A 65,649-nucleotide genomic window follows, 5' to 3' on the forward strand; every position below is an offset into this window, starting at 1 on the left:
ACTTGTGTTATGCTGTCTCTCCCCTTTCTCTTTACAGGTATACAGTGAATAACATCTGGACATCCAAGTACGTGGTTCTGGTTTTGCAACTCCCACCTGTCCCATGCTCAAGACATCCCGACCAACAGTCCAATAGTGCACTTGAGACAAACGTAAATTAGTTTTGTCCAATTCCTATTTCGGCAAGTCCAAGTTTTCGTCCATGGCTGGTCGTTTGTTAAATCGGTAACCACCCGGCGCCAAGCTGGACCGGAAGACGTCCCCTCCCCACACCTGTTCCTGCTCCTCTGCCCCGCCCCCTCAAAAGTCATCCAATCACACAGCACGGCTCCACGACTCAGGGCTTCGATTGGCCAGCGAAGAGGAGGAAGAGGAGGAGTATGTCAGTAACACAAGTCTGTCGGTTCAACTCCAGGAGTTCACGACGACCTACAGTGATGCAGAAACCATTACTGGTAATGTTGCATGCGTACATTATAACCATAAGGTAGACAAAAATGACTGGAACCCATTTCGCATTGTTGAGTCTGCACTAGATGCATAAATATATTATTCATTTGTATGAGTCAAAAAATTCGTGTCAAAGAAGTTCATCAGAATTGAACCCAATTAAATGATCGAATAATAACCCACAATCTCTACTGGTTTTGGAATAAGCTGGGAGGAACATTGCATGCTGAGAAAGATGGTGTGGTGGTGAGAGTGAGGCATGTGGAGCTGTGAGAAACTGTCCCTCTCTGTGACCCTTTTCTAATGTCACATCCTGTCAGTAAAGTAGCTCCAGGGGACCTCAGCTCTGTGTAGGAGCCAGCATGTGAGAGGAGCTCCCAGTGGACTGTCTCTGTCAACTCCTTCACTCATCTCCCCTTCTCCTTTTCTCTCTCCACTCATCCGCTCTCTCCAAGGGAGCAGAGGGACACCAATGTCTCGTCTACAGTGGTCACAGTTTAGCTGTGCTGTGGCCCATCTCCTTTCTCTTTACCGTTTGAATGATTCCATCTGGACTAAGTATCAGACAGATGCTTTTTAACAGCTGAAGTGATAAAAGATTAATGGATATTGATTTTTTTTTTTTTTCCACTGGTGATGACAGACAAACCTTTTTTGAATCACAATCTCACGAAGGACTCCAGCTGAAACCGTAGTGCTACAATGCACGGCCATTGTGAAGAGTCAAGCACACCGTTTTTTGTCTCATGTGGTTAAACTTCTAAAGACAACTGTTAACTGTAGCAGTGTTAAGACTCTATTTGATAAGGAACTTAGGACCCTGAAGAACAGTAAGGAATGGGGCCCAGAGAAAGGGAGCTTAATACAACCTGGCCGAAAGCCACTTCAACAAGGTCGCAAGGGTTGCCAAGCGCTTGTACTGCACTGGACTAATGAGTCGTTAAGCAGTGATGGAGACTATGGCGGTTTCTTACCCTCACAAACAAAAGGAAAGGACCTTCCTGTAGTTTCCTGTAGCACGTACCCTCCCATCCTTTACCATGACCTCAGTTCCTTGTATTATTAGCCCCTTCATCGTCTACCCCGTAACAGCATTAAAGCAAGGCATTGAGGGCGTTTTCATATTTGGTACGATTTGATTCATACCATGCCCAAGTACGATAAGACATTCAGCTTTTGCATGCAGTATGCAGAAACAGATTGGTAACATGCAACCAACAGTGTAACACTTGCAAAATCCCATGGTGAAATGACTGTGGTAATATCTACAGTTGTGTCTTTAACACCAAATTCATTCAAGGGCAGGACAGTTGAGCAGGTTAGGTTAGTGCTGCCATCTGCTGGCATGAGAGGATAAGTATAACAAAGTTAACTTTCCATTATAATCTGTTGCATTTTAAGTTCTTATTATTTTACTTCATTCCTTCTCTCTCTCATTATCCACTGTCAGTCACATCTCCCTGCCTCGCTCGCTAGTTGGATACTTCCTCGCTGTGAGAGAAAGTTTGTGTGGGAGTGTGTATGTGTGTGCGTAATTTTGCTAAGTCTAGAGGATGAATGAACACAAAGAGCTGAATAGAGCAGCTCATAGCCATGGGGCAGTTCCTGGGCGTGAGGCTAATTCTCCGTGGTAACCAGCCAGCGGTGATGTAAAGAGTTGAGTTACTGTGAAATTATGGGATGTTTGGTAAGGAGAGAGGAATCAGGAGCAACCAGGCAGACAGACAGAGAACTGGAGAGACACACAGAGGCGAAGTTACGTAAGTGGTCCAACGGAGCAGAATCCGAAATGCTGAGTCTGCTTCCTGAGACTGATCGAATCACAGCATGCGAAAACATCCATTGTGTGCTACGATGTTTAGACCAGAGCTTCTTGTTGTTTTGTCTCTCACACACACACACACACACACACACACACACACACACACACACACACACACACACACACACACACACACACACACACACACACACACACACACACACACACACACACAGTAGAGGGGGAGCCAGGTAAGGTTCAAACTTTGTTGAGACAAAGACTATCTGTACTTGCTGTTGACTTTTAGGAGTCTGGTCATTTTCTAGGTTTCTGACTGAACTTTGGGTCTCTCAGATGTATGCCACATCTGACAGTGTTACCATGGATACAGTGTTTTTGTACTTGAAAAGCCAAAATCATTTAAATCTAGCACTAACAGAAAGCAGACTGGCTGGCTCCATACTTGACAGAACAGGCTGAACAAAGAAGTTTACAATTCTCTTTTGTTACTCTGGCTCATTTTTGAAGGCTCATGAAAGCGATGTTGTTAGCATGTGACGTTGCACGTTTACATATCTGAAACGGCCACATATTCCGTCATGTCCACTCCTTACCCAATTGTTCCAAACTATTTGTGCTTATTTTACACAACAAGAGCTCAATTGTAAAAAGAAACTTGTTAGCCAGTTCTCATATTATTTTCTGTTTTACACATCTTCTCTTTTCTGTTATATAAAAATATATTCAATCAATGGTAATTTCTGAATTGGATTTTCTTAAATTTCTGAATTCCTCCAATAAAACAGTAAAATGTCAACAACTAACAGCTAACACTTGTATCCACAAAATCTGAATGTGGAACTGATTTGGATCAGTTTCTCTGATGAGGACTCTTGATTGACATAACCAACACATGGCCATTATGTTGTGTAATCATAAAGCTTTAAAATCACATGTACAGGACCTCTGCCAGCTGTAGTGACCAAACCAGCAGTGCTGTCCTATCAGGCAGTTTGTATTGGATTGGCTTGCAGAATGTGTCAAAAGACACGAGATGCTGGAATGAATCAGAGCTGTGGCCACAGTAAGACTGTCAGTTGTCCAATGAGCAAAGAGCAAAAAGTGCACAGCGAATTTTAGGATATAATCTTGATTAAGAAATATTATATCAATATAGTGGCAAAATTTCTGCAATCAAATTGGACACCTAGTAAGTTGTAATTATTTTTATACAAGGTAATACGTTAGAAGGACACACACGGCTACTAGGCTGGGAGATTTACAGTGTTCGTGACATTTGAACACCTTGGTACAGCTTCCCACACGTAGATCTTGTAGTCTGTCAGTGATATTTGACCACATTGACGTAGTCTTGTGTATGTCATGTGCTCACCCGCTTTTAACTAAAGCCCAGTCTAATTCTGGACAGGGTTGTGCTGCGGCTCCATGAGAACAGTGACGCAGTATTTGGTTTAATGGCTCCAATGGGGAAAAAATTGGTACTATTTGTTAGTTGATTGTAGTTTGTCCTTTTCAGGCCATTCTTTTTATTGACTTTTGTCATGAAAGGTACATAGTTGCTAGAAGGCAGCATGCATCTGCTCGTTCCCATATACATATATACATACAGTGTTTAATCCAAACTATCTAAAATAGGAATTAAAAAATGTCCTCTTGCCAGGAATCTACCAAAAGAGTGATGCACAATTCAAGTTTCTTTTCACCAGAGTCAGTGTTTTTGCAGGACATCAAGTCTCCAGCGGTGATGCATAAAGCACAAGATCCATTCAGAAAAGAAGAAGCTGATCAGAAAAAATAATAATAAACGAAAACTCTAAACAATGACTCCTCACTTTGTACTATTTTTTTTTTTTTTTTAAATGTTAAAACTATTTGTGATACACCCTAACTGCTCAAATTAACTGGAAGTTTTGTAACTATACACAAGTTTAGGAACACATTTACTGATAATATGTTCCAAACACGCTGGGATCAGTAGGATTACATGAAAAACACAATGAGTGGTGTGTTGGTGGTTCTTCTGCTGCAGCTTTGCTCATGTTGTACAGACCATAATTACTACTGTAACGGGGCTAAATCTGTGTAATGACCTGTTGCTCCAGAATGTTTTTACACTTGTATATTAGCTCTTTGTGTCTTAATGTACGAGTTCAATAAAGAGCAACAGCCTGCTAGACAGCTGGACTGACAAACATTAGGAACAGCTTCAGGCCTGCTGTTACCCACAGTTTGTTTGTATTAAAGCAGACAGGAAAAGAGAGGGAGAGGGAGTGTGTTTAGCCAGTGCAGCTCGAAGGAAGAGTCCAGCTGGGTTTGTTGGCTGCTAGAGTGAGGAAGAGAGAGAGAGAGCGAGCTGCAGGGCGGTCCATGTGGATTCCGTCATTGGCATGTCAGGCATGACGAACCAGTTTGGCTCGGGTCTCTTCTCCCCTTCACTCCTCCCTCCCTCTTTTCCTGTCTTGCTCTGTTCGTCTCTAACACCCAACGCTGTCCTCTAAAAAACTTTTACCACTCTCTCTCTCTCCTCTTCCTGTCATTTCTTGCGACCTTGCCCTCTCCCGGTCCAGTGGAAAATGTGATAGGAGGGCAGCAGAGTTGTTGGTTGTTGGGCTTCAGGCACCATGAGTGAGTACGCTGTGCAGAGCATGGGTTTCTGGGAGTTTTCAGCTGGTTTCTAGTCAAGTTTATGACGAGTCTGGCGGATATCTGCATAGATGCAGTGAGCTAGGGCTTGTCTCGCTGTCTCGATCTCTCTATCATCTCTTTGTTTGTTTGCCTGTTTCAGTCTGTCTGCCCGTCTATCTACGAATCAGCTGTTTGGACTTGCCTTAACAAGTTAAATGTATTTTCAAGCCTATATAAGTGTAAAGGTCTGAAAAATACAAAAAGTTGAACCTTACATTGTAAGTATGAGGATTATTTTTAAAGGTTGAAAGTTGTGAATCAATGTATTGTAGAAAGGTCAACTTGACTCTCTTACTATCTTTGGCCACAAGTAGCAGTATTGTACTGTAACAGTTTACAGGAGGCAGCCATGTTGATTCACAGCATTTAAACCTGCATTATTCTGTTTTGCAACATGAATCCATCACATGTGCTTGTATTTACCATTGTTCTCCTTGGTGACCTGATTTGGGATATCAGTCCAGTGATTTTAGTTATATCATGTGTGCAGTGTTAGTACTTGTGAGTCAGCTGTTAGTAAGACAGTAAACAAAGTTCTGTTTTAACATTGACACTTAATTCTTTACGTTATTTCTGTGCCCTAGTTTGACCATATTCTGCATGTTTTTGTATCTGTGTAATTATTATCAGTGTACTGCCTGATCTTGATTTTGACACTTGTCTGTCATCCTTTCTGTGTCCTCTGCTTGGTGTGTTTATTGCTCACACTGACGGAGGCCTATTCTTACACTTGAACTTGAACTTTCTTTCTGTTGTGGCTTCTAGTTGCTGCTAATGTAATTCAAGCAGGCATTATTACATTTGCATATTGGACTTGAACTTCTCTTGGTCATAAATCAATTGTGTTCATTGATCCCAAATCAAAATGGAGAAGTTTATTACAGTTATAATTTGGTTTAAAAATGGTTACTACAAGGTGCTCCTTTATTACATTGTTACTACTGCTAGATGTAAAGAAGTAATTATGTTGCTTATTAATATAGGTCTAAAAGTGCAGTTCATTGTCTCAAAAATGAACTGTATCACATGGAAAAATAAACTCTGTTTACGTTGAACTTTTGACCATCCTCGTTAACTTGTTTTGCTCTCTTTGCAACTTATTTACTGACAGAGTTTTCCATTTAATGACTGTGAAAGTAATCTCCAACTAAATGAAAACTAGACAAGTGAAAACATTCATACAAGGGGTGATTGAGTTGACGACAAGGGACATCGTAACTGGAAACCGATCATGTTTGTTTGATCAAACACAATGTACACATACGCAAAGACCTATACACACACACACACACACACACACACACAAAGTTATTGCTGTCTCCATTGACCTTTTGTCAGCACGCACTGCACAGAAGGGTTTGTGCTATAAATATCCTCATCCACGTCCTATTGGTACTCATTTTAGGAGCCAAAGTCATTGGTCATATTTCATATATCAGTGCAGAGGAGGAATTTAGTGATTCTGACCAGCAACATCCCCATCGGGATCAGGTTTGCGCAAATATTATTTGGATTAATTTATGTTTGTGGTAGGAACAATTTAAAGAAAAGTTTAAAAATCCACATATATAACATTAAACTTAATATGGCCGCTGGCTACACAGGGACAATTAATTGAAAAAGAGATCTGGCTAATTTTCTTCATAATGGTATTGATTTAGTTTCAGGGGTAAATTTGGGGGATTTAACACTTTAGTAGCGTTATCAAAAAGGCACCACAGATTCACTCAAACTCTGTCGGTCTGCTGTGGTAGTGTATATGTTGTCTAGTAAAAAGAGTGATCATGTGAAATGAAGATTCAAACCAAATGTACAATTAGCCAAAGTAAATAATAATAATAAAAAAAGAATCTGAGAATAATCATGCTTTTCTAAGAAATTGCAATTTAGTAAAAACTTTGATCAAAGGTAAAAGGTCCCTTTTTCTAATGGATGGCTTTGGTAGGAATTGCAATTCAGTACTTACTTCAGCGTTGAAACCTCATTGGCTGTGCTGCTGAATGATTCCCCAGCTGTTGCTAGTGTGTCTGTGTGTTTCCCCTTTTTCAGCACAGTCAGTCATTCAGTCTGGATTAGCAAACTGTGAGAGACAGCATTGTTTAAGAGACACAGACAGACAGAAGGAGAAACGGACAGCAGAGGAGAGCGACAGAAATAGAGGGTAGACAGAAACAAGGGGCATTATTTTCACTTTATGTTAATTCAGTCTATCCACGAGCTTCTGAATTCCACATTTCTGTAGAAAAAGCGATCAAATCTCTTAATTCTGTGTGAACAGAGAGAATGTGTACTCTAATAGAGTCCTAAATGGATGCCCCTTTTAAAAGCACACTAAACTGACGTGTGTACAGAGAGGCACATAGCTGAACTCTTAGGTAAGATTATTTAGTTTTCCACAGCAGCACACAAATGTGGCTGTCTGGTTGATTCAGTGGTTTTCAGTAGAAGGCTGCTGGTGACTTTAAGGAGAAACAGAGAGTTTGTAGACCGGATTAGCTGCCATGTCAGAAATGACTTATTTTGATGTTTAAATTATTTCAGGTCTTTTACTATTCTACCCAATATTAAGTAGCAGAAGCTGTTTGTCTGACATAACCTGTACAGCCCAAATCCAAGTGAGCATTTGATCAATTTTACTGAGGATGCAAATTGACACAAATGAACCTGACCTTCAGTTGGTCTCCATGTTTGAGTGCTGCACAGTATATACAAGGAGGTTGTGGTTAGTTCGTCTTTTTACCACTAGAGAGCATCCTATACTTTCAGCTTTTAATGGGCTGATGAATTGTCTTATTGGGATGGGTTCTAAATGAGGAGAGAAATTGTTACAAATACCCAGAAATTACATTTTGGCGATCATAAATCTTTATCTCTGCTTTAGACAATGTCACCTTTGTCCACTCCCAATATCCGTCATGTCTTTAAAAAATGTGGTGCCAAAAAAAAGGAGCAAGTACTGAACAGTGTCTGTCTTTCTCTCTGTGCAGATGTGTGTAACAATACTGATTTGCCGGAGCTCGAGATTATCAGTCTATTGGAGGAACAGCTGCCGGTCTACAAGCTAAGGGCCGACACCATCTTCGGCTACGACCAAGATGATTGGCTGCACACGCCACTGGTGGACCCCAACTCTTCCCTCGAGCTGACGACTGAACAGATAGAGGAGACCCTCAAATATTTCTGTAAGTTAATGACATACTGCAGATTTAGTTGATTTGGTGGGAAAAAATACTGTGTCCAACTTTATTGTTAATATGATGATGATGATGAGGATTGCTGAGGTAAGAAATACATTTTGTGATTCCACAATAGACAAAGATGACTCGTCTTTCCGGGTATCATCCCCTTCTCAATACCAACATACATATGTCAATATTTTTACTGAGAAGTTCCTGAACTTGCCATGTTAATACACCAAAGTCATGTCAAACAATAAGGATAGATAAGTAGATTTCTAGATTTAACCTTCAGGAAACTGTTATTGGAGAGTGTCAATAAGTATTAAGATTGAGAGGTGGGACATCTGAGATTTATTCTGACCTTGACTGAGTAGTAATGAGAGAGAGAGAGAGAGAGAGAGAGAGAGAGAGAGAGAGTCAGTGTTGGCACGACAGCTGACCCTGGTTACCACAACAAACATACTCGATGTGTCTCTCTCACTCTCTGTGGGTTGATGTTTTGCTTTTCTTGCACTCGTGTATTGATATGTCTGACTGTCTTATCAAACTAAAAGCTCTCTTGTGGTTGACGGTCACAGCAGCTGTAAACCACACACACACACACACACACACACACACACACACACACACACACACACACACACACACACACACACACACACACACACATATATATATAAACTGCCTTGCACCAAATTTAAAGCAAAGAAACACACATACAAGCTCACATAAAACACGTGCACACAATAAACCAAGGGAACGTAAAGTGTTTTTTTTCACCATCAATAATTCAGTAAACTAATTCACATGCACTTGTAAAAGAGACTCAGGGTGAAAAACAGTGTCTAAAAATAGATCTAACAACTTATAAATAGGCTAAACTGAGAACTGTAGCTTCACCTTGTTGCCCCATGCTGACACTTTGGCCTTGACATTCATCATAGCCAGCCAGACTAAGAGGCGATGACAAGGTCATGTTTCATAAGAAACAGCATGACATATTCTGCAAGGGGTCATTTGCTCATATTCAATATTGCTTTTGTGCTTTACTATCAACAGCTTTCTTCACATATTTTTTTCTTAGTTATCCTCATCCTGGAGACATTATTAGACATTAAGCTTCTTATTATAAACTCAAACAGATGGCCGGATATCGGCACCCTAAGGGCCATGAATGAGGAGGGATGGGTCATAGTAGTTTCATCTTGGTCATAAAGCTGTGTTTCACTGTCTAGGGATATTTTCTCTCCACATACTGTATGTAATAGTATTTATGTATATATTTATGAAACTACTTGCCGGTATTAATATACATCTTTACTTGGAGAAATTGTGTAACAGCATTATGAATAAACAGAGAAATGTGCCCACTGGTGCATCATGGTTATTTATTTATTAGAGTATGTAAGCCTAGCTATCATGTAGCTGGTGATAATTATTGACAATATGCAAAACATCTGTATTTATATTTATATGGATTATATTTTTTCTTATAGTATTATTTCATCTTCTATATACATTGTGTGTGTGTGTATGTACGTGTATATATATGTATGTGTATATATAGATAGATAGATAGATAGATAGATAGATAGATAGATAGATAGATAGATAGATGTATTCTTATACACTGGTAACAAATGATGAAATGTTAGTGCATCTGTTACAGTGGGTGATGCAACCTCACTGTATGCGGAGCAGTTATGTCCTCTCTTGCACATTAGCATTAAACAGTGTGCAAGTCACTTCATTAGCAGGGGTTGCGTTTTTTACACATCATTAAGGCATATTAATAAAGACAACATGCTTCCAGTGAGCATCCCTTTGAGAGATTGTCTGTAGCCGAGTAGTTGTTGGTTGTGGCCTTCTGTTAGCACTTTTAGGCTGGTTGACTTTGCATTTTGCTTGTATTGTCATTGAAATGGATGGCATTTTGTCCAGATGACTCATCATTGTTCTGCCATGCATTGTGCATGTACTCATTTTGTCTCTCCCCGTCTAAAATGACAGATCCTTGAATGCCCATTGTGTTCATTCATTTTGGCTTAGCCACGTCACCTCTGCCAACACTGCACTGCTTTCCTGCTAGCTGCTTTTACATGCTATGCTGCTCAGTCAGGCCTTGGGAGTCTGAGCCTGTTACTATAGAAACCTCACAGAAGGACGGAGGAGAGGAAGGGTGATGCTTTCATAAGAAGGGAGGGCCGGAGCAAGCTACTGACACTGCTCCCTGTGATTGGCTGGAGGGATCCTCTAACCCCGCCCACTCCACTGTGTCATGGTTATCATCATTTCTGCTGCAAAACCCGTGACTGCTGCTGCTCGCTCGCTCTCACTCTCTGTATCTCAGCATTTATTGAGTCATTGTTAGAGATGCAGTGGTCCATGTGTAGAGCTAGTGCTTTCACTGAGCAGGAGATGTGACGAAAGAGAAGACAACTGTCATAATATGACCTCAGAAGGACTCTGCCAGAGGACAGACTGGCAGGAAGATGAATTGACAGGAAGCTATTAATGGATGGAGACATGAGAGCATAGAATCAGGCACATTTGCTGAAGCTTTGGAGTGACTATGGAAAACTAATGGACAGAAAAGAAAGAAGACAGACAGAGACCAAAGGACACCGAGACAGCACAGAAGATTCCAACTGACACATTTGCTGAAAGGGGGAAGAATTAACAATGGATAAAAGGACTATAAAGTGATGTTTATTTCCCTTCTGATGACGCAAGTAACGGTTCTGTGGGATGACACGCGAAAACGGAACCAGCATCACAACAAATATGGAGCATAATAAACTGACAGTTTGCTGTTAATGAGTCTGGGACAGAGGGGACATATGATGAGAATTGGCAGATTGTCACTAATCATGCCTGTGTGCCAGCTGGTAACTGCTAAGCATGCTGGGATAGCATAAGTGGACACTGACTGACTGAATAACGGACAGTATCAGTAACTAGCAGGACCAACGGACAAACTGGTTGTCTCAAAGCAAGCTGGGACATTGTGTTTGCCAGAGATGTTTCACCTAAGTGTGCTGGGACACTGGAAACGATACAGCTGTCTGTCAGAGCAGTGAGGATGAACGGACGAGGCCAGACCCGAGGTCAGAGGTTTGTCAGGGGAGACTACTACGAACTGGACTGGTACTATGAGGAGTGTACTGATGGTAAGACGAAAGTCTGCTACAGTTTTATGCAGTGACATCTAGCTCTTGAAGAGTTGACTCTAACTACTAACGACACTGATGTTACTGGCTATGAATGGTAAGAGGTTGATTTCATATATACTAAAGTACTTCTTGTTGGTTAGTTGAACTCAGTTGGGGGCATTGTGTTAGATAAAGAAATGCATATTGCAGTGAAGGCTTTGGTGTAACTGCTGTGGTATTCCAAACCATCCACTGACAGTACCAATATAAGCTGTCCAGAAACACAAGAAGTGAGCTGTCTGCTGCACAGTTCAACATAGTTAATGGTAGGAAGTACTTTCTGATACTTAAGTTTGGAATCACAGTTCATAGACATAAGACAAGCTTTGATAATGCTGTGTGTGTGTGTGGTAGTGTTGTTTGATAACCAGATAACCAGGTTTTATAATGTGTCCTCTGTTGACACACAGCCTGAGGTTAAAGTAAAGACAGGTGGTGGTAGGATTAAGCTGGATGTGCTCATATCAAAGGAGCTTGGTGAATATATAGACATTTATCCCCTGAACATAAAAGAAAAAGTGTTTTTTCATTTACTTTAATACAAAAAAATAAATAAGTACCTTTGAATGTCCTTCATCTAAACCCAAGTTGAGCCATCTTTAACATATTTCCGTCAACCCAGAGAATGTGACCTTGTGGACTGGCATTCACAACATAAGAAAACACCAAGACAGATGTTTTAGTAGCTTTAGGCAGTGGCTGCTGGATACAGTAGGTGTTGTAACAAGTGCTGTGTGGCAGCTGAGTCAGAGCGGCTTCTAGAATAGGCCCACAGAGCAGCATATATGACGAGCTGTGGGTGTGAGTGTAGGCAGTGGGACTAAGGTGGTTGGTTGGGATTCCTCTTTGCTGGTTGTGACTCGGTATAAGAGGGCTGTTTGTGCTCATGTCAGCTAGCTGCTTATTACAGTTGCTGCAAAAGAGGGAAAAAACAGCTGTCCTGGAGAGACAAACACAGTTCATTTTTAACAAGATATGTAATGAAGATTGAGGCAGCTGGTTGTCCGTCTTAGTGAGTGAGCAGCTGAGCTAAAGGAAGCAAAGTTTTCCGAGAGAAAGTAAAAGCAGTGAAATAACCCCCCAAAAAATACTAATATGAACAAAAAAAACAGCAAGATGATATTGAATAAAACAATTTGGAGCTTGGTGCATTTATGTAATGTAGCCCAGCTTCTGAAGGCACAGTGTTGTAATCTTGCATTAGCAGCAGAATGTAATCTGTGTGGATAACAAATCTACACAAACACACACACACACACACACACACACACACACACACACACACACACACACACACACACACACACACACACACACGCAAAGACATGAAGAGGACTGATGGTGCCTGTTCATGTGACATATGTGACTAACAGTAGGTTATAGATGGTTGGTTTATAACCCGCCTGTATGCACTGCCTCTGGCTCTTCCTCCCTCCTCTCTCTGTATCTTTCTACCGTTCTCTTTCTGTCTTTTGTCTTTGAAGGCAGCTTGGTTCATCGTCTGTGTCCTGATGTGCTCTGTGATCCATTTCACTCAATACACCTAGAACCTGTGTGATTACCTTCCATTTGGACACAGGTGCATTCTTGTGATTTTGATAGCAGTACATTGAGGTATCTGTGAATTTAATGTGAAGCTTTGATGGATTAAGGGAGAGAGTGATCTACTAGTTGTTATGTGGACTATGTTAAGCATGTGTGGCAGGGATGCTCTGTAGAGATTCTTACATAACAGTTTGAGCCAGCTAAGCACCTCCCCCATGTGAGCTTTACAGCTTAAACATCTGCAATATTATTTGGACGTGGAATCTAACCCAGGTTTCGTTTCCATGGTTTCGTCTATGATCTTTTTTTATTTTATTTTTTTTACACCTGTGCTTGATGCTGATATGATCGAATAACCCAATGAGTGGCAGTTTCTTTGATAAATCTGCTTGTGGAGCGTAGAGGCAGAAATAGAAAGCAGCTGGTTTGGTGTTATTCTGAGAAGTGCAAGGGAGGAATGTGGAAGTAGGTTGGCTTATATTTAGCCCAATGATTTGCATGCTGCTCTCAGCCACCCTTGTCGATAGCAGCCTGCCAAATATTCTTTGGCACTTTTAGCAGCCTTCAAAACAAAAGGTTGGATGGATGGAGGTCAAAGAGGATGGATGGCTAGGGCTGAGAAAGAGGGCAAGCTATCCCTCCACTGGGGATGAGTCAGGATGGAGGGATAATTATAGGAAACAAGAATGAAGCTGGGAGACAAAACATGGATTCTTGTGTCAATATTTAATTTGATTTTAGAAACTATGAGAAATCACTGAAGACTAATTATTTGTTTCCACGTCTATATAAATATAAGCTTTCACTTTGTAATTGTCTCCCTTATGTCCCGCAAGTTTGCATTTCATTTTAGAGTCCAAACTATGGAAGCACATTCTATTAAAAAAAGAAGAAAAAAAGATCCGGATCTCTTAATAACGAGATCTTTTTTTTTTCTTTTCGAAATAATAGATCTTTTCTTGTAATTGCTAGATAGTGACTCATAAAATAAGGTGATTAATTTCTATTTTCTTTGTGAATGCAGTTCCATACTAAAGTTATCACTAAAAAAATATTGACCTGCTGTTTTTCAGAAACTCTGTGTTCAAACCCCCCCCCCCCCCTATATGCAACTGTCTAAAATGTTGTTTGTGTAACTTCCTTGTCCAATTTAGTCATTTTTTTCTCCAAATGATTGTAAAAACAAACAAGGTGAAATGTGGGAGAGTGTATGAAAGGGAAAACTGAAAAACAAATGGAGTGTAGAAAAGTGAATGTGACCAGAAAAGTAATGGGAGAAGGGAAAACACAGCTCAGAAGTACTGAGCGCTGTTTGTCCAGGTCTCCTTTGTTGCCTGCAGCAGTGCATCCATAGGACCATTGAGTGGAGTTACTCAAGCATGCAGGACAGTACTGAGCTGGCATCAGCTTTCAGGACCAATTACAGCAACACTTGATCAGTGAGTAATGAGCAGAAAAGTGGGCTGCTTTGATGCGGCCCATATTTATCTATGAATGGACGGGTCTTCTGGGTCGTACGAGCTCAGCCCACATGAACATGTGACATCGACATTTACAGTAAATACAGTTATTCTCCATTTGTATTTATGAATGTGAACATAAAAGTCTGGAAAATATGAAGGTAAAATATGGTCGTCATGCCTCAACAAGAGTAACATTCATTGCAGTTTATTAAAATGTACATGGACCAGCATGCAGGAAGACTCAATTATTTGAAATATGATACAAAGGTTAGAATCTGGGGAGTTTAGTTCATCAAGCCACAAGGAAGTTGCTCAAAGTAAATGGTTAACTTGGAATAACAAACAAAATATGCTGCAGGTTCCAAATATGTGTGGGTATTTTTTTAACTCTTACAAAGACTTAACTAATGGACCCACACTTTAAGGTTTGCCAGTATGGAGGCAGGCTTTTAGAGACATGTTTTTAAGCTTGTCCTTTTGCGTCTGTTTTACAAAAAAGGTTGTTGAAGGTGTTGCATAATCAAAGTTAAAGTTGGCAGTATCATACTTTTTGTGCCAGATTTCAGGGAAGTAGTTTGAAATGCTTTCTTGCTTTTTTAATGTTTCACGATCTATATCCTGGCAAAGAGTGATTGGGAGGACAGAAATGCTCAAACTGTCTATTCTATTGAAGTTTGTCCCTTATAATGATTCCACAGTTTGGGGCATATTAAAACTTATTTTGAAATCAATTTTATTCATCCGTTTGCTTGCCACCCTTCCAGCCCAAAGGAAGCTGGCTATCCCATGAATGAAGCTGATGATACAGGTCGGAGGTTTAACGTTCACCCATAAAGGTTTCAATGTGACTGGCACGCCCTTGAAACTGGTGCGAGTCTATTATTGTTTGCCCGGCCCCATTGTCACCATAGAGGCTGAACAGGACTGTACCAAGTTAGTTTCACTTGAGGGGGGTTGTAAAAAAGACTTGCATTCTTTTCGAGTTGAAGCCTAACACCCAGCGCAGCTCTGATTTGCTCCTGTTGGTAAACATTTGCTTTTAGTGGAACCATTTGAAATGTTTTGATAGGTTCAGGATTACAGGGATAAAGATAAATATTACAGATTATATTAAATACTCTGTGTTAAATCTATTTTCAACCTAGTTTTATGACTTTAAAAAGAGGATGGAAAGCCTCCTCTGTACAGTATCGACTGTGTCCACCCCCCTGTCTGTGGTAAAGTAGAGCAGGTCATTCACTGACCACTCACAGAGGAGAAGGGAGGAGTCAGGTTATCTGCTTGTCTCACAGAGCTTCCTCAAGGGACAACTGATACACACACTTTTAGAAACTCACTCAGCAGACATTATTTGCTACTTGACAGATGCACACAGACAGACTGTACCATGGAGTGTATAGAGAGACATACTGTATACACTACACGCACGTATTGTCCTTTTGTGAAAACAAACTTTGTTAGATGTGTGTTTTCACAGCTAGGCACACACATATTAGGTATTGATTCATAGATTGAATCACACACACACCCACAAATGCACACAGCCAAAGTAGGAGCCATGGTGTTGCACGTGCAGGCTTTGTGGTTTAGTGGATAGCCTTAGTGCCAGAGGGGAGGATGGCCCTGCTCACAGCGGCTGAGGACGAGCTGGAGAACGCTAACCAACCAGAGGAGGACAAGGAATATGTTTGTCTACCTGCTCATGAAAGCACGGAGGAGGAGGAAGAGGAAGGAGAAGAGGAGGAAGAAGAGTATGTTTGTCTTCCCGCTCACGAAGGCACAGAGCAGGAGGAGGAGATGGATGAAGAGCAACAGGTTCTGTGTGAAGGTAGTCTTCTTTGTAATTGAGGGCATCATCTCTGTTCTCAGTGTATCTGACCCTTTGCAGTGGGATTCTTAAGTCTTAATTCTTTTGTTCTGAAGGGGTCTATTGGATCCCTCTGAAACCCTTTTAAGTCGCTTTATCCTGCAGGTGCAGTGTTTAATGTTAGTGTTGGTCTTAGCACAGCATGGTCCGGTTACCTGCTAATATGACATGTTCAAATATGGGCTTGGCTCTTTGTCCCAGCCGTCCCTTCAGTGTGAAGTACCAGCATGCATTTAAATATTTGTTTAAGAATACGTAAAGCTACCGATTTTTCACAGAGAGACAGAGGTTGATGATGACACATAAACTAATGTGTACATAAATGGTATGATCTCATGCAGGTACTGGGGGGGGGGGGGGCTCTTCAGTGATATGTATAACTGTAAGCATTTATGACAAAAAAGTGCATGAATAGAAGAGATATTCTGTAAAAAAATCCACCATGATTGGTCACTTTGTAGTAGTTGTATGGTTAGACACAGAGGTTACTGTGGCATAAACAAGTTTTATAGTGGCTACTAAGATTAATATCAACCTGGGGCAATAAGAATAAGAAATGACACTCAATGATACATACCTATATTAGTCTTCTTTTTAACAGTTCCACACAGGCTGTGTTTGGAGTTTTGATTGTACTTTGTCCTGGTGTTTGTTTGTAGTCATGAACTTGGGTGTTGTCTGTTGCCCAGTAGCAAGACGGCTGGCTCCATCAGCCAGCCTGCTGCAACGCAGACGGACAGAAACAAATTGATTAATAGGTCCTTGATGAGCTTTAACTACATTTTAACTCAGAACTCTAAATCACCAAACATATCTATGGAGGTAGAACCCATATAGGTTTTTTTTAACATTATACCTGTTGTGATCTAGATGGGTAGTGGTTAATAAGACATAACATTGAACTTCTCCTCTCCTTTATCAACTGCTTGCCACAAGAAAGAAAGAAATAGAGAGGGGGATAGAGCAAGTGAGTGTGTCAGTCTTAAGTTACGTGCTCTCTGTCTAAAACACCAAGACAACATCCAGATCACATTCCAATATTAAGTTACACCTTCCTTCATTCCTTCACGTATCCAGGTTACAGTTGCCTACTCTGACCTCGTCGTTACCTTTCCTTTCACCGCCCATTTATGACCATAGCTGTGTTGTCCTTAAACCTGTCTGTTTCTCTGCTAACTCTCAGGTGCAAGCCATGTTTTTATAGCAACAAGTAGAAGTGAAGCCAAAAGTCCACTGTCATTATCAAGGCTCTCTATTGGCTTATAAGCTTCCAATAGTTCTTTTCAGTTGTTCCCACTTATTGATTAGATTTGGGCCGAGTGTTGCCATGGTAATAAACCAGCATGTTGCTATATAGAAAGCACTCACACACACAGTACGACAGGTAAACAGGCTGCACCCTGTACGACCAAGTGAACAAGCTCATTATAGGCTAGATGGCAAACAAATACAAGAGATTATTTGTTTTGTTCACAATGGTATGCTTCCTGCTTATCACCATGCTGGTTTGTTCCCGCGGTAACACTATGTGCCACAACAACTCACCTGGGAGAGAAGGTTATGTGCGCAGAGGTGGTTTTGTTTGCATGATAATGACTCTGTGTCAATGACCAAGTACTTGCAACACTAAGGAGCTTTGGTGGGATTGAGCAAATGCCGGCATGCTAGCATGCTAAACGAAGATGGTAAACATGGTAAACACTACACTTGCTAGAAAGCAGCATGCTGACGTTAGCATTTAGCTGTTGTGCCTAGGTAAAGCCTCACAGACCCACTAGCATGGCTGCAGACGATTAGTGTAGACCATTTTTCAAGTAGTATGTTAAGCATCTCATAAGTATTTAAAATCTTAGTTTTTTTGTACAATTGTACCTTTGGGTAAAAATGTATGACAAACACATTTAGGTGCCCTTATTTATTAAAACAAAATGCCTCTGTGAAGCTGCCCAGTGTCATGCATGCTCATTTGACTTTGTCCGGCGTGAAAAGGGCAAGTTATTTAATAATGTATGATAATGATGGGAAATATCCTTAACTGAAGCAGCCAGCAGCCTGACAGTACACTGCCTGCGATGTATGAGGATATGAAAATGTGTTGTTTGCATTGGCTAACTCCGTTTTGCATTGTGGGAGGCCAGAATGCCTCTCTAATACAGCTCTATTGTGTATGAGCCTGATATGAACTGGAGTAAAATATTAATTCTGTGGAATCTGAGGTAGTTAAATTGCAGTATCCTATTATCTCGCTGTGTCTGCTAGTACTGTATGACACATCATGCAATGTTGGACATTACATCTCCTGACGGCGCAGCATCACACACCTCCTCTCTCCAGCTAAGAGTGTTAGAGGTGACGAACAGGGCTGTTCAAAAGTAAACATGCACTCTGATATATCCCTACCCAGTCACTTTATCTATATCCAACTTCAGCAACAACAACTCAAACTAATCGAGCAACAAATTTTCAGAAGAACCAAAAAACAATCTCAACGAGCAGACAAAACACTTTTGTTGATTTAAACATAATGCCTCTAATGGGCGAGTTAGCCCCACACTGAGAGTGTTACAGTTGCATGTGATGTATTCTTGTTAATCATTAAACAATCTAGTCCGGATTGTTAACTGATTGATTTAAATTCGTAGCCTTGGTTGGCCTTTGTTGATAATGAACGCGTGCTGGGTGTGGTTACTGGCATTGGCCACTGTGTCTGCACTCAGTAACGTGTCTTTTCTGAATCACTAGTTATGAATAGTGGGTTGTACGTTGTATATGAGTATAGTATGTGGGTGTGTACTTCTTAAGAATATAATAGGATTCATGAACCAAGAAAAGGATTATAGATAACTAGGAGAAAATCTGTATTTTAAAAAATATATTTTAACTACAGTACACGTAGTATTGTTGTGAGTTAGAAACACTAAGAAACATTTATCGTCATGAGTTTAGTAATCTGGTAATTAATACTCAGTTGGCAAAAACTAATGCACTCCTCCCCCTTTATATCAATGAGAGTAAATATTGGAAACACCTCTTTTTATAACGCAATACAATTTAACAGCACTATTAAGTTTCTCAACATCTCTTAAATAGTTTGAACGAATAACGAACATTATAGAATTATGGCGGCAACAAATTGTTCAAAAATTAAACAGTTACTTTCTGTATATAATGTTTATTGTATATGAACATAGAATTGAATTGAATAGATTGGCCCCATTGTCACTGATGTCCGATACGGCTATTTGAGTTAGTATCGGCCTGATATCAGTATGTCTCTACATTAGTTTTAGGAAGGTGTACTTAATAAACTGGCGACTAGAGTGTAAATGGAAATCAAATCTATAGGCAGGTTAAAATGCAGTGTATTAATATCTAGCATTTGAAAGAATAGGCATCAAGTCACACATCAGTTATTGTGTATTATACCTATCATATGCCACCACAGTTTTTATATGCTGTTGATCTGGATAGAAGGTAGATTTTTAAGACTGTATTGAGACCTTTTCTCTCTTTCTGTCTTTCTTTGTGTCCGTGCAGTGCTGTGTGCTGACAGAGTGGGCCAGATGACGAAGACCTACAGTGACATTGATGCCGTCACTCGACTGTTGGAAGAGGTAAGATCATGTCCAGTTACATCAGTTAATGTAGAAAAAAACACAAAGGCCTACAGTCTATGCAGACTGTTAAGCACTTTGGTCAAATGTTACTGTGTGGGCTGATAGTCTGATCACAGGTTTCCCTATGAGGTTCATGGCAAAGGAGGTTTGATGGAACCACATCATAAAACCAGCTGCCAGCAGATAATATTCAAATATAAGTGAGTGATATCAGCTAATGGTGAGAACTGTATTCGGCTTTCTCTGTGTAAAGAAAAGCTGTGAAAATAGCATGGTGTCATTGTTACATGACCCAGGAAATTTAACAGCCAGCCAGCCAGCCAACTATTGACGAAACATGGTATTCATAGATGTCATACCACCAACAAACTGTTCACCCTCAAAAACTACTACATTTCACAGAAATGGAGGTAGTACACCTTGTACAGTACACCTTGTTGGGATGTCATTGTTTACGTTTTACACTAGCTTTGCTCCTTCAAATCCATTATTCCTAGAAAACCCCACTTATTCGCTTTCTTGTAGCGAGTTAGCTGAAAAGATCAATAATACTCTTATATGTAAAATCTAAATATGTAACGAGGGCCAGCAGCCAGTGAGCTCAGCATAAAACTGGAGACGGGGAAACTGCTAGCACGGCTCCGGAGATAAGAGTGTTATCAATCCTCTTATCTAACTCATGGCAAGAAAGCAAATAGGCGTATTTTGCTAAAATGTGAAAAATATTTATTTAATACCTGTCATGTTTTTATCTGCTTTGCTGTCAGAACACTAAACAAAACTTTCTCGTTGCAGAAAGAGCGTGACTTGGAGTTAGCAGCTCGCATTGGACAGTCGCTGCTGAAGAAAAACAAAGCCCTCAGTGAGAGGAACGAGCTGCTGGAGGAGCAAGTAGAGCACATACGAGAGGAGGTACACAGCGAGAGAGTGTGTGTTTGTGTGTGTTTCTGAATTTGGTGGTGATCAGATGTGACAGTTTTGGGGAAATGTCTTCATGAATATAAGTATATAGGCCTTTGTCATTTTTATAAGTTCTTACAGGTTGTTTTCGTGTCTTAGAACATGCAAAATCAATGTAATGGCCTCCATGGGTCTGGAGTTGTCTCTTCTGTTACTTTAACTGTCCTCTGTCTACATACGTCCTTCATTCTTTCCACATATAGGTTTCTCAGTTGCGTCACAACTTGTCCATGAAAGATGAGCTGTTGCAGTTCTATACCAGCACTGCTGAGGAAAGCGAGGGGGAGTCTACCACCTCCACACCGTGAGTCTCCTTTTATTCACCTCCTCTTCTCTCTGAGTTAAATAGTATGCAGTGAAGATAAACATTGGAATTTAAGTCTTTTTGTGTGGAAAAATAACAATAGAAAGTGACAGAGGCCTTTAGCACTACTGAATAAAATGGGTATTTTACACTGTTTATAGCATAGCCATGGATGATTGACTGACCTGCTGATTCACATGTTTCTCTTTCATGTGTGTGTGTTTTCCAGTGTGCGTCCCAGTGAAAACAATGTGTCAACTCCAATTTCTTTCCCCCTGGACTCCTTGCAGAAGAAACTCAAAGATCTGGAGGAAGAAAACAAATCATTGCGATCTGAGGTACATGCACACATTTACACACAAGCTCCTGCACACACACACAGTATTTGTTTTTAAAGAAACACCTTCTCTGCTTTGTTTACCATAAATCTTTGTATTGCATTACTTCTATCATACAATTACATTTAAACGTTCTTTCCAAAAATGATGAAACCCAATGTGATAAAGTCAAACCAATAATAATGATCATCAAATTGAAATTAGTCATATTAGTTTGTTTATTTATGTGGGACAGTGAACATTAATCAACATTGATGTCAACAAAATCAACTGAACTGAAGTCTGTTTGATTTAGTTTGTTTCATTAGAGATTCTTAGAGTTGAAGCTTGGTTTTCTGGATATCTTTTAGGAGAGTTATTTATTGAAGTGATTAATAATGACTACAGTATTGATTAGTATTGTCTGTTTGTTTTTTCAGGCCAGTCATTTGGAGACAGAAACTATCTCCTATGAGGAGAAAGAGCTGCAACTTGTCAACGACTGTGTCAAAGAACTACGTGAGTATTGGTCTGACTAAAGTCATATTATGCTTAATGTTACAGCTACTCTCTCTTTCTCTCTCCCTCTCTCTAAAGGCAGTGAGGCAGTAGAGAGACAGTTTTTTTTGTTGCAGAGACTCACTTTAGATGAACACTTGTTGATGTTTTCAGGTGATGCAAACCATCAAATTTCCTCTCTGGCTGAAGAGCTTGCCAGGAAGACAGAGGACGCCTCCAGACAGCAGGAGGAGATCACACACCTCCTCTCCCAGATAGTAGACCTCCAGAAGAAGGCCAAGATGGTAGGAAACCCCCCCCCCCCATATCTTATACTGATAATGTCAAATATCAGCTCTTACAAATGTTACATTAGTTCTTTATATTTTGTCTTAACAATGTCTGTGTGCAATGCAATAAAGCAGAGACTAAACACATTGGATACATTTTTTTCATATCCTTTTTTGTCTTTGTTGTTTGCAGTATGCCGTGGAGAACGAGGAGCTGACTCAGCACTTGGGTGCAGCCAAAGACGCCCAACGACAACTCACTGCTGAAGTAAGGCAATCAACCATCCGCTGAACTATCTACATTAATAAAGCACTAAATGTGAAATCTGATATGACACGATCATTAAAAACTTATTTCAGACCTTTATATAAAGATTTCAGTACTATTGTGTGGTCCAATGTACACACTAGAATGTCTTCCAACACAAAGCTGGTCAACCAAGACATCGTTTACATCACTTAAATGTCAGTTCCAAGTGATTTCTGTGAATTTTGAATCAAGACTTAAAAGTCATTAGATACATATACATCAGTTATTCCCAAATATAACTACACATGCATGTTGTGAATGCAAATTATGTTTTTTTTCTCTAAATTTCTTAACATGAAATGCTCTCGACCTGTCTTTTTCCCTTTCCTCCAGTTGCGAGAGTTACAAGATAAGTATGCTGAGTGCATGGAGATGCTTCACGAGGCTCAGGAGGAGCTGAAGAACCTAAGAAATAAAACTCTACCACTCAGCACACCGAGGCGTTTCCATTCTCTGGGTCTGTTCCCAATGGTGAGCTTATTTTCACTAACGTGTCCGTCAGTATCACAGCATCTCCATTGGTCACAGTTTCTACAAAAATAACTTTACCTGCTTCTCCAGGACTCTCTGGCAGCAGAAATAGAGGGCACCATGAGGAAGGAACTTCAGATGGATGATCCAGATGTAGAAGAGCAGAGGTACATCCAGATAGAGCCTGGCACACCCTTAAATGAAAAACACTGATAAAGGCTTGTTAATTAGTAACTTCATAGGGAAATGTTCAGTGTTGATATATTAAATCTATCAGTTCAATAAATCTGCATATACGTGATCGTGTCTCTCCAGACTGCACCCTAAGCGAGTGTTCCAGACTGTAAAAAACCTGAACCTGATGCGTCAGCAGCGTTCGTCGCTAGCCCCCTCCCCCCTCAACATCCCAGGCTCCAATCAGACATCATGCCTCACCTCAGGGCTCTCCAGCAGGGTGGGCACGCCACGCTCCAACTCCCTCTATGGTAGTGACACGGGAAGTGGGATCATAATGGACAACAGGACCAGCAGTATCCTGGAGGGTCGAGACGATGGGTACGGACAGATGGACTCTGCAGCGCACATTTAAGATTGTTGTACTTTAGATGTTCAGTTCTTTCTTTGCCATTACTTTCCAGTTTTTCCCTCATCATATCCAATAACTAAGGGGACACAACTCACTATCATTTTTAACAATTTATTTCTGTGTCTATTGGTAACCTTGTTGTTCGTTAGAGTTTCTATTGTCTGTCTGTGTTTGGTTTCTAGCAACTCTTGCCTGAGTTTTAGGTTTCAGTCAATAGCTCCTACCTTTATATGTTATCTTACTCAACAAAGAGGAACTAAGCTTTGGGAGACTGAAACCAATCAATGTCAACCATGTCCCCTCCCCAGGTCAGAGGACTCTAACAAGCGGCCCCCTGGTACTCCAGGGACCCCGGCAGCAGGGACCTGGAGGCAGCCCTGCGGCGTCTGTCCCTCCGCCGCGACAACTACCTCTCAGAGAAACGCTTCTTCGAGGATGAGCGGGAGAGGAAGCTGGCTCATCTGGCCAAAGAGGAAGAAAAAGGGGGTGAGGGCAGCAGTGGAGGCCTGGGGACCCCGACGGAGAGCCTGGTGTCACTGTGTTCGCATCCGTCCTTAGGAAGCGTCTGGTCGGGGTACTCCTTCTCGGCGAGATCCTACCTGCCTGATAAGCTGCAAATTGTAAAGCCGCTGGAAGGTGATTATTCCTCTCAGAGACACAAGTCCTCTAGTCCTGCACATAATGAAAAAGAGAGTCAAAATCAGAATGCCTTGCACAATGACAATGAACATTTTCAGCACTCTCAACAGAATCAAAACCAGAGCATGGCACAAAATTCAAACAGTGAATTTCTAAACACTCCCCAAAGTCACACTCAGATGAGTCAGACCCAATCACAGAGCCAAAGCCAAGCACTTCAGAACCAGAAGCAGAATCAATATCTGATTTTTCATCGCTGCAGTCAATCTAAAATCTTTCTGAGTGCCTCACAGGATCCTAAGACCCTGCAGAGGAGCTCCAGCTTGTCGGAGCTGAGGAGCTTGTCGAGCTCTCAGCCTCACATCAGAGCTCCACTCGCTTTAGTCACAGGCCTGCTGGAGGTGCTGGAACAACAGGAAGACAGTTTAAATCTCCAGCACTCCTTTTACTTCAGACATACACGGCCACGCTGCTGGTTTGAAGTATAGAATAGTAGAAAGACAGCCTGCTTTGTGCTGCTGATTTGAAGCATATAGTTTGTCAAAGAGCTGTTGGCACCGCTTAGCAATTTATACATAGTTTTGTGCTGTATACCGTTCTCAAACTAGACTTTGAGAAATTCAACAGGTATGGAAATGTATACCACAAATGGATATTTATTGAATAATCTGCCACAATGTCAGGACAATTTATGAGCACTGAATGTTCCCAGTTTTACATTTATCCTAAACACATCACAAAAGGTGAGCACTTTACACAGTTTTATTTCTGTTTGTTCTGCAGTGACTGATTCAGTATGTAGTACTTTAAATGGCACATTTATTAAGTTTTCTTATACCATGATTTTTTAATAGAGGTCTTTATTTTCCAATGATTAATTATATCAATACTGCATTGGTTGTGGAGTTTGTAGAGTTTAACTGCTGATATATTTGCTGTCAGATATTTACTGTCATTGTTTAGTTTGCGACTGAGTAATTAAACATTTTTTTTCTCCCCACACCCTAACATCGTTGGGTTGGCCTAAAAAGCAACGTCTGTCTTAAAGCTGATAATATATTTTTTGTACATGTGCAACTACTAGCCTAGAAATCATGCATCACTTTAAAAATGAAGTCCACTAAGAGACACAAATTGTGAAAAACTGCTGTCACAAAGGTTTTTTCTGTGTTGTAGCACCACCTAGTGTTCAAACTCAGTTACAACACTTGGTGCATGTTGGGAAAGAAAATATGTGGAAGTGTTTGATTCCAAGTCCAATGATGGCTGGTTAAAATGTGAGAAATAATCTAGAATATTTCTCACATTTTTATTTTATTTCCTATTACCTTTATGACAGAGAGCCTTTATAATTATATCATAAATAATCATTCTGGCCTTTTTATACATTACTGCTGTACTACTGGATGTACTGTCCATCCCTTCCACTCCTCTCTTGTACGCCTTTTTCTTTTTTTCATTTTGGTTTAGTCTCTTTTTTTCACTTTACTTCTTTTTCTGTTCAACTTGTCTGTTTTCTTTATTGATGATTTCTTAAATAAAACCTCACTCATTTTTCTTACCTTCCCTTTCTCTCTCTCATCCTTTTTGTGTTAGCCTTGTGCGTTTGTGTACTGACATCTCTCAAAGGACCTTCATGTATCACGAGAAAACAACCATTCATTGGACTTGAAATGAAAACAAGTTACTAGGTGCAATTTGGTTAATGAACACAACGACATTTTCTACTGTGGCATTCATTGTCACCGCAATACTGTATATGTGACAGCCTACATGTACTGCATGAAAAGTATGCACCTATATGCCTTTGCCTGTTTGTGTGAGAACATTTATGTGTGACATGGATTGTGTGACTTGTTTAAGTGCATGACTGTGTCCCCTTGGGTGTTTGTGTGCGTGTATCTCTATCTGCTTGCCCTTGTATCTGTTTTTATACAGTATAATGTTACCAGTAAACAGCTGGAGCATATTTTAATCTATTTCTTACACATACTAAAAGATATGTCAATATGTCTACTTACAGTATGGTACTATTTCTTGGTTACAGCTTTTGACATTGTAATAAATGCCGGGCTTATAGCAGTTAGCTGAAACATCATCCTATGAAGCTGATGTGATTTTGGATGGCAGTACTAAGTTCAGTAAAGCAGTGTGCCTGTGGTCTCTCTTCCTCAAATTTTGCAAAAGCCTTAAGAGGGCAGTTAGATATTTGGTGGACTGACACCAACATACAAACCAACTTTTAGATATTATTTAACCTACAGTTAGAGCATCTCAAGACCGGTTTAGATAACATGAGTTTTTCTCTGACCTTCTTTTTAGGCTCTGCTACTCTCCATGCATGGCAGCAGTTGGCTCAGCCTCACATGGGTGCTCTGCTGGATCATCGGCCTGGCGTGGTCACGAAGGGCTTCCGCACTTTAGACCACGAGCAGGAACAAGAAGACTGCTGGCACCTGGACCAACCGGAGGTGGACGACGCTTCGTCTGACTCTTTTACTGGCTTGTCAGGAGAGAGCTTTGCTCCCATGGATCTGCCTCGCTCTACCTCTTCTCCGTTTGTCTGCTGCAACAAAAACAGAGACATCGATGACGATGGCCAAATAGAAACTTTGCAAGGCAACATGTGCAGGGCAACAGAAGCAATTCAAGTGAAAGATGGACATGTTGCAAACATACCCTTTTCCTTCTCTTGCCTCTCCCCGTCTTCTTCTTCTCCTCTCCCCTCCTCTTCCGAGATGAACGGACACGTGGACCTCAAGGAGCTCCAGGACCGTATGCCTGGTGAGGGAGCACTTAGCTGAGGTCACTGCACTGCATCCATCTACCCTTGTAACCCTGGAGCATGGGGATTAAGGGGGAGGGAGGGTGAAGAGGAGGGGTTAGGAGGGTGAGGGATTGTTGAAGTCATTCACTGGACATCTCACAACCCCAATGTGACGGTTCCTTCCTGCACGATCACACTCATGTGCACACACCTGCACATCCCATCGGCAGTCCTTGTGTGTGCAGCCATCGAACCCCACCAAAACAGAGTACATGTTTATTTTTTTGTTCATTAGTTCACTTAAGCTTACATCTTAATAGTCTTCCTTCTCAGTGCACGCCTTCTTTCGCTGATACACTTTGCCTTATTTCAACCAATCACACTTATTTTTTTAATCTTCCACTTAACCTATCCTCTTCAACAAGTCTACAACTTTTTTTTTTTTTTTACAATTCTACATAATTATCTCAATCTCTCTCATGGTGACCTGCAGTACGGTAGTTTTTCATGTTTTGGTGTATTTTATTCTAATTTGATTGATAATATATTTTAGTAATTCGCTACTTCTAGCAGTCAACACTTAAACCCCAGTTTACCACACAAACACAGGCACACAGAAGTATCATGGCTTGGGTCCAGTGTGTGGGCACGTACGTGTATATCAGGTGTTATTAGTGCAGCTGTCCAAGTCACATGAACACATGACACCCACGGCTGGTTTATATTGGAGTTGACTTTACGGTCACCTTGGTATACACATGATATGATTTATTTATGGATCGCAGACATTCAAAAATCTAAAGGGATAAAATGTGAAAGTTAGAACTCTCATTTCCTACATGATCCCTAGATGTTAAGAGATAAAGCACAAGACATTTAAAATTAAACGATGAAAATCTTGAAATACAAAATGACATCTGTTATGTTCCACAACATAACAACAGTGTTTCTAGCAGCATTGTTTACTCAAGGCACTCAACATAAACTAACACTGAGCAATGCTGAGCATGTACCATTGTTATTTTTGAACATGGGTATTGCGACATATTCTACCCTGAGCTGTACTGACAGCAGTCTTACCATTCTAAATTAGTTTCACTGCTCTGCTATTCTATCTAACTGTGGTAGGCTTTTTATTTAATGCATCTGTATTTCTTCAGTATGTTCTTGCGTATTAATCATCATTCCATCTATTCACTCACTCAGCACAGTAGACATTAAATAGAACATTATGCCAGATGCTTGGACAATATACATAAGCAATATGCCTTCAGCAAGACTAATGATATACAACATTTAAAAAAATAACTGTCAAATGCAAAAAATATAAAACAAACCATAAGGCTACATGTATAGTTTACTGTCTTACAACAATAGTCAGACGTCCATATGTATGCTGAAACAGGTTTTGCTCGATGTGGTCATTTCTCCTTCTCACACTGGCCATTAATAAGATTCCATCCTCATGTGAATTCAATGTAAGTAGTGCTGCCCTTATTCCATGAAAAAATACAGTTTAAAGTTTATCCGACATTAATTTAAAGCTTCAGCGGTCAGTTTGTAGTTCAAGTATGTAGTTCAGACTGGAAGTTCAACTTCCAGTCTGTTTAGTCTGAAATTCTTACTTGTAATGGCCAGTATGAACAGGAAGATTATGAGCAACAAAGTATCATAAAAAAAAGTTAAAAAGCCTCTCTCTTGGTGCCCACAGTGCACACTCCATCATCACTTTACTATCTAAGAAATAGGGGGCTAATGTATGCTGGTGCTTCTGCTTGGGGCTCATACTATAATTATGGTCTATTTCTTTTTCCACTTTGTGTACAATATTTTTCGCAGTGTTGATTTGTATAATTTGTCTCAGGACTAACATCCCTCCCCTCTGCTCTATTTTCCTCCCTCCTCCTCTCATCTAGTTAATTTCCCAGGCAAGAGTATGTCCAATACTAGCTCTACATACACCTTCACCACCTGCAGGATTCTCCACCCTTCAGATCAGCTGACCTCTGTGTCCCCAAGGTAAATCATCTTCATTACCAGAGTACTTTTTTAATACTGTTGTGCTTTATTCAGCTTTAAAATGTCTGCAATATTGCTTAGTCCATGGTTTGCAAAATCAAGTGTAGTGTACTATTATTCTGAACATGTGATGGGAAATTGAGTCATGTTTCTACCTGGATTTTTGTTTTTCAAATGGCACATTAAGTAGAGAAAGCTGCTGCTTTATCTACTGTAAACGTCGGAAGCCTTACGTGAAACGAATGATAACTTACTACCGTAACCGTTGATGACTGATAGTGTTACTTGAACAAAATCCCCACTGTGTTCTGTAAAACAAATAGCTGCTTCTCAGCCAAGGAGCAAATCCCCCTCTTGTTCCCCTCCAATAGATTTTGAGGCAGGGCTACTTTGATGCCAGAGCACCTGGCTGACTTCATACTCTCTGTGCTGTGTCCCTGCCGTCTGATTGGCCTTGGCAGATCGTGTGATGAGGAAGATGAAGTGGAGTTGTATCATGTGGTTGTCATGGCCGGAGTAGAGCAGACCCATTGAAGTGCATCCACTGGGGGGGCACATGGGTGAGGCAATGCATGGGAGTGCATTCCCTAAAGACTGTGGGTGTGTGTTAACCAGAATAACATCCGCAGTTTGCCTCAACTCTCCAAATAGTCACATCATTTTCAACATATTCCTAACAAACCATGTGGCTTCTGACACGGTGCTATGACTCCAAATCACTGATCAAATCTAACCCTAGCATGGTGTCATCATGTGCCTTTAATCTGGTCCTGTGGTCGGTTGATAGCAAGATGTTGCATACCTAGGTGGATATCGGAACCCCTGTCTGAATTCAAAGCTGGCCCCTGGTAGTCCAGTGTCAGGGATTCAGCAGATAGCCATTCAAGCCTTTATGAAGCCTCTGGTTTTTGCACCAGAGAACACAAGACCTACTGTGGGTGAGGACCCAGGACCAGAGACTTTACTAATCCCTGAATCAGATAACAGCATCAGTCTGAACACCAGACCCAAAACTGTTCACAGCACTGGTTGGTGGAAGATGATTGGCATCGAACACCAAACATCTGCCTAGAATCAAGAGGGGGTCGTGATATCCTGCATGTATGTGACCACTTTGCCCACATGACCCCAGAACCAGACAAAGGTCATGTGACTGCACCGGAGTCAGCTTGATAGTGTTTTTTTTTGTTTTTTTTTGCTTTGATGCGCTCTTAGAATTAACTTGCTGTGTTGTAAATAGTCTGTGTGTAAAATCTGTCTATAAGCCTTGACGCTCCTGAATGTGGGTGATTCAGTGATTTTATGCAGACGTAGATGAGGCCCAAATAGGAGGACGGTTTGATTCCTGCATGTTCAAGGTTGTGTCCATATATAGAGTCTTAAGTGTCACTAAAAGCCAAGTAATAGGACTTGATAACTAATGTCTACTCATTTCTTTCCCATCACCCATTCTGTTTCTCATGCTCCATTCACAACCAATGCCCCCTGTTTTCCGCTACTTCCTCCCTCTCTCAACCCCCTCCCCTCTTACTCTTCCATCTCCAGCTCAGCTCTAGCCTCTTGTCAGAGCAGCAGTGCCTGCATCGGCACCCCTACCCCCACCTGCTCTCCCATTCCCTTCTCTGCCCCGCATACACCTTCTTACACCCCTTGCTGCACCCCACGCCGCCTCTCACTCTCCCTCTCATTAGCCGAGTCGTCCACCAACCTGAGGGACTCCACCAAGACCACCAGCACTTCCCTAGGCCTGGTGCGCCTGCTGCTGGAGCATGGGATTTCTGCCTCAGTGTACGATCCTTGCAGCTGGGACCGAGGGTTGGATGCCAGTGGAGCCACGACACCCGTGGGAGGAGCGCAAGTGCAGAGGAGCGACGTCATACTAGAGGAGCCTCAACACAGACGATCGGTGAAACGCCCAGACACCCTCCTCCTCCAGCCCTCCACCCCGCCCAACTCCCCTCGTTCCAAATCTGCCTCTTCTACCACCAAACGCCCAGTTTTCCAGTTCAGCCCTTCCGCTGACGACCCGCCATTTTATGACACCTTCCTCGCCTCTAAGCCAGCTCGAACCATTCTGAGGGAGGTGCTCGGGGAGGCGGAGAGGGAGCAAACGGATGACGACAGCCAAACGGAGAAGCTGAACCTGCGACTCGTGGACAAACTGAAACGTTTCCGCACCCTCTCCCCTCATGCTGGTTCTGTTTCATCTGGGAGTACTCTATTAGCCCCCTTTGGCTCTACCGGACTGGGGAACAGTGCACTGGGTGGGGGGCTCCCAGGTTTGAACGCAGGGCTTAGGAGGAATCGAAGCTACCCTGCCATGGTTGGGGCCAGTATGGCTATGAAAGACCCGGGAGGGCCCCCCAGCACAGAGATAGTCATACCACAAACGATGCAAACCACACATACCCAAAACACGGGGCACACACAGGAAATGGACAGAATGCAAACAAATCACACACTGGCCATACACATACCGCAGACACTACATGAACTGGAAACGGTCACACCACAGATGGTAAAACAGAGACACAGCAGGCCAAATGACGGACTGTGGCTTTTAACAAGCAATGACCAACACAGTGATGATGAAACTGGGACATAACGGGAGATATCCAGTGTATTAGCTCATATTACATCACACTGCAACTAACATTTCACAGTACCATACACATACGGCATTACACATGTGCACACATACACATTTACAAAACCAAATACCCTTATGGCGATATAGACTCAACTACACAATTAGTCATCCCTCCTAACCAGTCCAGACTCCAGTTGTGTCTGACACTGTTTTATACTCATATGCTGTCAGACCAAACTAATGATGATGGAGTATGTTGCCTTCCTCTGTGTCCATTGTAATTGTGTATTGCATATGCAATATACTGTGTCATAAATAGTTTAATATTAAAGGCCCAATTTGGTGGAAGTATTGCAGAGCTTTCCCACAACAGTTTCAGTCACATTTTCCTTTTCAATCTGAATGATGCACTTTAAAAAAAAAAGACAATACATACATTTAAATGCACTGTGCTGGCATAAATGATATAAGGTGACAATGTTTTTTTCTTCAGACAAAGGTTGTTTGTAGCCTTCATGGCGCTTTGTTGCAAAGTTTCTGCCGTGGCACTGCAACACAGAAATCTAATTTCCTCCAATTAAGACCATCATAAACAACACATCTGTAAAACAGGTTGACAGCGAAAAGGTATTTTCATTTTTGGCTTTTTAAAAGGACCAGTTTGCAGGATGAGGTGAATCTATTGGCAGAAATGGAACATAATATTCAGTTGTTTGCAATCTACAACCTCACCGCTAGATGACACTATTTCCTACACAACTTTAAATATTTGATACTTGTAAAACTGTTGTCAGAGTGAACAAAGTGACTATTTTATGCATCATGTCACCTCAGTGTTGGAGCTGAGACTTAGGATAAAGAGACTTAAGTCAAAGCTAACCAGGAAGCTAACAAAAGAAAGTTACAGTCACGGTTAAGATGGCTACAAGTCCTGAATGGGATGAGTCTATTACCAGAACCTTCATGTGAGGGTCGGATTATATAGTTGATTTTTTTTTTTATACTATACTGTATTTTTATATTAATGTGGCCACGCATTCAAATATGGTTTATTTTCCTACCTTATTTATTCAAAGTTCAAAATATTGTCACCTTATATTCGGGCCACTGTGGTATTTTAAAGTCCTTAATTGCACTGGAGTTAAATGGAATTAATATTGTCACATACAGTGGCATTGGCACTAGAGATTATTTTCTACCAGCAATGCTTTTTCATTTCTCTCTGCATATATGTAACCTGTATTTATAAAAAAGAATCCAGATTGGGACTTTAATGTGCGATCTCACTGTGACTCACTGTTCCTATGTGCCTAATAACAGCCAACATACTGTATCTCATTGGAGTATGGGTTTGCATTTGTATTATTTGACTACTTATTTTAATGCAGTAGTGAGAGTACATGAAATTAACTTTGCAGATTAATGTATTTGAATTTGAACCTGCTGAGGGTCCCCACACATGCACAATTGTGTCTATTTTTGGCTCTTTGTTTTCGTCTCCTTACGAGTTTGGGTCAAGCATCCCCTTCATGTATAATCCACAGGGACATGTAGCATATGAACAGTGATACAGAACAGGTCAAGCTACAACTGACACCTGTTTAAACACTGTGACTACAGACAACAAGAGTCAGACCATCAGAAAACACAAAACTTGTTTTGACCGATTCCTTTTCTCCATAGTGCCTGTGTAAACCGGGATCACATGCATACATACTGACAGCATATCATTTATTTTGTCCAAATCAAACAAGCTTGTGGGTGAAAAATAGCAATATTAATAGTTATACATTGTGTATGTTTCTGAATGTAACTGTAAAAAGGAGTGACTTGAAATATCCAAATGTTGGTTTTAAGAGCAAGAGACTGAGCTTTTATCACAATTTGTTGCTGAAAAAGAAGTTTTTGGTATCACTGACCCAGTTCTAGCGTCCAACCTGAAATAAGAGCCATTAAGATCAATCCCTTGCACCCTCATGCTGCTCATGTAGGTGCCAATTAAAGTCTGAAGTTGGACATTGGGACGGGGTCACTGACTGCTGGTCCGACTGACAGTGAATGAATGGATGAAATGGCTGGCTCTGATGCTGGCAGTGATCTGTTAATGTCCTTAATGATTAAGGGGTTGAGTTAGAGAGTGGGAGATTAATAATCATTAATTATATTTATTAAGTACTTTGATTATTGGTAGAACGCATTTAACTGAATGTCCATTGTACATGTGTAAGTGAAGGACCTTTGCAGATTGTATTTATGTTTTTTAAAAGTTGCACTGAATAATATTTCATTGACAGTTTATGTTATGGTTTAATGATAAACATTTATCTGGCACTAGTAGCTACACAGAAACATTTCCAAAGGGTATGGTTAGATGTACATGCTAACAGTACATTGATTCTGCCCATAACGGTTGCACATTTGGGGTAAAAAACAATTTATAGGACTTTAAAATTATACCGAGTGCTAAGACTGAAATGAGAAGGAGTTGGAGTGTGTGTGTGCTTGCTTTTCTCTGTGTCAACTGAATCATCTGAATGTCAGTTATTACAAACAGTAATCCTGCTGTAGGGCCATATATTTGTGTACAGTATGTTGATTTATTTTCAGTTTGTGTTAACCTCAGAGGGGGGGAACTGGTATTACATTGTAAATGTATGCAACACATATAGTCATGCTAACTTTTTTTAAAAAAGAAACTAACAGTAAAAGAAAAGTACAGGGAATTAAGTTGTTTATTTTCAGTAAAGAGGGAAAGAAACTTTTCTGTTCAGGGACTGAAGTGTTCTATTCTACAGAACAGACTGCACCGTCAATAAATAGAAATACATTAAGAATGCCTTGTTTGCCTCATTTAGCGTAGAGTAACGCAGTATTTTAATGAAAGTCAACTGAACTCAACTTTGACAGGATGAGAAAGTTTTGCCGATCTTATATCACTGGTTCAAAAGATTTTGATCATAGTTGATCCTTTGCTGTAGAGGTCCGTGAACAACTTGTGAACCCTGATGGATCATTGAGTAGTCAAAAATCATAGTGTGGAAAATCACTATCACATTTAGAAGATTGTTTTTTCTGATATATAGGACAATGTGTCAAAAGCATGCAAAATGACAAAACAATTCCACTACAAGGGGATAAATGATACTGTATAGCTTACTCCAATCTGGACTACTAAAACTCTCTGTATCTGCCTGCAGACCTCTGCAGCTAGTCCAGGCCTCTCTCATAATCAACTTCGCCACTCTTATCTCCATTCACAGCACTGGCTCCCTGGTAGAGCTTGCATTCAAATAAGGCCATTGCCAAACCCTACACATCCACATGACCATTGCACTATTTTGCCTCTGCAACTCATACTCCTTTTGGTACAAATAAGCAGGAACCAGGATCTATCAAAGAGTGAAAACATGTTACAGCTGAAAAGGCACACTGGTCCACTCTCGTGCCACTGACACTCGCTGCTCTGTAGACTCGTCTGCAAATAACACCAAGATCTTTAAACATATTAACAATAATTAAAAGCTGAGGAAGTGTTTGCTCTGTGATACATACGCCTGTTAATTTGTGCCTTAAGAACAAAGTGGTATCATACCTGTGATCATTTAGACTGGATCCATCATGAAAATCTCACCACGGAGCCCTTTCACTGCAGCTTTTAGTCATTTCAGTTACAGCTTTATTCCACAGGGTGGCAGTGTGTCTCAGAGAGCAGACCGACAGCTGGTGTAAACACAAACCTCGGTCAACGCCAAGCCTGGAAAAGTAAAGCAGGGCAGCTCTGAAAGATTAGGAAATGCACCCAATGTTGGTTTAGCAAACCCTTATGAGCCTCACAATGAAGCTCAGCAGAGCTTTCTCTCAGGCTTCTCCTCCATCCTGTCTTTCCTACCTTGGGTGTCTCAGTGAGGACAGACGACAGCTCACTGACTTCACCACCACTCTCTTTGTCTTCACTTACAAACTAATGACGATGTGGCAACAGAAGTACGTTATGGTTTTGCAGGTTGATATTGATTTTATATATGTATATATCTTATTGTTTCGGTGAACCAGATGGAGAGAGAAAATCCGACTGAACATTTGAACAATGTATCAAAAAGCAGCGATTATTTCTTCTTCCTTAATGAACAAATTCCGAACCTTAAGTTTTGAAAGCAGAGGGACAGAGATGACAGAAAGCCACTCAGACGACGGAAAGCTAGTCCACCATCTTTTTGAATAGATGGATGGAAATTGAAGAGAGGGGGACAGATGGATAGAGGCAGTACTGGATGGTTACAAAATGGTTTTTGATGCTTAGTGGAGGACTAACAGGTGTGTGTGGTCCCACAGGCCACATGAAAACATTCTGCAGAGTTGAGTCAGTCAGGACAGAAAAGTAAAGACGAGCAGGAAGAATGAGGAAACTTTTTTTCCCTGGCATGTCTTGGTCAGCTTGTCTGGTGATGTTTGTCCGTGTAGATTAATATTTTGGCAGTCTGTTTTATCTTGTCATCTGTGGAGGAAGGTGATCAGATGGAGCAACAAGATAGCAGCAGACATTAAGATTAACGCTGCACTCCATGCGGATCATTGTTACAGCAAAATGCTTTTCCACTTTTTCCCTCTTTAGTGTAAAAAGGAGTTACCCTCCTCCTCAGAATCATTGCTCCTGAGCTGCCTGAAACTGCTCCATTGAATTCTCTCCTTCACTTCCGTAACTTTACGAGGTCACAATGTTACGGAAGTCACGTAAAACACTCTAGTTTGGCCCTCAAACAACAAAAGACAGAGACGGAGCTGAAGCTCCGGAGGAAGAGTTTTTTGAAATGTGAAAAGTTGACCAATCACAACAGAGCGGGCTAGCTGACCAATCAGAGCAGACTTTGCTTTCTGGAGGGAGGAGCAAGCACTACAACGGAGCATTTCGGAGAGAGGGTGAGAAGAGGTGCTGTAGGACAGCCAGGATGAGAAAAACAAGGAGGATTATCAGCATTAACGCATGTAAACATGTTGTAACTGTAACTCGAGATAAAAAATATGCACCCGGAAAATAGCATAATAGGTCCTGTTTAAAGAAAGCAAATCCTACGTATGACAAGATTAACAGCCACCTTCATTTTAAAAGAACTCTGTACCTTAACATACACATGCTTCATGAACTGTATACCTTAAAACTGATTCATAGAAGCCATCTTTCCCTTGTACAGACGTGTCCCGAGATAACGTAAGCCTGGATCTCCACTGGGCTCTTGTACTTTAGCTGCTGTTCATGCTTCAAAGCCAAGATTACTCAAGAGACTCTTAGGCACGGAGTAATTAACAGCAGCCTGGAAAGAAGGGCCACTTCAGCCACAGGATGTGTGATCGTGTCCTCAAGAGGCGAGGCATGACAGGCTGCAAAGCCAACGTCCTACAGCTATGATCCTTCTCACAGCGACCAAAAGGAGGGCTTTTCAGCTTATGCAATCAACCCAAATGCTGCCAGAATTTGGTATTTGACTATGAAAGTTGAACATTTTTGGGCAATGCCTATCTTTTGTGATATTAAACTGTTGAGCTCATGGGTCGAACGCTTGTGTTTGTGTTATTTCTGTGGAACGGACACTGGTCATTCAGCTTCCTCTGTTCCTCTGCCAAATTAAGATATTGGAGACAATAAGTCCGAAGCCATGTTGTGGGAGAAATTCACTGAATCCAAAGGCTCTCTGACTGCACACATTATTTTTATGATCCCAGACTTTTCATCATAAATTGTAATAACTTCTGTGATTTTTTTAGATTTCCATGTATCATCATCTGGTGGAATTCTAGATCGTCCAGTACTTTGATTTGTGACCAAATATCTGAAAAACTAATCACATTCAAATACCAGCATGGTGGCACTGCGAGCTTCTTAGCAAACTGACATTAGCATTCAGCATTTCACAGCAAAACCGTTATTTGCTTAGCATTGATGTTCACCAAAAAAAGTACAGAAAGTCATCTGGCATGTAGGAGTAGGTGTACCATTTTTTTGATTAAAGTAACTTTGTTTAGATGAGTAGACTCATTGTTTTCTTCTGCTCTCATGGACGTGTGTTAATGAAGCTGTGTGCACGGGTCATTTTACTTATGAAGTGTTCAGTCACTGAACAAGATTTCAATTTGCCCAATCCACACATTTATGGAGAAATTCACTCCAAACTGAATTGTTTTTTTCTTCTCCCTCTGACGGTGGTTCAGAACTGTGTTGCAACTTCTGCCTTTGGAGATTCAAATGATCGATTCTCTCGATCTTTCTCTCTTTCTCTTTGAGACAAACACACAAACACACACACCACACATTCAGACACCCACATACACCCTCCTACAGCTGGTCTGTAGGGTTTAAAGTGCAGCCATTAGAGGTTCTTTTAGTCCGGTGTAAACATAAGAAACATGTGTTCTCTGGACAACCGGAAGTAATAAAACTGTGAGATACACAGTCTTTCCATGAGTAGTACTAATGATTCAGTGCAAAATAAATAACATAAAATGTTACTTAACACCATAATTCTCGATTTGAGAAAACTCACGAGTAGTTGATTTCCCCTTTGGCAGCCATTTCTTATGAATATTCTGCAGTACATTGCCAATTATTTGGCTTGGTTACAACACCATAAAGCATCTTTAATACACAGAAGACCATGGATTATCTAGGAATTTACTGTAGCTGCCTAATAACAACCAACTGGTTGCAGGAGTCCGAGCAGACGAACAGCTCTTCTTGGGGTCTTGGAGTAAATGCACACACACTGTATGCATAAATTAAAATAAGGTCGGTGCAGTTGCATTGTGGGAGTTTTAAAGCATATTTACTTTTGTGCACGAACGTTTACCTTTAAAAATAATTATGAAAGTATTATAGAGCTTCTTGTGATCTTTGTGATCACTTCAAAGCTAACAATGCCTCTCTATTGTTGTAATATTGTTAATCTACTCTCCCCATAAATTTATATTTTTCCAAGCAAATGTTAAAAGAGCTCTAACACATATGCATGTGTACATGCTACACTATAGATTTACACACAAAAACTGTATTTTTGGATACAAAATACACATTTACTGCAATCCCTTTCAACTTCAAGCTCCTGCGAGGAACTTTCATATTTTGTTTATTTTGGCGGTCTCTGTGGACGAAAGCGTTTGTGTTTCCGAGCTCCAGAATATCTTTAGAAAAGCCTCTCATTCTACTGCAGCGGGGTCTGACAGTCTTTGTTCTGAATCTCCCATGCCTATATAAAAATAGAAAATCTTCTCTCTGACGGTATTTTTTACTCATGTAGGTCTTCTAGAGGCATCAGTATAAAGTTGGGACTGTTTCGTAACCAGTTGAAGTTCCTCACAGCAACTTTAATATTGCCTAAACCCTGTTTGAAAGATAAGGGCCCTCCAGGCACCTGTCAAGTCATCAGCTGAGTCTCCTGCTGCTGCATCACTTTCCTGACACTTTTAGGCTGCTACACGGCTGCTGCTGCTGCCAGTCAACTTTATTTCTGTTCTATAATTACTGTAAGGACTGCTAATATATATGTTTTATCATTAAACCACACAATAAGGAGATTGGAACATTACAATGATGGTTATTGAGAGGTTTAATTGTTAAATGATATTATGATTGATTTGTACTTCTTGTTCCTGAAAGCTAACCAAGAGTAGGCTGAAATCAAAGAGCTGCATTCTGTCATTAGAGGGTATTCTAGATTACTTTCCACTGTGTTACTCTATTATCACACTACTGATTGCACACATAAACTAAGCTACCACCTGTGTGGACTGACATATTGAAACATCAGCTCAATTAAAAATGATTGAATCATGGCTACTGGTGGTGTGCAACTTCCATCTCCTTTGTATTCATTTCCAGTAGAAAGTCAGCACCTCTGTGGTACTTCTGTGCAGCATCACTGAGCATTCCCCTTCAATCCGATTTAGTTACCGTACTCTGTGAAGTGATAATTATGTATTAGGCCACCATGTTTCCAAAAGGTGATACTAATCTTCTGCATATATTCCCCTCTAGACATGTCAAGCCATGACATAGACCTGGAGTTCTTAATTTACTACAGAACATGAGCCATTATCCAGAATATCATTGCATCTTCAGAGAGCATTTCTCACACTTTTATGTAATCACTGTAATGTTGTGATTGTTCGAGACAATGAGCACAAGATAGCCCCCTGTCCTGGTTGTTTATTTCGACATCCTTCATGTGATTAGCAGCAGGTCCTGAAGGAACAACAAAATGAGAGTTAATGCCTTCCACTGCTATGGCCTCTGAATGTGAAATGTGTGAGGCAGGTCTCCGTCCTCCTCTCCTCCCCCTTCACCTGCTCCAGTCATTACAGTTTCATTGTGACATTTTTAACTTCAACAATATTTAAATGAGATTATTAGAATTTGCCAGACAGCAAATTGAATCAAGTCAAATGAAGGAGAATTGCATTTCTCTCAGTCTGCCGGGGAAATGAGCATTAGCTGACATCAGACGCTGTCAGACTTCCCAGGGTAAAACCATTGTGTTTTCTTTGTGACACTTTCTGACAGCTTGGGTGAAAAAATCTAAGTGACAACTAAATAACTTCATCACACCTAAAAACATCATAAAATCCCACTATTTGTGCCGTGTTTCTTCTTTTCTCCTCCACTTCAGAGTTGAATAATTGTATTAGATGATACACGACTGAAAACACCTAGAATATTTTTCAACTCTGGTAAATTGACCTGAATGTGAAAAAGACAGAGAGGACATCTCCCTACTGCAATGAGATAGTAAAGTCACAAAAACTTGTGTTTTTTTCCTATGTGGTGGAAAATAAATTTGGAGTATTATTCTTCCCTGACTCAAGATGTTTTGGCCTGTCTTGGATATTTTATATCGTTATCGGAATGAAAAAGTCCGATCTGTGCGTGCATCCCTAGTAGAGATCGATCAAGAAACACAACCTCTGATTTGCAACTTGATCGGTCGATTCCATCTTAATAACGATGAAAGCGATGATGATACTTAGCAGAGATACAACACTAAGAAAACAAAAAAGTTTATTTTGGGTCACCAGCATATAACCAGTTTATATGGGAAACTATGAGGAGTTTTCTTTTTCTTTTTTTTTAAAGAATGTGACAGTGATGACATTTCCAGTTCAAGGTTATATTTAGCATTCTCTGGTCGGATCACCTGCGTCATCAGAGGGATGAAGAGCAAGATGACGCTTTTATTTATTCATATGTGTGTGTGTGTGTGTGTGTGTGTGTGTGTGTGTGTGTGTGTGTGTGTGTGTGTGTGTGTGTGTGTGTGTGTGTGTGTGTGTGTGTGTGTGTGTGTGTGTGGGGTAATATGTTGGTCAGAATCAGGTATTTAGAAATTGAGTACATACAGTTTTATGTTCTGATTACAGGATTGAAATATGATCAAGGAGCTGTTGAAACATCTTGTATAGCATGTTGCGATGGCAGCAGATTAGCTACAGAAGTTTTATTATATTTTTATTTGTGTGTTTTTTCTTATGTGGCCAAAGATAATGAAACGTGCGTATTAACTTGCATATCATAGTTTAAAAAAATGTTTAGAGATAATTATTTTCCTGTATTCAGCAATAACCCGGCTCATTCTAAATCTGTCTCCATGTCTGAGCTATGAGTGTTCTGATATGACGGCAGGGCTGCCAGGTCACATTGATGTCATTGTGATAGCAGGTACACAAGTCTGACATGACAACAGGAGACTAAACACTAGAATCAGTCACTGCACATTGGCCTTAAGTACTGAAGAAGATACTACTAATAAAACTTGTACTTTACAGTCACTGTACTTCCTTAAATGGTGTCTGCTAGATCAACACAAACAGAGAGAGAGAGCGAGAGACATGTAATAAAATTGAATCCCTAGATGTTATGGCATAATGAACCTCCAGGGCAGCCACATATGTAGTTTAATAGCTTAAAGGTCTTTGTCTTCATCTAAAAACAGACAAACCCTCCATCTTCTAAATGTCCAATACCAGGAGTTGCTGGGCTTCCAGAGGCTTTGATTATCCCACAGTGGATATTGTTTCACAGTTATGTAAATTGGCACCGTCCATTTAGCTGCCAAGACTGCTCACAGATGCATCATCAGATGCAAATGTTAATGGGCTTAAAAACCATAAAAGCTTATTATAATAATCACCACTGTGTCAAGTAAATATCAATGATCCGACCTAAAGCTAAACATAAAAAACAATAGGGTGTAGAAATGTTAGGGATGAAAACAATGCATGGATTCACGGGGATGCAAAATGAGAAGATGTGCGGAGTGGATGCCAGCTGGAAAAAGGGAGTTAAAGTGCTGATTTATCCACTTTCATCGCCTGACTGACCAATCAGGACGTCCCAGCAGACCCAGTGGAGAGGGGGCATCCAAACCGTTACCTCTGTCACTACAAATGAGCCTTTACTCCTCAAATATCATGGTAATATTAAATAATTCCACAATTTTAACGAGGAGGAAGGAGGTCCTTTTTTCAAGGTAATCTGTCAACAGCATTAAAAAAAGAGGAAAAGAGTGAGGTCTGCTAATGTGTTTGTTCATTTCCGAAGTTTATTACCAATCAATCAAATCTGCATACTGTATTTATCACAGTGACACACACTTTCTTGTCACTATTAAGCATGGAAAATTAATAAAAAAATGTATCTTTGTCCAGTTTAATAAATCAATATAATCAAACTACCACTGTTAATGACTGCCATTCTTTCTGCTTCAACTGAATTGCATTCAATAAATCCTAGCTTGACCGATTAATAATGATAATGTAATATATTTATTGTATATGAAACTACCAACACACACACACACACAGGTTTTCGTGTCTACCATCTACACTTCATTTGGTAATAACTGAAGGCTTTCTTATCTGCCTGCCTCTCCGGCCATTTGGATATCCTGCCCATCTGTGTACTTAATACACATTAAGGTCAGATTTTACTTTGTGCGAGTGGTGTTTTATGGCTCCTATCTCCTATGGTCATATCCTAATGTGTTTATGGCTGCGTATAATGGTCGACAGCAGAGGAAAGGGAAGGAAAGATGATGGACGGAGGGAAAGCGCTCAATGTGTGTTAACAATCTGTATCTCTGTTGTCTGTATTTTGTCTCTGTACAAAAGATTTTTGGGGTTAAGACATCAGCGTTCTTCGAGCAGAAACTATTGTGTAGACCGGTCTTTCCCAAAGACTGTGTCGGGACTCACAGGTGGGTCGCTGGAGATTTAATGGGGTCATCAAATAAATTTGAACAATTTCTTTCATTGTCTTTTATATCTGCAGCACACATTAAGCTACATGAGGGAGCCTGAACATTTGTATTGTTCTGATAATTGTAGCCTTCTTATAAATTTGTATCTAATATGAAAGGCTAGCGGGAATTCTGTTGAATCCACCTAAATGTTTATTGTTTAGCTGATGAGAGAGAAAATGAAAAGAATGAAAAAGACTGTTAGCCCGGCCTAATTGCATTTATTTGGTCTCATTTATACAATTTTAAATTTGCATTAAACAAAATTGGGATTTATCAAACTTATATGTCTTTGATTACCAATTCAAGATAATATAAGGTAATGCAGAGATAGTTAAAAAATGGTCAGTAAAATTAATTTATGCACAAATTTGCTCTTCTCAATATTTTCAGCTAAGGCCTACTGTGAATTGAGTCGTGATGGCTTGTCATTTTAAAAAAAGGGAGAGCAAATCTAAACTGACTGCAGGATGAGCACACACTTATTTTTTCTATAGCAGACGCATGTAACCTACAGAAAGCAACAACCTGAGGTAAACAATGTCAGAAACCACTCTACAAACAAACCTCAGCCTCAGAAAGAAAAAACATCTTATGTAAAATATGTTTTTGTGGAGAGGAACCAGACTACATTTTTTTGTCTATAAAAAGACCCGAATTAGCATTCATTTGGAGTTGTGTGACCACAAGAGGAACGTTAATTTCAATTAAATCTTATTTTAGCTCTATCTTGGTCACCAACTTCTATTTGGGATAGGCTGCCTGTTTAGCAGCTAGATGCTCCACTATGTTCAGGTTGATGACTTTGACTGCATTATGTTTGTGACTGTGCAGGTAGTCTGTTTGGGTTTTTAACTTAAAGCTTTTTCACTTAGTACAACTGTGTACTGCGTCTGAAAAATGTTGCTACGAGAGCAATGGAACAGTAAAGCTGTAGACATTACAACCAAAACAATGGGTGGAAAGTTGTTAAAATGCTCCGCAGAGCTGAAGGGACATACACGCTCAGGTGATAAAACTCTTCAATCTCATAAGTTGAAAAATAAGTAAGAACACAGACTCATGAAATTGATGCATGATCTGTTGTTTGCTAAAAATACAAGAAAACCTAAAAATAAAACAGTTTCTATTTAATGAGAACTACTGTCTTTATCCGAACATTCATAAACACCAACAATGATCTATTATCCTTCGTTTTATAATACAAGGTTGAGATTGTTGTGAATGTGTGTGTGTGTGTGTGTGTGTGTGTGTGTGTGTGTGTGTGTGTGTGTGTGTGTGTGTGTGTGTGTGTGTGTGTGTGTGTTTGTGTGTGTCTCCGACAATAGCTCCAAGGCTTTATACAGGGACTCTAATTGTTGGGAGCAGTAGCCGGTATTAGACTTTTTGCATGATGACTTTTGGCACCATGATTACCACGTTCAGGATGCTCGACTCTAACCTGAAGTGACATTTCAATAAGAAATGTCCCCGGTGTAACCATTGAGCAACGTCAAGCCAATATCCCACCAACAATTTAAAGCCTCCCATTGACAGAAATACCACTTTATCTGAGAGAGATTGTAAAAACGATACGGACTGTTTCCTCATGATATCCAACCATTGAAAAATAAATATCATGCAATATATATGGACATAAATATAATAGCTATAATAGAAAAACATAGCTGCTTACTTTGTTTTCTCCCATCTATTCTATTCTTTGTGGTGTAGTGTCTCACATAGATAGAATGCCACAAAAGTAATTTGAATCTGTGTGTGTCCTACCCCCAGTGTGACAGCGCCTCGTAATGAAAAGCAATGACATCATCTGTTACGCAAGTTCATAAGCGTGGTATTGACGCCAACACACTCACCCCCCCGACCTTACATAGACACAACATGTTAACATACACACGGCAGCACTGCAACACACACACTTAAAGTCAACTCTGTTTCTTTTGTGTTTCTATGAATCAGACTCACACACATGCAAACTCACAGGCATTTTGCTGGCAGTTTTTATTGTTCGGTGTGGCCACTTGACTTCGAGGTCATGACAGTTGTTAGTATGCACAGGCACGACGCTGCTTTGCTAATCAGAACTGCTCACATCATGAGTGGACTCTCTTTCTCTCCATCTGTCATTGTAAGAACAGGGTCGGTCACAACCACAGCCTGCATCAGTCTCTCTCATTATGTCACTTTTGCTTTCTACGTTTCTGATTGAACGGCAAACACACAAGTTTTAACATAAGTGTGTGGAAATAGACAGTATACTGGAGAACTAAAATTCCTATAATTCTAACACTACACTCCTATTTTCTCTAGAATAACACCGTGGTCCAGCTGTTAATGTGACAAAGCTTCGTGATTTTCCAGTGGACAAGATGAATCAAACCAGGCCCTCGGTGCGATGCTCAGGGGGTCTGCACTTTCACAGCTTCTATTAAATCAAATATGGCATCCACTTTGACTGCCCTAATACATCCGATGAATAAAGAGCATATGAATTTTGAGAGGTTGGCTAAATCATAATATGATAATTCAAAAATTAATCTTTAAAAAGATACACCAGCAGATTACCATTAAAAAGAGATATGCCGGGTATGGAGTGAATTCATTTGCATACATTTTTGTCAAAAGTAAAAAAAATAAAAAACGCTTCATCATTTACTGTTTTTATTTAAATTTTGAAAGGATTAAGCTGATACTGAGCTGAGCTCTGTCGTTGAAACGGTCCCATTTTGGAAAAAATATTGGTTTAGAGTTAGGAATCACTATCATCAGACAACTACATACTGGTTTTGCTGTAGCTTGTTTCATTGTCACTATACCCAAACTGAAGGTATGTGGTAGTTTAAAATATGTATTTACATTAATATCATGTCAATAGCAAAACAATCAACGACACCTTTTTGCATCAATTAAGAGTCAAGTGGGGGAGAAAACTAGAGATCAGAAGTTTTCTTCTGTGAAAGGGAGAAGGTTTCTAACCAGCATGCATATCTATTTTTCCTGCCAGTGCTACTATTTATTGTGCATTATAATGCATTTAGAATGCTAGTGAGGGCTGCACGTAACAAGCATTTTTATTATCATTAATCTATTTTATAAATTGACTAATCGGCAAGTCAAAAAATTACTGTGTGGTCTGGCCAATAGTCCAAAATAGGTATAAAGTCAGGAAAAGCAACAAACTTTCACATTTTAAAGGCTTAAACAACATGTTTGACATTTTATGCCTTTAAATTATTCATCAAAATAGTTGGCCATTTAATTTCCTTAAGGTAGAAAATTTGAGTAGATAATATTACAGTGTGCAAAATCTTAATCAATTCTTTTTTAACATGGTATTATCAAAATTATAATTTAAATTCACATTAACACAGCAATAAAAAAATGAATAATGAATAAATTTGCTCTTGAAAACACCTGTGCTTGTTCTCATGCTGCATGCTTTAGCGGAGACGTGATAGATGTACAATAGTTTTATAATCCTCAAACTGGTAGAGACAGTTTGTATAGATTTTTTGTGAGATTAATCATTCAGCTGTCTCGTGTTGACTTTCAAAAGGGCCCCAGGTGGGTATAAGACACCTTTTACACCTGATGCAGTTTAAACAGTGCAGTTCATAAGCTGCAACAAACGTTGTTTTTTGGAGCATATTTTGGCTGGAAAAATAAATTGTTATTGTAGTTTATCCCCTTTGGTATGCAGACATTTGCAATTAAACAGCTCCAAAAATAAATCTGTCTTCTGCTGTTCCGTTCATTTTCAGCTGTTATAGTTTTTCGATTCCCACCATGTTGCATAAGTGGAGACATGCAGTCTGGTATTGATTTTTTGTATGCGGTTATAATTAATGAAAAGTTCAACAGTGTTAAATGTGATTTATGATCCCACCTGTGCCTCTAATGACCCTTACACATCATGCTGCTCAGCATTCTTACAGGAAACCATTATGGAAATAATCATAGGATACAGCAGACCGTGTGTGTGTTAGCTGGTGTGTGTGCTAGACAGAAGTGTGCGTTCCCATTGATGTGCAGGTCCGTTCTTGTCAGCAGGGCAGCTCTTTGGATTATAGATGGAGCTCATTATTCATGTGTACATGAGGACAAAGATACAACTCTTTTCATGTTTTATCAGTGATAGTGTTTAATACGGATTAATTAGTTACTATCTATGTGTACCTGTGTATGTGTGTGCATGTTTATGTCTGTGCACTGTATGCTTTATGTTGCATAAGAGGCTCCTGGCTCTATTTACTGACCAACAGAGGAGATATTATCATTTGATGTTTCCCAGTCTGGGCTTATCCTCTCAACAATTCATTGGAGTTCTCTGAGCATTTAAAGTCTAAATGGTCCACAGCTTGGACTTATATCCAATAATACTCTGGACTGTTGGACTGTGGGCTGGAAAATAAAGTAAGTGTTTAAAACATCACAAATTTGCATGAAAAAGCAACATACGGTAATGAAACACCCTGAAACATTTTGACGGGGACAAAGATATTGTCACTAAGTCAATTAAAGCTACTATAGATACTATAGAGTCTAGAAAATTACATCAAACGTAAGGTGCTCTTCTGTTCTTACTCCCTATTTATCTCATTCTGGTTGCAAACTTTCCCTCAGTAATTGTTTAGCATAGTGGTAAGCCACCCAGATCCAGAGATAACTTGCCTTTTCATAAATTGAAGGCTTCCTTTAGAATAGTAGTCACTACTTTATACATTGTCATGAAGTTATCGGATGTCGCCTTTATTCCATCGTACAAAAACTTAACCTTCAATATGAGCAGCAGATTATGAGGTTAGCTGGGTTAGCAGTGGACCGAGTAAAGATCACGGCCTCTCCTTTGCCAAACATTGTGCTCCTTCATTTTAAAAATAGCAATTAAAAAATGTAAATGTCACCAAAAAGTTTCTTCAATAGTTTTCAAAGTAGAAGAAGTTTCAATTACAGCTCATTAGTTGCTCTGGTGATCCTGAACATCGCTTCATTATGTAAAGCCTTTGTGTTTTCTTTTGTTTTTTGAGTCTCATATTAAAAAGATTTGTGTACGGATCCAGCACAATTAAGACCATTTTCACTGACATGGATTATGGTACCTTGTGATTTAATAAGCTTAAATGGTTAATCCCCACATAGAGAAACTGTAACACAGATCAGCCTGTGTGTTGAAACCTGCCTCCAGAGACCAGGAATTATGAAGTTAATTTTGTGTGTAGTCCTCCTCATGAATGGACTGTGGCAATGGTTCTCATTAGTTCTCTGCTCTCAGGTCGAAGGTGCTTGTGCAGTTAGGTGAAATAAACTGTGTTGGGCTGGAATTAAAATCTGAATTGATAGCACTGAGTAAACTCAGTCAACTAAATGCATCAATATATAAATGTCTCCAGTCATTTATGATGGGCCAGTTGTACAGATGAGCGGGGCCAGGCCTGTTAGGCCGACCAACAACAAAACAACAACTCTGCATCTGGATCTAAGTATTGGATAATTATAAAGATTATCATATAAACACACAATAAACACAAAAAAAAAAAAAAAAAAGGTTTCCAATTTATTTAAAAAAGTAAGGGACAACAGTTATCAAGGGACTATGGAAGTCTGGACCGATGACATCAGGCCATTGATGTCCTGTCCGACTCCATACTATGGAGATGTTTTATTAAGCATACCAAAAATCACAGAAGGGGATATGTCAATGCATCTATGAAAATTGTAATTACATTTTTCACCTGTAATTCAAGGACTTGTCCAGTGTTTTATGTTGGATATAGTTTCCAGCTGTGTAGAATGCGTATATCAATGGTTGGAAATTCAGATGTAATCAGGGTCTAATTGTATATTTGCAAATGCATTGAGACTAGAAGATCTAGAAAACAATGTAGGCAAGAAGGAAGATAGACCTGAAAACTCCTCCTCTCTTGATTATCTCTATATTACATTGAAGCATAGAGAAGCTTATGAAGTGCCAGCGCAGTGTGCCGCTCTCTCTCCTGTTAAAGGTCATGCCAGCTCACCCAGCAGCTGATTTCTCTCTCTCCGTGTGATCAATTCCAGCCAGATCATCCAAACAAGATGTGTTATATGGGGTTATGGATTTTTTTCTTCAATAGAATTAAAATGTCAGTGTTCGGAAAAACAATAAATCAAAAACGTATTTAAAAGTTTAGAATAGAGCAACACTTAGAACATGAGAACATCGTATATTATGGAGGATTTGAAATCAAGAAATCAGATTCAGTTTGAGCCACTCCTGTTACAGAGGTTAAGTTTCATTACTGTCCTAATTATAATCACTGGCTGTTTATATTTTTAATAGCAGCTGGTTCACTTATCACACTAAGTGGAAGTGTTTTTTCCTGTCAGGCACCAACAGTATTGAGACGAATCACTACTTAGCGGGAACCCTTAATGATTTCTGGGCAAAGAAAACAGTTAGTTGCTAATGGCAAATCATAATATGTCATGCAAGATGGCTGGTGGTAAGGGCATAATGGTACAGCAACAATTACTTGCCTTTTTTCTTGCAGAACAACAAGAAGTAGATTTCCTTGAGAAAAAGAAAAACGGAATCTGAAAAACCACTGAAAGACATTGGTAGTCGCTACTTATGTCTTTATTCTGATTGACTCTGTTTACACTCACTTATGGGTCACGTTGGGTTCAGTTACATACAGCTTCCTTAAATTTCCTCTGGTGGCCTGAACTTACTGCTGTTTTCCTGTAAATGGGCCTCCAGCTTTCACTGCATGCTTCTCTTCAGAAGTTAAGTTTTCTCCTCTCTAAACTGAGTGGAAGGAGAGTCGCTCTACAGGAACATGTTGCTTGTGCATGCTTTGCTTTGTTGAACATCCGTAGAAATATAACAGTCGAATGTATAAGAATCAGCACGTTCAGTGGTCCTTTCATGTATTTAAAAAAGTATTAATTAAATACTTTGCACTTGTTTAATAAATGTTGCTTTTGACAGCAGGGGCTTAATTACAGAAACTTCCTAAGTTTGAAATCCTATCTTATCTCTGTTTAGGAAGACATTTCTTATTTTGGCATTACAGATACATGTTTCAAACTGTATTTAGCGATTACAGAACTAACCTTTCTTAAGGATTTCCCAAGTATGAAGCCCTAATTAGAAACGCATAGAACCTGTCCAATATTAAAAAGAAACTGCCAGAAATGTCAGTTTCCCTGCTGTTCGGTCTGTATGGCAATGACAATGAAGATGGGGACAACATGAACACAGAAATAACACGATTGAGAACAAAGGCTACGCAAACCATATGATGACGCTTAAAATTTCCCAAATGATGTATTTTTGACTGTCAAGATGTCTCATTTTGAATTGAATCGTTGTACCTAACTCTGGATAGACGTACACCAAGGCATGGGGCTGTCAGTGGTCGTACATAACAAAAATGCACTTTCAGTTTTCATTATCATGGCTTGTCCATGTTGGGTATCCTACCGCTACATTCTAATCAAAGATCCGCCAGCCTCCCCCGTGATCCATGAACAATTCTTCCGGGGGTGAGGGTTGAAGACTCTGCCAGTTAAACATTACAAAACAAAAAGCAAAATATCGTCAGATAAAATACTTTTGTTCCTTTCAAAGATCTTCTAGAGCCATTTCAAAACCGTCCACCATGTATTTAAATGTTTTCCCAGCTGTGATCAGCTCCTCCATTTCCTTTGTTCATTGCATTGTGGAAAAAAATATCTATCGACAGCACACTCCAAAAAAAATCAACTGTATTTATTATATACTATGTCTGGTTACTTCATTTATTCATATGTCCAGTGTGAACACACTAAAAACCCGCTTAAAATTTGTATGAAGTATGGATGATTTTGTAATAAGTCTGTTAATAGTGCTTTTCACAAACCAAAAACATGACTTTTCTTGGTATAAAAACATATTTGTTTCACTGTACTATAGATGTTGTCCCCTTAGCCCTAGGAACCATTGTAATTTCTGACCATGTATTATCTGTATAGAAGTGTGTTTTGACCTTTGCCTTATTGATTTGCTGCACAAGATATACACTATCCCTGCAGGCAACTAATAAAGTCTACAACTGAATTTTTTCTCTACAAATTCTCCCACTCTTATTGCATTGTATCTTTCAATACCCTCGGCTGTACTGAGTCTCCACTCTTTCTCTGTTTCTCTTTCAGCCTCTCTGCTCCGTTTGTCTCCTCTAAACCATTTATCAGCTAATTGGTCATGGATTATATGAATGAAACCACAGTCTGACCCAAAAGATTGGAAAACATTGTTTTTGGGGGATTTCCTCCGACACATTGTATTAACACTCAGAGAGATTGTTAGTCTAACTGAAAGACAGACAAAGTCAAAACAAAACACTCCAACCTAATGTGGCAGCAGAGTGATTGCACCAAAATGTGTGTGTCTCTTTTAAATGACTATCAAAGTCACTGCGAATGTCAGATGAGTGTTTCTTTGTTCTTAATGAAAGACAAGAGACTCTACAGACTCACACCCACTTAAACTTCTCTCCATCTTACTGTTCCTTTCTTCATCAAGCCTCCCCAATCATCCATCTCACCAATCGGAGCCTGAGGCTGTGTGCTTCAAGTCCCCTGGATTAGAACCAGCAATCCCGCCTCTCTTTGACCCTCCTTCACAAATATGTGAGGAAAATAAAAGAACTTAAAAAACACATGCCCGCCTTATTGGGGACAGAAATCTAGCAAAAGATTTACTTGAATAGATGGATGCTGTCACCCGATTTATGCTGGAGATGTGGTTTGAATTGGTACGAAAGTACAGATTAGAAGAAGAGCTCAGGCCTCTTCGATGGATAGCCTACGACAGACATTTTATCCTGGGTACACTTGATCTGAGGTTCAGACAGTGGATACCGTATGGAATAACAGCAATATGCACAGTAATTAAAGATGAGAGTGTTGTGAGTTTCCAGGAGCTTAAAGACAAGTATTCACTGAATAATCAAGACCACTTCAGATATATGCAATTAAGGGACTTCTTTGACAGAGAAATAAAGCACAATATTAACTTGGATAAAAATGGAATAATCAGAACCGTAACTGGAGTTTACAACTCGAAGAAATACAGAATCTTATCTACCTTATATCAACATTTGATGGAAAGTTTAGGAAATACAACATTTTATGTAAAAATGAAATGGGAAAGAGAACTTGTGAATATTACAGCGGATGAATGGCTGTATATTTGGAGGACACAACAGTCTTCAACATCCTTGCACAAGAGCTGTTGTTTGACAGATAAATAGGTAAGGTACATGAGTACATCACAGCTACAAGATGAATAAACTTCAACCCACTTCTATCTAAACTGTTTACTATATATTACGCTGTGATAAAAAAAAAAAAAACACTGACGCTCAGAGCAGAATTAGAGGGTAAATGCTGAATGAACAACTATGACCCCCATTAAGAAAACAAACTCATCAGTGAGGAACGTTCGTGCTGCTCATCCAGCTGCTCTCTATCAAATAACATGGAGAACAGAGTAACAATAGGCTGTTGATCCAGTGATTCACAGGCAACGGTCGTCTGCATTATGATGACCGATCTCCAAACCCACACTAATGATAACACTGTTTGATTTGTGTGTGTAAAATGAATGTATGACTAAGAGCACTGTGTCTACAGCACTTGTGTGCAGGAGCATATCCTACAAAGGTCATTGAGAATGTGTGCGTGTGTGTGTGTATGTGTGTACATGATTCTAAAAAGGTAAAACTAAGGGAACTCGCGAAGAGCTAAGACTATCCATCAACACCATGTCAATGTTATGTAAGACAGATGAGAGAGGACAGTAAATGTGCAGAGTGGTTGTATAATCTGTACATCGGTGTTCGATATGTGTGTGCAAAGCACAGATCATTACACAGTGAATGTATACTGAACATCTCATTCAAATTGTAACACAAATATTCCTGTGTAAGCAGGTGTGTGTGTGTGTGTGTGTGTGTGTGTGTGTGTGTGTGTGTGTGTGTGTGTGTGTGTGTGTGTGTGTGTGTGTGTGTGTGTGTGTGTGTGTTACTGTGTGTGTGTGTTACTGTGTGTGCAAGTATGTTTAAGCCACAAAGCTAGTGTGAAAGTATCAATGCGTCACATCTACGTCTCACCTGTGTAACACTGACACACAGGCCCATCTTGATCATTAAGGCGAATACAAATCGATGTGCTCTTCCGTCACTGTCTGGAGACTAAGGAATGACATACACTGTATAAGAGGGAATGAAGAGGGAACATTATTATAAATCTAGGATAGTCATATATTTAACCCCCCCGATTCTTGTTTTGGTTTAGGTTTTCATATTTCCTCTTGTGGAAACAGTCAGTTGATACTACCAATGATTTTACTGTGTGTATACCTTTTTGGACACAACAGTGTCTAAGCTTCAAGCACAAATTGGTGTAATGTCTTTCGTTGGTAACGTGTTTATGCGTCACTGTTTGTGTCTATTGTTTGCGTGTGCACATTTTTTAAATATACGTTGCCAGAAAATTCTTTGTGTACTTTTGACCATTCTGACCGAATAAGTCAAAACAAACAACGATATACTGATTGCTTGGTTGAAATGAATGTAATATGTCACCTCTGATTCTCACCACAATCACTCTGATGCAACATGAAACTGCTCATATATGACCAAACTTATATGAACACTTAAGCATTCTAACTGCATACACCAACATTGAGCAATGCCTTTCAGCTAGTTCACCACCTGATCGCTGCAAATTAAACCTCCTCCAATCCCCAGTCACCTCCTTTGTTAGCTTTAAGGCTTTTATTCATTTTGAGTGTTTCTTTCAACATGTTCATCAAATGATGTTTTATCTGGGGGGGTCTGTGAGCTCTGGGACGGTCTGCATAAAGCATTTCTTTCGTCACATGGAGTGTCACATGGCGCGTCACATTAAAAGAGCCTGACAGAAAACAAACTCACTTGATGTGAATGCCCCGACTCAACTATTAAATCAATAAAAGCGACACAATGAGACAAAAATGATTCGTGTCTTGTTCCCACTGTCAGAAATGTAAGGTTATCACCTTACATTTCTAACAAAGTGCAGCAATAAGTTCATACCAATTTCTCTCCAAGCAGTTTGTGATATCACATGCATCTCTCTCTCTCTCTCTCTCTCTCTCTCTCTCTCTCTCTCTCTCTCTCTCTCTCTCCCCCCCCCTTTGGCTGGTCTCTAAGGTGTTATTTCTTAATTTCCCTTCTCAGTCCATCTTTTGAATGGTGTGTCACCTCTATATTGGTACCATGCTGCCTGAAGGGACACACACACACACACACACACACACACACACACACACACACACACACACACACACACACACACACACACACACACACACACACACACACACAGACCAATGACGGCTATGGATCCAGACAGACCGACACACAGCGTCACCCCACACACACATTGTGGGAGGTGAAGTGAACAAAATAGCCAGTCTCTGCTGGTTAATCGTAGGATGGAGCCGCTTCTACTGAGTCGCTCTCCCCTCCACCTTTTGTTGGGTTTCAGGACTCCTATTGATTTCATTCCCTTAGGGACGGACAGATAGCGAGATGTGAGTCAAGGATGAGTCCTTGCTGTTATTTCATTATCCGTGTGATGATGGATCACATGCTGACCAGCCTACAGAGACCAATCTCTCCTGCAGTGTTGTTAAGAGACTCCCTGAAGTAATTATTTAATCATATTACATAATATTTGTAGTGTTTGCTAACAGTGTTTGCTGACAGTGTAGGCAAACGCTACAAACAAAAATGCCCTGTTTTAATTTGGTTCACTCATTTAAGGGGGAAAAAAGGGAATACTTGATGAAAATACATTAAATCGGGCTCTCTCACAAGTATTTTCTCTTCATGTCTACCTACAGCAGTGGTTCTCAAACTTTGGGTCGGGACCTCCAAGGGGGTCGCCATAAGGTTGTAAAGAAAATAATAAAATACAAATCTTAAGATTGAGGAATGTGTTTATTCAATACATGATAATTCACTTAAGGGTAGATTTTATTGAGTGTATTTGTGAGAGTCAAAGTGTGCAGAAAGTCAACTCTTTCTCTCGTTGACTGTCCCTTCACTTCCCTGTTGTTTCCTCTCTGTCCGTGGATGCTGCAATGGGGTACTATTTACAACTACGAAAAGTAAGCAGTCTAAGATACCGTGATGTTATGTGTTCAGTTTATCTGTATGTTATCAACCAGCAACCTGATTATTCTGCCGGGTATTATTCTGACTCAAATAGGTTTAAAACCACTGATCGTCAGTAAACGGTAGTGTCGCTGTGGCAACACTGGAGACTACATTCTCAACTACAAACACCACACATGGCATCATCATCATCATCATCATCATCATCATCATCATCATCATCATCATCATCATAGCATTAGAGCAGGTGGGAAAGGGTAACTGTTAAATGACGAGAAAAGGTCAGGAAGCTCAACTTCCATTTTGTCGCAATACTGTAGGTGAAAGGTCAAATTTTTCAAGATAAACAACATTCAGTGAAGCTATAATGGACTCACTTATTGCCTTATATTTATTTTTTGTTCAGTTTGCAAAACGCACTACACGCGCACATAGTGCTTTTCTTTCTGTTTCAATACACAGAAGATTGTTTGACCATGGAAAATTCTTGCTTTTCTCAGTATGTGTGTAAGAAGCTGCATGTGTGTGTGTGTGTGTGTGTGTGTGTGTGTGTGTGTGTGTGTGTGTGTGTGTGTGTGTGTGTGTGTGTGTGTGTGTGTGTGTGTGTGTGTGTGTGTGTGTGTGTGTGTGTGTGTGTGTGTGTGTGTGCGTGCAGCCTCTTATCACACTCTTTCCAACCCATTTTCTTGATTCAACCAGCAAAAGCCTTAGCTATTTCCTGCCAGTGACAGACGGCCTGAGGCTGGCAATATAACTGTCTAAACTAACTGTCAAACCAAAAGGAGAAAAGAGAGGAAAGGAGAATCTTTCCTACAGACTTTTACTGAAATGAGAACCTCCACCACTAACACTGTAGTGTCGATTCCGGATATACAGTGTCAATAGCAAAGGGCCTCTTAAGAAATCTATCATGGCAGTCCAGAAAAGGTGACATTGATCTGGTATTGATTGCCATTACCCTCAGAAATGTTTGAGGTTTTCTTCCCAAAATGCCCTAATACAACATGTTGCACTCCTCCTTCCTTCCAACAGCTTTATCAAGTAATGACTTTAGAATAAGTAATGAAGTTAGAGGATATTTTAGTCAGATCTTACAATTCCTTTAGCATGCTTTATAACGTTTTAAGTGGAAAAATCACAAATAGAACAAAGTTGGACTTTGTGTCATTACAGTCACTGGTATTCCAGTCTGTCCTCAGGATCAGGAGCTGTCAGTACTTTCTCTGTACATAGTGTTTGATTTTATCTCTTTACATCCACAAGTCAATGGTTAATTGCTGCTCTGTGCATACAAGAGGACACTACAGGCTCTATTACCATGAACCAAGAGGACGTCCAGCTAGGGACGGGACAATATAAGATTTCAACCTGGATTGGGATTTGTTTTGTTTTTTTAAACTAACAATAAGTCTGATTGTGTTGAATTTTAATTATCAGGGTAAGTTAGAGGTAGAAGTGAAACATTTAGTTTTTCCTGTTTTTTATTTTTTTTAAACACAGTATTATCATTTAAGAAAAAGACGTTTTATAAATGATTTCATCCTATATTTGTGCAGGGGGACCTGATTTATGGTTACCATATTTAAGACTGTGTCAAATCTCTGATGCAATAAAAATATTTGCTCCTTTACTAAATGTAAGGAAAATAGATTACACTATGTTTAAGTGCCATTTTAAGAGTTGTAAGAATATTTTGAAGATTATCGGGTGGTTATCATGGGTCGCAATAATTTTGGCTAGGATAAATCGTGATGTGAAATTTTCATATCCTCTATTCCGTAATGGGGAATATGGCAATCGCACATTTGGTCATTTCGTGGCCAGGCTGCTTTGGCACACCTGTGGTGCTCTTATATCGTATATACCATATATCGTGTATGAGAAAGAACACATTATTGGTTGGTGCAGTTAAGGCTGCAACAATCATGGCTAATCACATTCAGTACTTTCACCTCCTCCTTTAATCATAGAGCCCCCCCCCCGGTAACCGACAGTTATGAATCCTGTAAAGTTTCCCTCAGGGGAACTGTTTTCTAGGATCTGGGACTGAAATTATTTTCTAAGTTTAGTTTTAAATCGGAACAATCTCTATGACATCATGCTCTTCATCACAGCCACACATCTACTTGTACTTTCATTAAAAATGTGGAGCAGTGGATCTGCGCACAGTGTGCAACATTACTCCATAGAGACTACAGAGGGAACAGATACCTGCTGCCTTCAGATGGCTGTACAGAGAGTCAGCAGTGCAACGGAAAGGCCTTTAGAGCTTTATTCTGCCTAGCTGGCCTTCATGCTATAACATCTGTTTGATAAATCTGCATTATCATGTCCACCATATCCACAGTCACTGAAATAGGACATCTGAGATAAGTAATCAAGTAATCATAATAATAGAGCAACATTTCAACGCTCAAACAGCTTAACATGTCACAAAATATTTTACTTCCTTAAGCTTTAAGGATCAACTGCTGGGACCACCACATAAAACAGCAAATTAACATTTAATATCCAATTTAATATCCAGTAATTCCCATGATAGACATCACCGACAGTTTGGTCTCGATTTAACACATTGGCCATATACAGGACTAGGTTTCCACCTAGTCTTGTTCCGTTTTATTGTTAAGCAAGTCGAAATCAGTCCACCCCAGCTCAGACCAGCATTCTGCAGTTCCTGTTTGCTAATAATTCAGAAGAGTTTAGTATATTACCGCATACATCCAAACACATTTAATAACATTACAGAGTGAATATTTCTCCTGGTTCTCCCGTTTAACCAGAGAACTTCCCATTATTACTATATTGCGAAGGTTACACCCACAAAAACACACAATTTGTATGGCCCTGAGAGAAGCATTAGTATTGATGAAAGGATCTACTGTATTACAAAAAGCAGTTGAATGTAGTCTGCCATTATTTCCCCTGAGAAAGTCACTCTTAAAATGAATCAATAACACCTCCCACTGCACACCAGGCCTGATATCACAGACTGTTTATTTCAATACAAATTGCTTACAGCAACATTCTCAAAATAAATTTAAGAAATGTAAATACATCTTGTTAAAGCCTTTTGCCAGATAATCCTGCATATGACAAATTAGATTTTGTGGTTAGCAAGAAAGCTTTATTGCAAATTGTAAAAAGTCAGAGCAGCAAAGTTCAGAAACATTATTAGCTCACAGGGTTTTGTGAGACTATAACTGGTGGAACTTAGACCCTCTAAGGGGGTCCAGGGACATTCTCACCCTGAAGAATATTTGTAAATGATCATATAATCTAAATGCACTAATCTGGTGAACTTTGAGAGAAAAATGTAATATATGAAAAACTTTGTGGTCTTGTAAACACTTGTGTGCTCTTTCTTTTAGCAGTGGTACAATGTAACTAAGTAGATTTACTCAAGTACTTTACTTAAGTACACATTTAAGGTAACCTACTTTACTTAAGTGTTTCCATTTTATCTAACTTTACAACTCATTTTCAATTTATTCATATAGATGAACTAATTAACTATGATGTATCATTAAGTAGTAAATATGTTAAAAGTAGCTCCACCTCTAACAACATTAAAACGATGAACACATTAATGCATCGATAATTATAATCCAATGACATAGGCCTACTGTAAATATATTATTATAATATATATATTTCTGGTACTTTATATAATTCAGTGCTAATAGTTTTGTACTTTTTCTTAAGTAACATTTTTTTTTTCATAGCTTACCACTGGAACACTGAGGCTACTGAGAGAGACGTCTCACAGAAAGACATGTGAGAGAAAGTCTTTTCTGGAAGACGAACAATCGTTTGGTTAAATTTAAAGTGTGGTGAGGAATATTTTTGAGTTAAAAGGTCCTGGTGCTAAATGGTGCCAAACATTGTCAAAACTCTTAAATAAATAACATTACTGAATTATTTCGTTTTTTAATTATAGGCTTGTAACAAAGTTTTTGATATGCCTTTTTAGAAAAAGAAAATAACAAAATTAACGATCTTTAGTGTGAGGCCCCATCTAGATGCTCAGATTAGATCAGAATACCTGCATTCAAAACAATCCAGATGAAAGACAATTAGAAAACCATGATGATCAGTATCATCTCATTACAAGCAAAATAAAGTTCCTGGTGAGCCTCATGCTTTAAACGATCATCCTATTTTTGTGTCACATAATCATAATCATAATCAGCACATTACAGGTTCTCTACTATAATCTGAAATCCTCGGTCTTTCCAGCCATTCCCAGCTCGGTCACACATTCTGCACCAGAATATTCATTGCTCTAAAGCACTTGGAAATTGTTTTCAGTAGTAATACAGTAATAGTCATACATTTGTTAAAGATTAATAGATGAATGTTTTATCATCAACATAATCTCTGTCTCTGCCCACTCTCCCCCTCCATTTTTATCTCTGCCCTTGCCCTTACCTTCATGTCTGACAAAACAGAACGAGTCAGTTGATTAGAGCAGAAACGAGGGTCCATCCACTGAAGAGCTTTTCTGTCCAACACAGCACAACGCTGTAATTAACTCAAGTGCTATGACTCACAACTGGGAGCGAGAGACCGAGAGAATAAACAAGAACGCATTCCTTAAAAAAGATCTGTTTCTACATGCATGTTTTCTTTGATGACAACAACAGTGAGGTCTGGTGAACCATTAAATTGTGTGTAATGCCCTGCTGGCCACATTTTTCAGAATGACAACTGTGCTATACAGTCAGCTTGGCATAAAGATAAATCTGGTTAAACTTTTGGGCAAGTGTTACTTTGTTCACTAGTTTTCATTTTTTTCAAGAAATGGTTTAATTGTAAAATGTATTTGGGTTATTATGATGGTATTTTCTTGTAAACTTAATCAAGTAGTTAACTTGTGAAAACTAGAATGCCTTCTCTTCATTTTGAACCTCTTGATCTGTGGAATTAACAATACTATTGTTATTTTAGTATGTAAAAGCATAATATCTACAGAATTGAATATTGACCCGTCGTAAACAACAGAGACATAGAACCACATTACAAACTGTACAGAGACGAGCTTGGCTGAGCACTTCCAGACCATGAGAGGAATATTAAATCTAGGAAAAAGATATGTATGAACACAGCATTTCACCTGTTATGCAGCAGCAGGAAAACACATGTCAGGTGTGCAGCAGATTAATTGATTGGGCAAATAAATCTCCTCTTATTGAGTGACTTAGAATGTAAAGAGCAGATAGGCAACACAAATATTTATGCATAGACTGTCTACAAATGCAGCATAGAAAAACCCTCATCTTTACTAAAAAAAATGCATACAATTGTGGAGACCCTGTGAATGTGACAAAAAAGCTACAGAGCTCCCCATGAAGCCAATAACAGAGGATGAAAGTCATGTTTACATCACCTCAGAGGAAGTAGGTGTAAACCATTTCAACCTATAAAACATCCAGCCGACTCAAAGCACTACAACAAAATCAAAAGTACCACCATATACACCCATAACTACAACCACAGCACATCATTCCCAGCTCACAACAATAACTGCACAATAATTGCACAACCAGCTCTGCTCCCAGCAGACCACATGACACATGTCAATAATAACATGACAACAAAAACCTGTGCAATACATTACACATTACACTGTGCAATAATAGTTAAAATAGTTAAAAAGTTAAAAATAGTTAAAATAGTTGTTGTTTTTTTCTCTGTCTGTAAATATAATATTTCAGTTATTGTTGTTTTTTCTACTGTTTTTTTCTACTTGTTTTATTTTATTTTATTTTTCATTTTTTATTTTGTATTTTTAGCTTGTCTTCTTCTACTATGTCTCTTGTGTGCACTTTACTCTACGCTGTTGTAAGTCTGCAAATTTCCCCGCTGCGGGACTAATAAAGGATTATCTTATCTTATCTTATCTTATCTTATCTTATCTTATCTTATCTTATCTTATCTTATCTTATCTTATCTTATCTTAACTGCACACAGCTCGGCAGATAGCAGCAGAAGCTCTAGCAGTTGGGCAAGCGCTTTCATGAACACACAAGCAACTACTGAAAAGAGCCAAAACATCAACAGACAACACGCATGTTGAGACAAACAGCAAAGACTTATCTTGTTGGAGTGAGCTAGAGGTCATCGGCGGCATCACAGTGGAGATTCAGTCCTACAGAGTTGATCCAACACGGACCGAAACACTCCGACCAAGAGACCTCTGACCTTTGAGGCGCGTCTGATGTGCAGCAGGTAATCTGACAAACGGCAGTCTGCAGCCATGGCTAGATAGACAGGATCTACATTAAAGCAATGCATATATGACCGGTCAAAACGTTTATTTTTATTATAGGTGTCTAAACTGGTATCAGAGGTGTTCAAGTGTTTAATGTTAAAAGGGCGTGACATATGCAGCAGGTGGAAACTGCCATCGTGCACAAACATGATCCAACTGATCCAACAGAATACACCTCATGAACTGCATGTGTAAAATTAGCAACAAAAGTCTGCAGCTCAATGTAAGCAAAAAAACAAAACAAACAGGGCTCCAAAACCTAAATGGAGCGCCCTATTTCAGAGGGGACGTTTGTTTTACCATAAGAACATAGTATGTCAGGTGTTAGTGCAGAGGTGTTTACAGGCTTTAGCAGTTATTCCATAAAAAGTTGGAGGAACAACTGCAGGTTTATTGAGCTGTGACAAATGTCTGAAGAAATTGAATGACCTGAGGAAACCTATAACAGGCAAATGACAACAGGCCACAGTGGATATTTTGATTTATCATAGCACAGGTGATACTTGATGGCTCTATTAAAGTGATTTGTTCATTAATTAGTAAATTAGTAATTGTTCCTTATAGTCTATGTGACACTAGGTTCTTTGTATCAAATGTAGCTACGGTTGGTAAGTGGGTCACCCTTGCTTTGGGTCTCTAGCTTCAACTATCCAGACACTGAATCCCAATGTGCTTGGAAATCTATAGGGAAAAAATGAAAGTAGCTCTGGACAGAAGCAAGTGTGAATTCATGTGAATGTAATCTAATGGTATGCAAATATCCATACAATGTATAGAAACAATGATGTTGATTACATGTGGAGGTTGGAGAGGGATGGGGAGCATTCTGTGGTATTCAGCCCTCTAGTGGACATGAGAGGGATTTATAGAAAGCACGTAATAGAAAACAGTGTGATACAAAATATGTAAAAGAGAGAATGTAGCTTCTTCTCAACTGATATTTATTCATAGACTTTTCATCTTTATTTTCCCCAATCAGCAGACAGAAGCTGTCTGATGAGGCCTACAGCTGTACTTCTGTAATGAAACCCTTTGGGAGGAGAGTGTCATTTGCTAGAAGTTAGACAGGTGCCAGTGACAGTGTGTAGGTGAATGACCCATCAAAGGTTAGACACCTGCTAATGACAGCGTCAGGAAACATGCTAATTTTAGCCTCATTAACATACTGGAGTAGAGCTAAAAACACACCAGATAGTCTACTGACAGAATCACCCATCCTCTCTCACATTTACAGGTAATTCGTTGCCAGTTGTCAGTGTAACCTGTCAAGACACGTGTTGTCCTCTTTTCAAATGCACAGTTATTAAATATACTTCTTGGGTCAGTTGGTGCAATTTTGAAATTCCCACATCACAGAGTTGTGAGATGCATTAGTCCTTTTGTGACCCTGATACTGTTATTACTGGCTGGTTTTAGTTTCATTACGCTGAAAACTTGGTCTACTGCAAGTATTTTACATCAGGGACATCTAAAAGCAATGACAAAAAAAAGACCAACGCAATATAACTTTCACTTAAGCCAGCAAAGACCTCCGGGGAAGTTAAAGTTTCAGGTCCTGAATTACACAAAGCTAAAGAGTAAAAATATCTTTCAAAAAAATGCTTCAGAGCCTTCCTGTGACCTCGCCAGCAGCTGAACAACTGCAGAATTTTAAATGATTTGGACAAGCCCTGCAAGCAAATTAGTATCTAAATAGACATAACAGGAATAATAGCTGGCAAGTGAAGAAAGCACAGTTCTGTGTCTCCACGCTACATGACTGGCTGCATACCTAAAGCTCTTTTTGACTCAAAAAGCTTAAGCCTTTTCAACATTTGCATTAGTCATGTTATTACACCAGTGTGCAGCTCCACCCATTTAATGTATGAATGCTGCTCAGCCTTTTCATCGGACGTAACACAATGTATGTCAGTTTGAAAAAGGGTTTGGCATTAAAGCTTGAAGTAGAGCCTTACATTTTATTCAGGTTACTTAAACAGAACGTAAACCCTTTAAATAACAGCATTTCTTCAACTTTAAGGCAGTTTCTATCAAGTTATATCAGTAACCCCACCTACAGTATTTATACCCATCATGTTCAATAGATCTGTACTTTGCATAGAAGTTACAGAACAAAAACATTGCATATCGATTTGGTTATAAATGCAGAGATGTTAAAAGTATCATCATAAATTAAAGATAATTATGTTTCTGATGTTTAATATTCAGAACATTTATAATTCATGTAATTCACTACTGTATTTTTTAATGAAACAGACAAATGTTTGTTCAGATCTCTTAGACTGAAAAGCAAGATATATTTCCCCTTAAACTCTATCAGCAATGTTTTTTCAGTTGCTGCAGATCCATCAGACACAATAAATGTTCAGTGACATCTTAGAATTTCATTCTGACCCATTTCAGACTCATTTTGTCAGAAGTCTATCAGTGACCATTTGTGGAACAGTATGAAGAAAAGAAAGCACCAGAGAGAAATCAATTTCCTTTATAAAATTTCAATGGCCTGTTATAACTAAGCAAAGCCAGAGTCATTTCGCCCTCGCTGACATTTGTAGGGCACTGACCTGCATGTTGCTTCTGCTCGATGAGAAAGAAAAACTGGAACACAGAGACGGAGTGAAACATTTTACATTATCTATTTCCATTAGTGCCTATGCATACACAATACAAATTCACAGAAGAAATTCGTTCTCCTTGACTTTCTTTCTCTTTGTAGCTCTAAGTGTCACCACCTGTCCCTGTCTCATGTATATTCATATCTCGCCATCTATCAGTATCTAAGTGTGTGTGTTACTTAGATGCTGACACGCAGCATTGAATCTACTTTTAAAGAGCCGTTCAGTTTTTCTTCACTGATTCAAACCACCAAAACTGTTAATGTGATCCTCTTTTTATTTCTCACACAGGTAAGCGGGGAGGTAGCACAATTAAAGCTGCCACCTTTGTCATGACCATTTTAACACATAGTGATTGTGTTTGTGTTTGTGTGTGTGTGTGTGTGTGTGTGTGTGTGTGTGTGTGTGTGTGTGTGTGTGTGTGTGTGTGTGTGTGTGTTCAAGCGTTTGCAGTATGTGTGCACGTTTGCGTCCTACAATGCGTCAGTGCCTTCAGTTTCTACGCCAGCAGCAGACTCCTCCCATGTGTCCAGACCCCTCCCCCTTCCTGTGTGTCAGTATAAAGCATGATCTTCTCTCTTGCTCACTCACTCTCAGTCTGAACACTGGAGGAGCAAAGATCAGCATCTTCAGACTCAGCATCGCATCTTTTGGTCCATGGCTCCAACTGCAGGTAAGAATGAAAAACTGACTTTGGTTGTTTCTGTGTTTTTGTTGAATGAGGACAAATGGTTCTTTAGAGGAGTTTTCCTTTTTAATCATTTGTCTTTTTTTTTTGTCTTGGACAGATACAGAAATTGTGCACTTAATCTATAAAGTTCAGAGGAAGAGGTTTTTAAATTTGGTTATCATATTTGGTTTCATTAATTTATTTTAACCTTTTCGCAATAATCCCCCCCCCCCCCCCCCCCCAGTTTCTTTAGTTACCTGAGTTGTAGCTTAAAGGGAAAATATAATCTAGAAAATACAATGTAGATATATGGGAAGTTTGTAATAATGAATGAGTGAGTAATGACAGGTGGCCAATATAACACTGTTAGAATAATCAGGCTGTTTAAGTTCATCTGACTATCTGATCATGACATTGGAATTTTGTGACTTCTCTTAAGTTTGGCCCAAAGACAAAATCCTGTGTGTATATATGATTTGTATCCTATCATCTGTGCATGTTAGGTTATTATTGTTGCAAACATCACAGGCAGGATTGTGCTTATTAATAAAAGTAGGGCAAAAATGCAAATTAGAGTAAAAAAATATTCATCCCTGTGCAATAAGTGAACATAGAGGTGTATTATTTAAAAAAGGAAAAAAAGAAATTCCCCTTTAATTTTTTATTTTTTTATTGAGAAGGGGAGAGGATTGGGCACGTTACTGTAACGCATCATTACCAGCTCACTGAATAATGAATTAGAGACAATGACCAGCTGCTAACAGGAATTATATTAACATCAAGAGAATGACTGATTACACCACTGCTGTGTCAATTCAAACAAAATTATTAAAATGGATAGTTGCATTGAGTTACATTGACAAAATAGCATTGATATCATTTCTAGATATCATTTGGTTTAATGGAGTTAAAAGGTTACATTTCAATGATGTATGTTCAGGTTGATGAAGAGAGCTGATAATGATCATGTCCAGTGAACAATAACTAGAGGAGATAGAGTTCTGATATCAACGCTCAACGTTTTTACCACCTGTGTGTGTGTGTGTGTGTGTGTGTGTGTGTGTGTGTGTGTGT

The 65,649-nt window shown here is 39.6% G+C and overlaps 2 protein-coding genes across 2 annotated transcripts in view; both read left to right on the forward strand.

Annotated features, from left to right (window-relative positions):
• Positions 1 to 250: 250 nt before the first annotated feature.
• On the forward strand, positions 251 to 34,367 carry trak1a (trafficking protein, kinesin binding 1a). Its single transcript, XM_054621193.1, is given in 17 exon segments — positions 251 to 455; positions 7,906 to 8,100; positions 19,722 to 19,798; positions 20,597 to 20,713; positions 20,965 to 21,065; positions 21,295 to 21,403; positions 21,823 to 21,901; positions 22,055 to 22,185; positions 22,364 to 22,438; positions 22,814 to 22,951; positions 23,042 to 23,118; positions 23,267 to 23,506; positions 23,846 to 23,883; positions 23,886 to 24,173; positions 26,499 to 26,960; positions 28,860 to 28,962; positions 30,508 to 34,367. Coding segments are annotated over 15 exon segments (3,069 nt in total). The 5' UTR covers positions 251 to 455; positions 7,906 to 8,100; positions 19,722 to 19,747; the 3' UTR covers positions 31,568 to 34,367.
• A 30,144-nt stretch (positions 34,368 to 64,511) lies between these two features.
• The window catches only part of LOC129109753 (cholecystokinin-like), a 6,064-nt gene continuing 4,926 nt past the window's right edge, over positions 64,512 to 65,649 (forward strand). The window contains 1 exon segment of the mRNA XM_054621878.1: positions 64,512 to 64,578. Coding sequence (XP_054477853.1) covers positions 64,563 to 64,578 — 16 coding nt within the window. The 5' untranslated portion in view covers positions 64,512 to 64,562.

This window comes from Anoplopoma fimbria, chromosome 20, assembly GCF_027596085.1.
Source record: "Anoplopoma fimbria isolate UVic2021 breed Golden Eagle Sablefish chromosome 20, Afim_UVic_2022, whole genome shotgun sequence".
NCBI classification, from domain to species: Eukaryota; Metazoa; Chordata; class Actinopteri; order Perciformes; family Anoplopomatidae; genus Anoplopoma; species Anoplopoma fimbria.